Genomic DNA, 72,089 nt, shown 5'->3' on the forward strand with positions numbered 1-72,089 from the left:
TGTTACATATTTGTTTTTCAGTCATTTTTTTACATTAATAAGGCCGTCAGTTTTCTCGTTTGAATTGTTTTACATTGTCTTATCGGGGCCTATTATAGCTGACTATGCGGTATGGACTTTGCTCATTGTTGAAGGCCTTGTGGTGACCTATAGTTGTTAATGTCTGTGTCATTGTTGTCTTTTGTGGATAGTTGTCTCATTGGCAATCATACCACATCTTCTTTTTTTATATTACAGTAAGCATTTATCGCCTTCTCTAACAAAGATCTTCGATTCTTTTGTCCAATTCAACTGGGTTTCCGCCTGAAGGGTCTTCCGTAACATATGCAAAATATGTTACAAGAGTAAAAATGATGAGATGATGTATGATTGCCAATGACACAAGTATCCACCAGAGTTTAAACTAGGTTGTAGTCAACAATGACATTACTGCATACATTTCCTTCCTTGTACAGTTCTACTTGGTATTTTTTGGCTTAATAGTTCAAGTCTTAGATTTCTTTGTTGTTCGTTTACTATTTTTGAGTTGTTTAGGGAATAAGAAAAATAGATAATTATTTGTTTTAGACTTGGATAATTAATATTTCAACCTAAGGATTTGACATGTTTTACCTATTAATTCAACACATATATATGTTACTGTTAATTAAGCTATTTTCTCAGCTTTACTTTCTGGGATGATTTAATCATAACCGAGAAATCAATTGAAATAATTTCATACTTTAAGCACTTAAAAAAAAATCAGTGAATAATAATTCAAAATTTTACCATAAATTCATCTCAAAGGTGTAAGAGCATTATATTGTGCGTGTGTAACAGAACCGTATTACTCTTTGTTATGTTTTGTTTATTTCCTAGTTATTAAAAGTATTTGACAATTTTTGTTCGAATATAACAGTGCTTGTGAACTGTAAGACGCAGTAATAACAATTTGTAATTCTATTAACATGATTTTGTGCCCTGTCCTACATTAATTTTTTATCGTCATTCTATGGTTAATATTTCGAAATGGACTATTATATTATATATTTATGTATTTCTCTGTCCTGGGTGTTATTGCACTTATTTGTACTGTATTACCGTCATATAATGTTGTCATTTAACATTGCCATAAAGCCCGGAGGTTTGGCTAGCAACAAAACCAGGTTCAACACCCCATTTCTTCTTACAACATCAGGACCAAGATAGAAATATGGCAGTTATTATCTAACTAAGATTGTTGAATTGTAGTTTGTTTTTGTAGCACATCAGTGTGCTGTTGTTTCGTTGTTTTCCTCTTATAGTTGATGTGTTTCCCCCGTTTTAAGTTTCTTACCCGGATTTGTTTTCTCTTAATCGATTTATGACTATACACAGTGGTATATTGGTATAGTATCGATGTGATTCTTGACATGTTCGTAGTCAGATTCAGATATTAAATTTGTAAACTTCAAACACTATCCTCCTGAGATAAACAGATGTTTCTCCTCCAGTTTTGGAATACTTTGTTGTTATTTTGATTTGTTGCATTGCGCTTTAAGGTTAAATTCGGTTTTTTTTTCTAGTAATATCGACTTCAAGAACAACCAGCTAATTCAGTAAGCTTTTGCAATTGGAACTGTATATTTTAATTTTTTTTAAAATACCCAATAGTAGTTATCAAAGGTACCATGATTATAATTTAGTACGTCAAACTCGATACATGCATAAATATTATAGTTAAACAATCGTGTTACAAACTTATAACACAGAAATTGTTCTTTAAGACGTGTTAAAGAAAGAATCGTAATCCTACGTGAACATTGGAACGCTATGTCACATTCAATTATTACCAAATACCTCCGAATTCATTTGCAAATATTAAAAAAAGGTTTATTTTTTCGACCTGTTTTGATCATCGTTTTATCTAATTATTTTTAAAATTGATTGAATTCAATGTGAAAAAAAGTTAATAAAGTTGTGTAGTCCATCTCTTGAATCAACCACGCAAGCCTTCACTGTCATGTTTGGTATGGAACTGGTTCACAGCGGTATTGAAATAATCATTCGTTTACACACTGGACATTTGCACTCTCCTTCATTTAACCATGGTTTTATGCATTCAACGTGGAACCCTGAAATAAAACTTAACATATCACATGTTTATCAAATATTTTAATCAGCAAAGTTTTACAACAAAGAAAAAACTGAAGTTTTTCCAATTTCGAACTTTCCATATCAATGAAGCAATATTCTAGCAACGCCTGAATATGTAATAATTTTCTCGGTTGATATGTATACTATGGCTGATGTTGCGTTTACTATGATGGTTTTCTTGATTGATGATAACTGCTTATAATGAATCGACTTTACCAAGTGGTTATAGAGGTAATATGCCGTCATGACTGGTTGACAGCTATGCATACCTGTGTCAAAGATGACCACGGAAATGTTCCAATTATCGTAGCCAAAAAACCTTTTCAGCAAGTGTGACATGTTGGTATATATTATTATGATTCTGAGATAAGAACATAATTATGACTTAGTTGTGTCTAATCTAATAGGATTAAACTAAATTTTGCAGCTAAACTAGAGGCTTTACATGAAATCATTAACTGTCGTTCAGAAATAATTCCGTGGAATAGTAACTATTCCACGGAATTATTTCTCAACGCCTGTTGTAAATCAGAATTTGATACTACTGATTTTAGCTATTTATCAATGTAAGCCTAAATAGATTACGAAATTATGACTTATCATCACAGAACAACAATTATAACTTTACATGGGGCAGAGCAACCTATCTGGAAATGTGTGTCATTTTAAGTTGAAATCAAACATATAAAAGAGGGGCGAAAGATAACAGAGTGACATTCAAACTCATAGATTTGCTTATACTTTCGGAGCACCTTAGATCACCCCCAGTTTTTGGTGGGGTTTGTGTTTGTTAGTCTTTAGTTTTCTATGATGTGTCTTCTGTACTATTATTTGTCTGTTTGTCTATTTTTAGCCATGGCGTTGTCAGTTTATTTTCAATCTATGAGTTTTATTGTCTCTCTGGTATCTTTCGTCCCTCTTTTGCAAGACATCTCTTATTATTTCTTCTGAACTCTGTCAAATATGTCGTATTCCTAGATTGCTGATTTAAAATAAAGAACGATTTTCTGGTACCTTAGCTTTACAACACATTTCAGCTATTTCTTGTACAGCAGAAATACAAGATGAAAATACGGATGACGTCGCACATGTACAAACTACTTTTTGTAAGCGATTAGATATGCACCTTGGATTTTAGATAAGCAACAAATTACACTCTTCTGAGAAGATGCGTTCAATATTCATGTATGACAATGTTATCGGTCCAGTGCACGGGGTTGCTGAGAAACAAAACCGTGATATGATTAGTGCTCGCATACAGATCTCGGATGTGACCTTTGCCGGATATATGTTTCAATTCAAATATGTTGCAGTACATAAGATGTAAAGTTAACGAGAATTAGTTATTGACATTTTAACTGCATGCTGGGTTTAGGTAGGAACAAAATAAGCAAGATATTGTAAATGGCACACCAACAATAATCCCGCCACATTTGTTTTGTGAGGTTTGTTGGTATCACTTGCCAAACCTTACGTTTTGTACATAGAATAGTATGAAACCAATGGTAAACATACATACCGTGTTCACATGGCAGAATCCATAACTTTTCTTTTTTAACGAAATCCTCTAGACATATCGAGCATGTTTTGTATTTAAAACCTGCATTAAATGTAAACAAATAAATTCATTCGATGAACCATAAATCATAGTAGAAATATTTTGAAGGCTTGCTGTAATATCTGTTATCGATTTCATACATATATCGAATATAAAAATAATCAATTTAAGGAAGATTTACATGAGGCAAGTTTCTGTGAAACACGAGTAACGTGTGTTTATATTTAATGAACATCGCTTTTGTTGCATGTCAATGTATATGGTTTGTTCGTCCGCTGATTGATGTGATAGAATGATTCATAAATCCCCAAATTAGTTTTAGGTCTGAAAATATATCAAACATGTAAAATTTGAGATATTGGACATAAGTTTTTAACTTATCAAGGATAAAGGTATATCATTTAGTACGACCGGCACGTTTACATACTGCAATTAAGTTTATACTTTGTCTTGCAAATAGCTTCTATTACATTGTTAAAAGTTCTGTATTTTCTATTCACTTGATAGAATAATAACTCTCTTTATCAACAGAAATTTACCATTTGAAGTATATAAATAATTGTTTACTCTTTTTAAACTGGGCTTCATGTATTTCTGATGTATTCCAAAACGATGGCATCGAAGTTCTCCTCTTCTTTCCAAAACAGCTGCTTATATTAGTTTTTGATCTGCACTAAAAAAATTGAAGTTTATTAAAATAACAAAGACATTCTTCAGTTACGTAACGTGATTTTTAAATTGACATCATTTGTAACGGAATTGGTTTAAAGTAACTAGCAATTTAAACGTCTATGGAACTGTTGACTACATAATCTCTAAAACGAAAAACATCATGAATTAACAAATCTATGTAAACTTTGAAAAAAACCATCATAATATTTTGTCCGGGAACTTGAAAATCAAAAAGTATTCATCTATCGGATAGAATCTGTCAATTTTTTACATTGACATTATTAAGGTGGTATAGAAGTCTAAAATAAAAATGAAAGTATTTGTCCATACTTTGCCAAAACATAGTATCTATTGATATATGTTCAAAAATATCATAAAAATTATAGGTCACCGCGCATTGTAAATTTATCAATATTTTGATATGAGCGTCACTGATGAGCCTTATAGACGAAACGCGCGTCTGGCGTACTAAATTATAATCATCGTACCTTTGATAACTATTTACACCACTGGGTCGATGTCACTGCTGGTGGACGTTTCATCGCCGAGGGTATCACCAGCCCAGTAGTCAACATTTCGGTGTTGACATGAATATCAATAATGTGGTCAGTTTTTGTAAATTTCTTGTTGACAAAACTTTGAACTTTACGAAAAACTAAGGATTTTCTTATCCCAAGCATAGATAACCTTAGCCGTATTTGGCACAACCTTTTATAATTTTGGATCCTCAATGCTCTTCAACTTTGTACTTGTTTGGCTTTATAAACATTTTGATATGAGCGTCATTGATGAGTCTTATGTAGACGAGACGCGCGTCTGGCGTACTAAATTATAATCCTTGTACCTTTTATAACTATTTACACCACTGAGTCGATGCCACTGCTGGTGGACGTTTCCTCCCCGAGGATATCACCAGCACAGTAGTCAACATTTCGGTGTTGACATGAATATCAATAATGTGGTCAGTTTTATAAATTTCTTGTTGACAAAACTTTGAATTTTACGAAAAACTAAGGATTTTCTTTTCCCAGGCATATTTAACCATAGCCGTATTTGGCACAACGTTTTGGAATTTTGGATCCTCAATGATTTCAACTTTGTACTTGTTTGGCTTTATAAATATTTTGATATGAGCGTCACTGATGAGTCTTATGTAGACGAAACGCGCGTCTGGCGTACTAAATTATAATCCTGGTACCTTTGATAACTATTATCCCAGGCATAGATTACCTTAGCCGTATTTGGCACTACTTTTTGGAATTTTGAATCCTCAATGCTCTTCCACTTAGTACTTGTTTGGCTTTATAACTATTTTGATATTGGCCTCACTGGTGGATCTTATGTAGACGAAATGCGCGTCTGGCGTACTAATTTATAATCCTTGTACCTTTGATAACTAGTAGGTAGTATCCTTAATTTAAAATTTACTGGCATCTATGAAATGCAATGACTTATTGAATTGCATGTTGTTAAGTTCCATTATCAATATATCTCAAAGTTAGATTGGAGGTCATGGCAATGCAAGATGCTTTTTCATTTTGTATTAGAGAAGGATTTTTATAAATCAAATTTTGTAATAACCATTTAGTTCAGGCAGCAACATTAATTAGTCAGCACTTTGATTGGTGTTGACCATGAATATCAATTATATAATCATTTTTATAAATTAACAATTTGCAAAAGTATGAACTATTCGAAATACTAAGGACTTTCTTATCCCTGGCATAGATTACCTTTGCAGAATTTATTTTGGATATTTGGGTCCTCAACGCTCGTAAACTTTATACTTGTTTGGAGTTCGTACTATTTTAATCTGCGCGTCACTCATGTGTGGTATGTAGACAATACGCGCGTTTGGTGTATCAAATTAGAATTCAACCTTTGATAACTATTAAAACAGTAAAAGCTAAAGGTATACTCACGTATTTTGAACAGTTCCAAAAACAAATAGTAGCAAACAAAAGAAACATAAAAGCCCCAGCTACAATATATCCCGTCCAGGTAAACGGACGAGCTTCATTTTCTTCTCTTGTGATTTGTATATATGCACTGAAATAAAATATAATCATGCATCTGGTTCTATTGTTATAAGATCAAGTGCCACACACTCACAACGAATAAGTGAATAGTGAAAACCTGTAAACATTAACGAATCTCTGCAATGTATGAATTTAATCTAAGAAGGTCAAATTTAACAAAATTTAAGGAGATTCCCCTTGGCCAGGTGATATAATTCTTTAAAACCATCATAGTACAAATATCAAAATGAAAGGAAAATGAAAAATGGAAAATCATTTAACAAATGGCAAAATTATACAATTATATTATATAAGCCCAAACACATCAAACGAATGTAAAACAACGGTCTTATTTCTGATTTGGTACAGGCATTTCTTAATATAGAAAAAAAGTGGATTAAACCTGGTTTTTTCTTCTCACTTGTATGACAGTAGTATATAATTCAATTATATTACCAACAACTTGTGTGCAAAACAAACAGACACATTAGCTAAAAATGTTTTTAAAAAATGGAAAATTTAATGAGTTATCTTTCGTTACTCGTAAATATCTGTAACTTACACTGTACTGAGAAAAAATACGACTAAGTGATCAAATAACAAAAAAAATTGTTCCGGAGTAACATTTGTTCCACCGGAACAAATACATTTCATAGAAATATGTTCCACCGGTATTTATATTACAGAAACTATGTTCCAGCACTGTAACTTTTTTGCCAGGAACAAATTTTGCCTCACAATCGCACAGGCATTTCTAAATATTCAAAATAGTGGATTTAACCTGGGTTAACTTCTCACTTGTATGACAGTAGCGTATAATTCCATTACATTAACAACAACTTGTGTGCAAAACAAATAGACACATTAGGTAAAAATAGAAAAAAAATGGAAAATTTTCTGAGATATATAGTAATCTTTCGTTACCCGTATATATCCATACTGTAACAAATAACTTAGACGTCTACTACATAACTGATTAATTTTTCTATCAAAAACTCTAAACAGTAATTTATTGATCGAAGGAACATTTGTCGGCATTGCATTTTTTTTTCTCACTATAATGTTTCAATTCTTTAGTTCAAGCTTCAGAAAATGTATTTTTACAGTCTTTGAACAGCGGTGTACTACTGTTGCCTTTATTTACCCAGCCCAGGTGAACGATATAAGAACAATTCAGTGCCTACACAATTAGTGATATTAAATTCAATATGGCAAATTAATAATTATGAAAGAATGGATAAAAATATGTTAATGTCTTAATTTAAAATTAAATCTATTTAATGTAAGTATTAATCAAGGCTCCGTGTTGAAGGCCGTACATTGACCTATAATGGTTTACTTTTTTTAAATTGATATTTAGATGGAGGGTTGTCTCATTGGCACTCACGCCACATCTTCCTATATCTATGAAGAGTATTAAAGGATGGTCAAAGAGACGACTCAACCACAGTTAATTTATCAAACCGATTGTAATAATTTGCAAACTTCATACTGTATAGTAAGCAATAACAGGCTCCTGGTGCTAAATGTGAAACCATTCAAAATGATACGAAAACGACCTGTTTTGTTCTAAAAAGAAAATAAAAAAAATATGATATGTAATGGGAAAGGAACATGAAATCAAATTAATCAAGTATTGATGACAAAGCCAAGTAAAATTATACAAATACCGAAATCAACAGTGGTGTGACAATACAACAATACACCTTATTCTTAAAATCAGATGTAAAAGAACTCGTTTCTAAGCCACAATAAAACTACAAAAATGACATGATGCTTAAAGCACAAATACAAATACTAACATTTACCTAGTGCTTAAAGCTAGTAAGTCCAAAACTCAAATCAGCTTATCATGTTTTATCAAAATCTACCATGTATATATATAAAAAAAAAAGTAAAATCACAAAAAACTGACTTCAGCGGAAAATTCAAAACGGAAAGTCCCTAATCAAATGGCAAAATCAAATGATAAAACCCTTCAAACGAATGGAAAACAACTGTCAAAATAAAAGCAGCATAAGTATTATTATTACAATTTTGTAGGCAAGACACGTTTCATCTACAAAAAAACGAATTAGATATGTCAAAAAAGGCCAAATACAGTACGAAGTTGCAGAGCAATGAGGATCTAAAATGCTGAAAGGTTTAAAAAAAAACTTATTTGGAAATACTAAGAAAATGTCAATGTTCTGTAAATAGTTATCAAAGGTACCAGGATCATAGTTTAGTACGCCAGACGCGCGTTTCGTTTACATAAGACTCATCAGTGACGCTCATGTCAAAATATTTATAAAGCCAAACAAGTACAATGTTGAAGAGCCTTGAGGATCCAAAAATCCAAAAAATGTAAGAGTGAATTCATAATAATTATAGGACCATCTCAATGGTAAGAGTGAATTCATAATGATTATAGGACCATCTCAATATTAATTCGTGTCAATACCGCAGTGTTGATTACTGGGTTGTTGATACCTTTGGAGTGAAACGTCTAACAGCAGTTGCATTAACCCCATGTTTTTAAATAAACTCATCCATTTGTCATCATAGAAACCAGGATTAAGATTTTGTAAATTTCTTTTACCATTACACTCACTTTCTCATCTGATCGATTTCAAAGTTCAGTAAATACAAAGCAACGCTATCCTCCACAAAAACGGATGGAATGTTTATGTCTTGTGTACTGGCTGCTGTAATTTTAAATCAGATACAGTTAGTCACAATATCCATGTAGAGAGATTTTTTAATTTGTACGAAACTCAATAAAAATGATAAATAACCATACCAGTGAATTCAAAACAGATATGAAGGTTAATCATTTCTTTCTGTACATACATACTCACTTATTAATTGACACTTATGGTCAATCAAAGGAGTAGGTCCGATAAGTGTCTTCTTCAGTTGATTCAATTAGTTTATGTGAAAAATTTTAACTTATTTACTCATTAAAAACGCTCCAATTCTAGCTTAAATATGTAAAATCTATCAAATATGCCAAAATACTTCACTTTTCAGATGGTTTTTGTCCAAAATAAAATTGGCCGCATCCGTGTTCATCCTCAACCTCTATATATGTTATGAAATTGAGAATGGAAATGGGAAATATGTCAAAGAGACAACAACCCGACCACAGAGCAGACAACAGTAGTATTATCATCAAATACAACATACATTTCAATATTAAAAATGAACAAAAATGCGACCACTTTTATTTAAGACGGAAACTGTCTAAAATTTAACTAAAATGCTAAAATTGTGAAGATCTCAGTAATTTAGCATGACTTAATGATGCTAGTACCCGATATAAGTGCATTGCATTGACAAGAACAGCCTATATTTATGTAGCAGAAGCATTCTATTTTCCAATAAATAACAAACAGTTTACATATCAACATTTTTGTAAAACTGGTATATTTTGGGGCCAAAAAGGGGTCTTACTGAACCTATTCCTTTGTTTTTGGGATCGTAGGTTTTTTAAAATTTCCTAACTTTAAAAGTCGTTTGTTCATATATAAATGACTGACATAACTCAACACATCGTCTAAAAATTCTTCAATATTATATTCGGTTATTATGAAAAGTACTAAGGTTCCACTCGCTCATGAAAAGGGGGCCTTGTGTGGTTTAGTCAATACTTTCAAAGTCCATTTCGGTCATACTAGTATAACTGGTCTAGCTCATACAGCATTGGCGTTCACATTATAGGTTATGAGGGTTCATGAAAAAGGTAAATCCAGCGACAAGCTTTGTCTGACCACCTCAATATATTAAGAGATTAGTCAAATATTTCTATAAATACATTCAAGCGCAATATTACATTTAAATTCATACTGCTGCAAATTACAATCGTGAAAGTAAAACATGCTTATGCTTCAATAAAATGTGTTCTCAATGTGTTTTTGGCAACACATATTTGAAATTATCTGAAAATACCACTGTATTATGACATTCTACACTGTTTACTGTAAATCATTTAATCTGCCATTATTTCAGATTAAATGGTTTTATAAATGCCAGTATAGAAATAGGAAAGTTTTGGAATTATTCACAGTATTAAATGCCTAGTATATTTTATAGCTGCTGTATTTTGATGGTAATGGTTATTTAAATTTGTGCTAGTGTTGTTTGCAATAAATTTATTTTTCATTAATATCAAACACCGTGTCCCATTTTGTAACGAATGTTATACTATATGAATAAAACTTTTTTATCGCTTGGTTGTATGGCAATTTATTATGATCGTTTATATGACTCTTGATTATATAGAGGTTTGCATTTATAATTTTAATGTTGGTAGATATTTATAAAGCTGAAAGTAAGTTATTTTGCATTGTTCTGTATATAGATTATAGACGTTTGTATTGCCTTTGACAAATATTCTTCTATGCTGTTCTTTGAAATCTATATGAAAGCAAATCATGTTACCTGTGGTTTCTGACATATTCATTAGGTTTTCAACTGCATTCTTCCTCTTACCAATAATAACAGCACTGTAGTTCATGCGTTGCGCAGACATTACCTTTTGATTAAAACGGTTATTGAAGATATTTGAAAAAAGTAGGAATGTATTTTTATTTTGAAAATAACTTAAGGCATAGCTAATAGTATTTTGGGAAAGTTCCATTTTTTGCTTTTGAAATTGTCGGTAATACAGAGTTGGTTTGTAAAATGTGTTCTTTTCATGTGTTATTACACCACCACTTCTAATTATTCACAAACATGGTTGACCGAAAACATTCTTTATGTACCAGACACAAGTTGTTTTCTTTTTCCTTTTTCCTTTTTCGATATTCAAATTTTGAAAAAATTCTTTATGTTCCTGTACCAATTCAGGGGCCTGAAATTGAATGGTTGCCGTTGGTTCATTTCTGACATGAATTTTATTGTAAATTGCATTTGTATAAAGAGTACCATTAGTTTTTCTTGTTTGAATTTTTTTCACATTTTATCATGCCAAGGACATTTATAGCTAACTATACTATATGGATGTACCTTATTGTTATTAAACACCGTATGATTATTTATTTTTGTATTAATTCTATTGAGCTGTGATAGTAAGAACGTTTAAATCCGGATAACAATCAGTTTTGTGGTTTTCCGTTGTCTACCATACGAAAAAATATAAATACATTCATATCCTGTAATTTTGATTTACAAAACAAATAATATTCGTAACAATGAAGGGTTTCTAACCAAAGCATGCATTGCCTTTAACTGATTTAAAACGTTTTTGGAAATATTGCTTTTCAACTTCCAAAAACTTTGATTGGAACGTGAATCATAAAATCCTAGTTGTTTATTGAAACCTTATATCAAGTCAATATCAGATTAGTTAGATTCTCTGTAAGAATGGTACATTCATTTAATTGTTTCGACTTTTATATTCTGTAAAATTTTAAGTGGTGCGATCAAAGTTTCACGTTTAATCGTGCTTGCTTTATATTGTTTGATATGTTTTGGGACATTAATTGTGTTTTTTGTCGTCAATGCTGTTGTCCCCGTTCTCTCTCTAAGTGATTTCGGACTATTTTCATAGATCTGTTAACCTTAGACTTCAGTGTTTTTGTTATTTTGCAATGTGTTTATATATTATTAATACCATATTCACAATATCACAGCCGTGTTGTCTCATCAATGCTATGCTATTCTGCAAGTGAGACTGTGGTCCATAATCCAGGCATGAAGTATTGTGAATTTGTCCGAAATAAACAAGTTTTCCCTGAAAGTTAATAAGATCAATGAAGTTAAATAAAATAGTTTATTAGACGGTTTTTAGAACATATACCTTTTGCCGAATTTTTTGTATCATTTTTTCTTTCTTTTTTTTTGTAAATGATTAAAAACTACATTTAGCTAGTATTTAAACATTGGTTTACATTCATTTAGTCCATTTCGTAAATTCAGAAATTGTTGAATAATCCTCAAATTTCTTCTGGTTTTGAGCTTAATTTTTTGTTTGTTTGTATTTTTTGTGTTATTTGGCACCATGACAGATGTCACTTGAGGAATAGGATCCATTTACCTTTAATTTTTGTTGCACCCCCTTTTTTTAATTTGATTTTAGTACTGTCCGACTCTCTTTAAATACCAGTCTAACAGTTATTGTACCTTCATGCCATTCTCTGAAATACTTGGTCCAAATCCTGTCATCTCGTCTTTAAAGGTATGTATGATTTCCTCATGTTCAATCTGAAATATTTGGTTAAAAGCGATAAATACATTATTGAATCAAGAAAAGAGTGAATTTCTTCATTGAAGTATTCCGACAACACACATAAAATTTATCAAGTACAGATATTGCCTTGATACGGTTATACTTATTCTGTCTTCTTCGTCTGTCTAAATGATAATGTGAATCATAAAAGTTGTACTTGACACTTATTTGTTGTGTAGGAATTAACAAGTATACCTGCTCAACAACTCTTGTAAATTCTTTTAATTTTACTTATTAGAGGACTTCAAAATTACTTCCAGGACAACATAGTTGATGATATTTAACCCTTCTTTTATCGAAGATTGCAATGTATTAGCTTGAGTTTTCTATCTTTTTAATTTGAAGAAGTTTTTTTGTTTACCAATATTGACTTTTTAGTCTTTATCTCCATCTCGTCTATAGCTAGTCCTCTAATTTTCAGAATCATTTAGTCCCCATAACATCTGATATTTCAGATAGTTAGATAATGTCTTGTTAAGACAAATGTGAGTACTTACTACAATAACCTTTGAATACGCTAAAGAGATAAATCCAACCCAACATATCATGTACACACCAACACTTGTTGCAAATTTCTTCATCTTACATGCTTTCAGCTATTTCAAATCTGAAAAAAAACTGTGTTGATAAGATTTACAGCAGGACAAAAAAAGAGACACAACAAGAGGCTCTATTGTGTCTGAATGGAGTTTGCCATTATAATAGCTGTTTACCTCAACCGATCTACCTAAACATGATTCATGCCTTCTAAAAGAAAGTCCTAGTTAGTATCCCTAACGATTTAATCTCTTCATAAAAAAAACCAAAGTTTTACCTCTGCCAGTGGACTTCTAATTTCACTTAGTATATACCTTCATATGAACATGCATGTTAAGTTAACTTAAATTCTAATTTTAATTTTAATATTTCTTCTTTAAATTGATTCAATGGATTCAAGTCGGCACTATTCATCTAAACTAAAGAAAGAACACTTGGTCAGTAACTTTTTAAATAGTATTTGTACAAGATCAATTCAACTTAATCTTTATCGATATGAAAACAATGTTTTACTGTTGTCTTTTTTTACCCTACTGTATTTCTGCGCCTGTCATAAGTCAGGAATCTCTAGCCTTTGTTTTTTTGATAGTTTTTTTTCTTAGTTTTTTTTTATTTGTATGTTTTAAAGTTTAGTGTTATGATATTATTTCGTAGGTGCTAGTTGAAACCTGGGTATGGGATTTTCTCGTTGCGTTGATGACATTGATCTGCACTTTGGATTGAAGCCACGGTCGATTAAATTCCAGTCTGCCCGTCTTATTTTTATCTGATTTTTTAATACTGTTTCGAGATAAAATTTACTTTTTTTAGGCCTATTGAATCGCATAAAGTATTTACACATATAATGTTTTGTTTCAATAGGTTCAATTTAGACTTTTTATCCAAATGAAGTGATTATGTTAGTTAAAAACCTTCATCGAAACATATCTGACACATGGTTTCTTTACATAAGCGTTGACTTTTTGTATCTTTACATGTGATAATCTAATTGTTTGTCCAAATAAGAAGGTTGCAAATCAAGAAGATATTGATAAAATTTCACAAGTTAAGCTTACCTGTGAGCATCACGTATATTCCAATCCAAGTGTTGATCTAACTATAATTATTGACACACCCAATTATATAGAAATGTTATAACAAATCTATCCTTTAAAAATAGCATGCTCCATTGCATGTTTATTAAATATACTTATCGTAACTTCCTTAGCAAGTCATCTGAAACTATATGAATTGACTATTACTTTTTTCATCTTATATCAATTATTAAATAATCGGCTATCGATTAATTAAATATATAGTATATATATTATATATGATTCAGAAATACACGTACATTTTTACGATATATGTACATAAAATTCTAAATTGTTTATTGAATATTCAGTTCAGCTCTTATTTTATTATTTATCCTGAATTTGAAGAAAGGTCAAGGTATTGGCTTTTCTCACTGTCGAAGGCCGTGACATATAGTTGTTAATTTCTGTGTCATTTCGTCTCTTGTGAAGAGTGGTCTCATAGGCAGTCATTCCACATCTTTTTTTTTATATTCAGCCTTTAACATACGGACTATACCAGACCACAACCAAATAATTCAAAATTGAAATAGCATAAATGGTACATAATAACCATTCAAATCCAAAAGCATTCATGTAAAGAAAAAAACATATATTTCTTCATAGCCTTAGAATAAAATGTTATATAATTCATCCGTTTTATACGATATAACAGGAGGGGATATGTTGTCAAAATGGCACAGGTAAGTACTTGTAGACTTGGTACAATTAGGTTATAAATAATGAGCTGCAGAAAACTATAATAACTAACTATAAGCGAGTTGTTATTTATGTGTAATCCGAATTCCCGCATACATTTACACATCGCAAACGATTTCTGCATTAACAGTATATAGATTATCGATCACAATGTCAAAGTTTCGTTTAAGACAAGCACGCACAAACATACACTGGCGTTTTGCATTTGCGCCGAGATGCATTTCACTTGCGCTGTTTCAGTGTGCAATATTTCCATCGTGTCACGACAAAAATTCCCGACGAATATGAACCATGTGTTATAAAAAATAGGCGCTAATCAAAGAATCAAATCGGTGCAAATGTACCGTATCGAAATAAAATAAATACAGGAAAAGAGCTAAATACTTTGCAGCGTCGCCTTTCAATAAAAAAACCAAACAGTTTATTTTCTTAAACTTGCTCATAAACTTTAGAAAAACACAATATTAACGTTTACAAACGCTAATTCTTAAATCATGAGTATGTTTCTCTCAAAATTAGATTTAAATTGACAATGAACATGTGAATTTGAAACATTTATATTGAGTTGAAAGTAAAGGTAACTTATTGGTACTTTGGTCCGAATGTATGTTGTATGTCAGTTTATATTTTGTACAAATATGTGTATTTATGTTGATTAACAAATGTCACTATATCAAATAATTACGTTATTTACTGACTTGCTAACTTACAACTGTTATTGGTATGAAAACTCCGTACACGACAAAAATACATGTTAGAGCGGAAAAACAAGAAGTATGCTAAGCGTATGGAAAAAATGTACATACATTTACAGCCATTGTCTTGTTCTTTTTGCTTTTTCTTTTGTTTTTCTCAAATTGTTGTAAGAAGTTTGTATAGTGTATCAAAACGTTATGTGCCTTCTTTCCAATGATATCTGTATATGCATTAGTTGATAAACAGTGCTGGAATACATTAATTTCTTTTTTGAGAGGTCGTCATTTATTGTCTGGCATTTTCAACTTATTGCATCATTTTGTGTTTGTATGTGTTAGTGTGTGTTTGTCATGCCCCTTTTCCTAGACTATTATTTTTAGCCTTACCAACGCTAACAAAATTGCAGAAAACCGATAGTTTGTACGATTTAATTTATTGAAAGAATAAATAGCTCGTTTCAAGTAGCTAAAGATACCATTTTATTCCGATTTTCATATACTAAATCACTGCCTTTAACAAATATAGTCCTAAGACATGAATTGATTAACAAATGATTAAACGAACTTTTATCGTAAACGTGTTCAATGCATTGGTAATTATATAACACTATTGTAAACCTTCCTTAAGGACGTGTGACATTAGCTGTACTGGTTAGATTCATTTAATTACCTGGCGCTTTGTACTTCTTGATTTCTAGACTTTCGGTCTTGAGCTAACTTTTTATTGACTTTCCAGGGTATTTATACATCTTTCACAACACAAAAGACACAAACTTACAGATCTGAGAGTGCTCGAATTTACTGACATTTCGTTCAAAGCCAATAACAACACGTGACACATCTTGTATCTTAAACTTTAATATGATCACTCAGTACACATGCAACATATATTATAGCTTTGTTTTTCATCTTTAATGAATCGAAGAAGATGTGAGTGTACACTAATGAGACGTCAACTCAATGAAAAAATAATCAAATGACATCAATTATGGGGTCAATATGCGTTTTTATAAAAAGACCGATATATTTACAATGGATCAAGCTTCAAATTGTTTTCCACCATCGTTAAAAAGCTTAACAGGCCACAAATTATATTAAAGCCAGGTTTCTGCTGTTCAGTATTTATCCTTGATCTAGATTCGTATATTGATTTTTAATCTTTGATTTACTTTGAAATTCGTATATTGTTTTAATCTTTGGAAAACTGTGAAAAATTGCAATATGTGATTTAAAAAAAAATATATATATATACTGTTTATCATGTACATCTTTTTTACACGTTGGTAAATATGGCCTCTTTGTGTGGTGTTTTCAATTTACAAAGCATTTGTTCTAACTTTTTGCTAGGCTATGTATCGAAAACTTCTGTCTACTCCAGAGCACCTGATTTCACTCCCGGTTTTAAGTAGAGTTCGTGTTGTTTCTTATTTATTATTTATAACTATTGATGTAAATGTCCTTTGGTTTTGTGAGTCTTTAATAAGTTTCTTCGTATTCTCTATACTAAACATGCGGTAAATGACACGTAAACCTAAACCTATGCATTTGTTTCTCCTAAGCCCTGGTGGGTAAAAGAGCGAAGGACAAACTAGATGTTGGTTGGAACTATTCCTAATATTTTTATGTATTTTCTACTAGAGGTTGACGTCTCACACTAATTTTCAACAATTGACATTGTTTTCAATTTACAAAGCATATTATATATTTGATCAAAAGACAAATAATTTAATATGTTTTTAATGTTCGATAAAGATTTCAAAAGAAGAGTTAATGTGACAATTTAAAATAATACTTTTAGTAACCATTAGAAACCTTTGCACGATTATCTTATAGGTGATATTTTTGAAAATCAAATGTTTGCTGTTTTATGAATTTTACAATTATTACTACCCTGAGTAGTTTTTTTAGAGCCATATGGTTGCAAATTACAAGATGCCATATACATTTTACAACTTAATATATCACTTCAAACCTTACTTAAGTCATCATGTGTTCATATTGAAAATGCTAGCCTTGTTTTTTTAATAACCATATTCGCATGTCCTCGAAGTTGTTTAATGAAAAACCGCACTTAAAGGATAAGCGAAATTTGATATCTATTTTTTTCTGGTTGTAAAGGTCAATTTGCAATTGCAAAAATGTAGATATAAGAATAAGATTTGAAATCTTAATAGTTGCAAACAGAATGATTGGTTACATTAAATTGATTAATTTGAAATGATATCAATGCGTATTTGAAAGTTTAAAATTTGCTTTTTAATATGCTTATGATTTGGAATGCTCATTATCATACACCAGATATTATGGAAAAGTATAAATGTTTTGATGAACAGCGGTATGCAAAAGTGTTTATTCAGGCATAACAATAACAACTCGTCTGCACATAGGACAATTCTGTTTTCTTCTTTCTTTCAACCATGGTGTTATACAATCAACATGGAACTCTGAAATATAAGCGAAGATATTATTGTATAATATGCTTTAACTATCCAGACATTTTTGTATAACTAAAATGATATAATTTAATAATTTATGTTAAAGCGATTGTAATTTGAAAGTACAATCTAATACGATATTTAAAATCTTTTCCTATCGTTAATACTCCTATTCAAGTTATACGTACGTTTAAAATTGCTATGAACAACACAAAAAGTTTTTAAGTGGAACATATCAGTTTTTCAAACTGGAAAAAAACTTGGTTTTGAAGAGATTGGTGAAACCGAATCTTTGACTATGTGTTATCTTTTTCTCTTCAAATCGTAATTTCCATAGTCTATTAATATCTTTGAAGCATGATTTTTTTTATATCAATTTAATTGGTTTTGACTTTTAACTAGCTTTCAGGAACTGCCAGTATTTTCAAATCGTACTTTTGTGTTACCTGTTGATACAATTTGTAATGCAGTTTTGTTATTCAATGTTCACTTATTTTGTGTTATATCTCGTCTCATAATGTTTTATATATAACACCTTTGATAAGTATTAAGTATGACAAAAAATTGTCGCTTCTAACACCAAATTTATTTATTTTGAATAAAATAATTCCGTACTCGATTTACTCTTACAACAAAATTATTATATTTAACTGTGTACATTACTTTATTCAACGCCGTTTTATTTTATGTTATACTTGTCTTTCGGATATTGGTTTAAATGTCACTCATTTTTTATTAATATTGTGTTAACATTGTGTCATAGATAAAATGTATTTTTTTATTGTATGTTTACTTATTTTTGTTGATATGTCTTTTGATTGAGTTACGTCATTTCAATAGATATTTTATAGTGTTTCTTTCTATGCAGTGATGTTACACTATTATTTTAGGATAGTGTGAAGGTTGGCGCCTGTTAAAAATCACAAGTAATTCTCGTTTCTCGTATTTGATATAGATTTGACCGATGGTTTCCTGTTTGAATGGTTTTGCACTAGTCATTTGTGTGGCTCTTTATAGCTTTGCACTCATGCCACATCGTTCAAGACAAAGGGACAGATGTATGCCTTTCATTCAGACCTATTTTTTGTATTGTTGTGGCTGCGTTATTTAAATCCACACAAATTTAATGGTGGTGTTCTGCATCATTTTTGTAAAGGCGATATCAATTTGTTTCTCATGCATGTATATACATTTTTATTTTATCAATTTCATATAAAAAAGGCAACAGTAGTATACTGCTGTTCGAAATTCATTAATCGAAAGAGAAAAACAAATCCGGGCAACAATTGAATGCAAAACCGAGGGAAACGTATCAAATATAAGAGAACTACGATACAACAGAAACACAACATTAAAATGTAACACACACAGAAACGAACTATAATACAACAATGGCCATTTTCCTGACTTGGTACAGGGCATTTTAAGAAGATAAAAAATGGTGCGTTGAACCTGGTTTTGCGGCATGCCAAACCTCCTGTTTTAATGGCAATGTAAAAAGGGATTTGATTGTTTCGAGTTTTGAATACAATAACAGTTGCAAGACTAACTGGCATTTAATTATATTGAAAACAGATTACATTTCAATGTAAGGAACAGTGAAGAATTTAAAAAACTAGACTATGAACTATGTACTATGGATTAAAAATAAACTCATAGAGTAATCAGGGAAGCCCTGTAATAGTGTACGCCAAACGCGTGTTGTGTCTACAAAAGATCTATCAATGACGCTCAAATCCAATCTTTATTAGGCAAGATTCAGTGCAAAGGTAAAAAGCATTGAGGAAGATTTTGCTAAGATAATCAATTATTGCAGTAGACAATTCTTTGTTTTTCCAAAATAAAAAATATGGTTAACAGTATATAACTTAACCTTAAAAGTGATTTTTTTTTTCATAAGATAAAATGGGTTCACTTTCTACAATAATTTCCACACAAAAGATTGTATGAACTGAATACACCAGCTGGTATTAATAAAAAAAAAATATTTTTTAGAAACAATAACCACTTATGAAACAGGATATATTTTCACTTACGATTGACATTTTATTTTGTTCTTCTATCCATACATACTTCTATGATACTGCTACAAAATTTCAAAACAATTCGTTGTTTTTAAAAACACTCACCATGTTCACAAGGTAAAATCCATAACTTGTCTTTCTCCTCAAACTCCTTTAGGCATATAGAGCACATTTTGTATCGATGATCTGCAAAAGTAAAGATGTAAAAACTGACTGCTTGCAATTATTTGATGGCTATGATAGATGTAACATACTTTTGTAAATATTTTTTTTAAGAAACTCTAAAGAACATAAAAGAACTCGATAATAAAGTTTGCATCATAAATCAATTAATGTATTAGAGAGACAATAGTTTATCAGTGTTTAAAACTCAAAACTTGAGTGCAGCATCTTATAAGAAACAAGCAGAGTGTCAAATTAATGAAATAAAAGGTTCCCTTTTTTCTTGATAAATTGCATGGTGGAAACAAGGGGCATAATTCCTTTGAAAAAATAAATGAATGACACTGATGTTTTAATTTGTCCAAGATATACTAAAATAAACCATTAGTTTAAGTTTCATATGCAGGTGAATTAAGTATATTATGCAAAATATGTAAAGGAAATTTTCAATTACAAAATTGCTATCGTCTCGTTGGTAATGTATACTGGTACTGAGATGACAACTTATATCTACTTCAAGGTATATGTATCAGTCTAAATACGAGACATAGGACGCTGTGTCTGTTGTTTCTGTAATGTCTGGTTCTGAGGGATATATTAAAGAAAGGTTTGTATTGCTAATGTAGAGAAAATCTTCAATATGTCTGAAAACATGCGCAGTTTATCATTGATATGGTCATAATTATAAATTTACGTTTACAAAACTTTAATTTTATTGAATTCTAAGGCTTTTCTACCACATGAATTGATTACCTTAGCTGTATTTGGCAAAAGTTTTGGGAATTTTTTGGTTCTAAATGCTCTTCAACTTCGTCCTTAATTTTTGGCTTCTGAAGTTTTCTTTTTATTCGATTCGAACGTCACTGATGAGTCATTTGTAGACGAAACGCTCTACAAAGGGTGTCTGGCTTTGTCTTATGGTGTGATGTCTGGCTCAAACACAAAATAATATCTGTATCTTTGATGGGTTAATTTAAAGAATTGGCTTCTTTGGTCTTCTAGTTTTGACAATTGTCTGACGAAATTCCAGCTTATATGAAAAAAGTTCGTCAAGGAGAGACTCACAGATTGTTCCCATAGAAATGCCGACAATATGTTGAAAAATTCGACTTCATAATTCAACCAATATTTGGTCAATAAGAAATTTGAGCATACTTGTTCCTTAGTGTAGCATGTGTGACCATTTGTTCACTATTAACAAAATATGATGTATGGTATCCAAAAGATACACATTTATAGCGTATTCAATCATTTGTTATGTTGAAAAGCATTGCTTATTATTTCCTTAACACGATTTTTCAATTTCACATGGGGAATGGTGATATATACAGGGTCGAAAAATCAAAAGTTTTGATAGAATTGTTGTCAGAGAAAGATCGAGATTTTACATTATCCAGAAGATCTGTAGATGTTTTTATAATCCACATATGGTTAATACCATTACAGTTTCACAATATTTCTGACGACTCTTCTTCACTGCGGACATGATTTTTGTAAATATAATACATTAAAGGCTATCATTCGTACAAGTGAGAGGTTTAGTGCTATAAAACCAGGTTCAATCCACCATTTTCTACATTTGAAAATGCCTGTACCAAGTCAGGAATATGACAGTTCTTGTCCGTTCGTTTTTTTTTGTGTTTTGTCATTTGATTTTGCCATGTGATTAGGGACTTTCCGAATTGATGTTCTTCTGAGCTCAGTATTTTTGTGATTTTACTTTTTTTTTATGTTACCTATGGATTTCAACGAGCAGTTTGATGCCTTGATGCATGTTAGTAAATGGCAACTAAACATGCAGAAAGCTTATTACTTGGCTCTGAAAATGCCAGTGATTCAGCTGTATACAAATAGTGACCAAGTGTCAATAATGAACCTGCCCATACGAGGTAAACAGGAAAAACATGTAGTTCTATATAGAGACCTTCTAATGCAATTACCACTAGAAAGTTCCATGTGAAGTTTAAAAAACGCCAGAGGAAAATTTATTTAGTAGAGTTGAAAGACGTGTAAATTGTTAAAAAAGATAACCATATTTTATTATGGTATGCTTCTAAATCCCTATCGAGAGGATAGTGCTTGATTTTCTTATGATAAAGACATTATCTTACAATTAGTTTAATTGAAGTCTTCATCTGGAATGTCAGTAACTGCTAGTAGTCCTTTATTAATGTATGTATCGTAGCCTTGTTGTCGTGTTTCTTTTGTTACCTAATCGGACTCAGACTTATTTTAAACTAGATTTTACTGTACGTATTGATGTGTGTTTGTTTATTCTACATTGGCTAGATGTATAGGGGAGGATGAAGATCTCACAAAACATATTTCACTCCGCTGCATTTTTGCGCCTGTTCAAAGTCAAACGTATCCATTGTTATTCTTTTACTTTTTTTTAATTGCAGTTTTATTTACTCGTTTTTGAGTTTAGTATGACCGGACGAAGCGTGTATTCATTTTGGTCTCTTGTGGTGAGTTGTGTCCTTGGAAATCATACCACATAGTCTTCTTTATATTAATTATTTGGACTATCATCTACCTGACTTTAACCATTATATCTATCAATTGTATTTATATGATCAATAGTTATCAAAGATACCTTGCTTATTTAATACACCAGACGCGCGTTTCGTCTTCATAAAACGTATCAGTGACGCTCAGATCAAAATAGTTATAAAGCCAAAGAAGTACAAAGTTGGAATATTCCCACAAAATTATCTTTTGGTTAAAAATAAATGTTTCTACTAATCCGATAATAAACATCGTATCTAAACAGTAGTGTCAGATCATCTTTGGACAATAATTGCTTAATCAGCAGTTAAATGTATTTTTTTATTAATATGTTTTTATATATACTTCTTTAAATAATTTAGAATCAGTTTTTGGAAAGGATCTCGAACCGTAAACACCGGACTCAATATTGTAACATCGTTTAAACCTGGTACCTTTTGTTTGCTTTTATTCGTGTGTTTCTCTGTCCTATATGTTTCCTCATTTATTTGTATTATAGTCCGGTCATGTAACGTTGTCATTTAAATGTTATATCTTATTCGTGTGTTTCTCTGTCCTATATGTTTTCACATTTATTTGTATTATAGTCCAGTCATGTAACGTTATCATTTAAATGTTATATATAATATTGCGATAAAAACGGGAGGTTTGGCATGCCCCAAAATCAGGTTCAACCCACCATTTTTCTTCTTAAGGTAGAATCATAGTATACCGCCATCTTCGATTGTACAATATCAATACAAAATCGGTTTAGTTATATGTCCAAATCTGCAAATTTGGAGACAGATTGGCAATTTAATGGGAAAACTGTTTATTTATTCAGATAAAACTTGATGATTTATTGTATTATTCAAAATAATTAAACAAATATTATTTTTTTTGTTTTTGAATATTTTTTTTAAATGAGCCATTTAATGGATGATAACTCTTTAAGTAAAAAAAAATCATTTTTACTTGTAGCAAGAAAGCAAGTTCGGTGACGTCATTTTATATTTTAATTTTCTTAAAACATATATTAAAACCTATCTTCTCAAAATTTATTTCCAAATTCTATCCTATAGAAATTTGCTTATGCACAAAAATGTGTTTTTTCGTCTAAAATTGAGGCAATTTTCAACGACTCATAGTTAAACCTATACTTTGTTTATTATATTTAAAAAAAAAAACAATGTAAAATCTTTATTTTGGCAAATTTCAAGGAAATTCTGTCCGAAAAAGTTATTACTTATGATCTACCTTCAAATGTATGGCACGCCGTTATTATGTTTATTCAATTTCGAGATATCTTATTAAGTTAAATAAGATATCTTATAAACTAATTGGGATATCTTTTTACTTTTAGAGATCTCTTATATATTAATTGAGATATCTGATTTATTGAATAAGATATCTTATATATTAAATAATATATCTTATTAAAATGTTTATAAAGATATCTTATTAAATATATAAGATATCTTATTTAAAATATAAGATATCTCTATTAATTTATACAATATCTTATTAACTATATAAGATATCTTTTATATAGTTTATTATAGAGATATCTTATTTACCTAATAAGATATCTCCATAAGTTAATAAGATATCTCTATTAGTTTATAAGATATCTCTTTTAATTAATAAGATATCACTATTAGTTTATAAGATATCTCTATTAATCAATAAGATATCTTATAAAGTATGTATTTAAAAGATATCTTTATAAAGAAGTAAGATATCTTATATACTTTATAAAATATCTTATTAATTAATAGAGATATCTTATTAACTTATAGAGATATCTTATAAACTAATAGAGATATATAATAAACTAATAGATATATCTTATAAACTTTTAGAGATATCTTATTAACTTATAGAGATATCTTATTAACTTATAGAGATATCTTATAAACTAATAGAGATATCTTATAAACTTTTAGAGACATCTTATTAACTTCTAGAGATATCTTATTTAATTGGTTATAAAGATATCTCTAATAGTTTATAAGATATCTCTATTAATTAATAAGATATCTCTATTAGTTTTATAAGATATCTCTATTAATTAATAAGATATCTTATAAAGTATGTATTTAAAAGATATCTTTATAGAGAAGTAAGATATCTTATATACTTTATAAGATATCTTATTAATTAATAGAGATATCTTATTAACTTATAGAGATATCTTAAAAACTAATAAAGATATCTTATAAACTAAAAGAGATATCTTATTTACTTTCAAATTAAATAAGATATCTTATAAAAATTAAAAATATCTTAATACTTAATAAGATATCTTGTTAAATAAATAAGATATCTTCAAATTTGAATAAATATAAAAACGGCGTGCCATACAAATGTCCTGTACCAAGTCAGGAAATTGGACATTGTTATAGTATAGTTTGTTTCTGTGTGTGTTTCAATTTAATGTTGTGTTTTTGTTGTGTTGCAGTTCTCTTATATTTGATGTATTTCCTGCAATTTTTGTTTGTAACCCGGATTTGTTTTTTTCTCAATTGATTTATGAATTTTGAACAGCGGTATACTACTTGTGCCTTTATTTATTTTCTTGTTGGATCGTTTATGGAATCGTTTATTAAATTGTATACCACCAAGCAAATAATCTGGTTATATATATGAAGTCCATTTTCACTGAACTATTACACTTTATAGGGGTCAGCTGAAGCCAACCTTTTCACTGTGCTGAAGATACATTGGTGACCTTCGACTTTGTTTGGTTTTTTTTTTTCTTTGTTCTGGTCGGTGTTGTTGTCTCTTGAAAATTGAGCTTAAGTGCCATACATTGTTCTATTATGTTAGAAAATGAACAAATTAAAAACTTAATTGTTGATGCTTCATCCGGCAACAAATTTGAAACCATAGTGCCGAATGAAACTACTTATATATAACATATAAAACTAGTCGAGACATACCAGCACAGCTATGTCATCCTGCCTAACATGACACATTCGGATACGTAGCATTCACACATTTGATGTTCTGGATATATATGTAAATACCCGATTCCAACCACATCTGGTCGTTTGGAAAGAAAATTAAATCTTACTTCGAATCTGTGGTATTCCGATCCAAAGAGCAGAACTGCTATCCTCATAATTGTGCATGTATACTGTAGCAATATGTTTTTAACAGAAAAAAGCTGTATATCTTGTTCGATAAGGACTTGGAGCATTGCTTAATGAGTGGTTTAAGTAGTAATGTATTACTATCCTGTTAACATTGATATTGATAGTTTAAACCTGCGCATCACAAGAACGTAAAACTGTTCTCTTAGGTGGCAAGTTATATAAAATTGAGAAAGGAAATGGTGAATATGTCAAAGCGACAACCACCCGACCATAGAGCAAACAACAGCCGAAGGCAACCAATGGGTCTTCAATGCAGCGAGAATTCCCGCACCCGTAGGTGTCCCTCAGCCGGCCCCTAAAATATGCATAATAGTACAGTGACAATGGACGCCATACTAAACTCCGAATTATACACAAGAAACCAAAATTTAAAATCATACAAGACTAACAAAGGCCAGAGGCTCCTGACTTGGGACAGGCGCAAAATTGCGGCGGGGTTAAACATGTTTATGAGATCTCAACCCTCCCCCTATACCTCTAGCCAATGTAGAAAAGTAAAAGAATAACAATACGCACATTAAAATTCAGTTCAAGAGAAGTCCGAGTCTGATGTCAAAAGATGTAACAAAAGAAAATAAATAAAATGACAATAATACATAAATAACAACAGACTACTAGCAGTTAACTGACATGCCAGCTCCAGACCTCAATTAAACTGATTGAAAGATTATGTCTTCATCATATGAATATCAGGTACAATCCCTCCCGTTAGGGGTTTAGTATCATACTATCATAAAATATATGAGAAGAACATAACCCGTGTCATGCCAACAACTGTTTTTTTTAGAAATAAATGTGTTTAGTTCCGATGCAAAGACCCTATCAGTGAATCAATGTTAAAGCCAAAATATGCAATCTTTAATGACCTGACAACAGTATCGTAACTATATCCCCTTTTAATAAGTCTATTTAAAGGTTTTGTTAGTTTCTGAGGAGAATACTGACATTTTTGTGCTTTATAAAGAATATTTCCATAAAATTTTGGATGTGAAATACCTGAACGTATAAGATGTCTGCATGTTGAGTTATATTTACGAATTATTTCCTTATACCGGTGATAAAATTTAGTAAATGTTTTGACCAGTTTGTGATATCGAAAACCCTGGTGTAATAATTTTTCAGTAATACATAAATTTCTCTCGCTAAAATCTAATACATTGTTACATACACGAGCGAATCGTACAAGTTGAGATATATAAACACCATAAGATGGTGACAAGGGAACGTCACCATCTAAAAATGGATAATTAACAATAGGAAATGAAAAATCATCTCTTTTATCATAAATTTTTGTATTAAGCTTCCCGTTTATGATATAGATATCAAGATCGAGGAAAGGGCAGTGGTCATTGTTATCATTAGCTTTATTTAAAGTAAGTTCTACAGGATAAATTTCTTTAGTATACATACTGAAGTCGTCATTATTTAGAGCCAATATATCATCCAAATATCTAAAAGTATTGTTAAATTTTTGTATCAAATGTTGTTTTGATGGGTCTTTGCTAATTTTAGTCATAAATTGTAACTCATAACAATACAAAAACAGGTCCGCAATAAGTGGTGCACAGTTAGTCCCCATTGGAATTCCAATAACTTGACGATATACGGAATCTCCAAAGCGAACAAAAATGTTATCAAGTAAAAATTCAAGTGCATATATATGTTAACATTTGTACCCTGTGTGTTGTTTGGAAATATCATTATGATGACAATTAACTAATATAACATTATTCCGGTTGCATTCATTCTTTCTCATATAAATGTCGGGCCGGGTGACAAGTAAAGCATCTTTTAAAAACTCATAAGAATCCATGCTTATGTCCTAGCAGCCTTAACAATCTACAAAAATTGAAACTACATTTGTGTTACAGTAAATTTACCTTTCTTAAATTTAGCAGCATGAACTGAACATGCTGCTAATGTACATCTTTTCCATGGTTGCATACTAGACAAATCTACATTTGTTGGTTCTGTTGTTCTTCTTGGTGTTATTCCTATTGTCGTCTCCTTGCCAGCTGTCATTCGTCTTATACACTTCTGAAACCATGTAACATGTGTTTACTTCTTTAATTGATCTTTTTTCATAAAATATGTTTAATTGCTACATTATGTAGTATCGTGTTAATTAAAATGTTTGTATGTTTGAATTATCTTTTGATGTTTTGATCCTATATAACTGATGGGTTTGATATTTATAAAACTTAGTGCCTTTTGAGTAGTTATTAGTCATGTGCTGACAATGCTACTAGTGTGTTGTAAAAATACGTACTTCAAACGTTAAATTAATGTTATCAATCAAAAAACGAAAAATCTTAGGGTTTTTTTTTGGGTTTGGTCATAGATATCAAAGGTACCAAGATTATAATTTAATATGCCATACGCGCGTCTCGTCTACGTAAGATTTATCAGTGACGCTCAGATTAAATTTTAAAAAGTACTAAATTGAAGAGCATTGAGGAATCAGAGTGATATTTCAGAAAGTATGATTCGTCCCGTCCTGTGACAAATACATTTAAAATTGAGAATTGAATTCATATATCTTCTTTGGCTATTCTGTTTTCATGAAACAAAGCATGGCCAACTCTTTCAATTTGTTTTTTTTTTTGGTTGAAATGGTGAATAAGTGTAAAGTGTAGAATGTTTTAATACTTTTGTAAGTTGAACAGACTTATATTGAATGCACTCAAAAAGATCCTTGAAACTTTTTTGTATCTAAATCAGATTCACTCCAACTAGAATCATACAGTTTTTTTCTAAATCCACAGCTGTCATTTAACTACGGAAATAGTATTATTCAAGAGAAAAGATATATAGAAAAGATTTTATTTTGGCATCAATTTCAAATAAGCTATCATATCACTCAGGAAGTTATTATTCAAAACTGGAATTACTTTTAGCTGATTGTATTCCTTGTATCAAAGAAAAGACCAACAAAGCATATACATTTTGAATCTGATAATAAAGCATAACTAACCTTGTGTTTGTATTTTTCATAATCTTCGTAATTTTAAATGGATAAGGATATTATTTGTAGATAGGTTTTTTTTTGTCATATTTATTTCTTCACATTTTATTTTTTTGTTCATAAAAAAACGTTCTTTTGAATGGATTTCGTATATTATTTGTAGATCTCTTTTTGTCATATATAGCTCTTCACATTTTTCTGTTCTTATACATGCCTGACTTTTACTTGTTTGGCTTTGAACGTCCTGAAGAAAGTAAATCTAGACGATTAATATCAATAAACTGTTATTTCATTATTTATTATTTGAATTAAACATATATGACTTATTATAATACGTTATGTACTTTATACTTTAAGGGCATAATATACAGTTACAGTGGAGGAAATGACGTTGCTACCGTAAATTGTTATTTTCGCGACGTCAAACTACGACCTATCGGGAAAAAATCAGTTTTTGACTGATTTTTATCATTTAAACTTATGGAACTTTAAAACGAGTTCATGGACCACTCTTTAAAATGCCATTTGGTTTGATTACGTATTAAAGACCATAATGTGTTCAAATGAAAATGTAAATAGTGTAATTATTTTAATTAAATAAATATACAGAAGAACATAAATTTTAGTTATTTGGAAAAAAAACAAATTGCACAAATTTAAACTACAGTTATATAAAACAGAATTTACAAATAAATTAAAAACAGTTTCAGTTTATCTGTTAAAACAAAAAAGTTATGTATTTCTATCGAAAGGAAAAATACGTCCACAAATCCGAATTTCGAGCAAATATAAAAAAAATTCGACCTCACTTTACTGAAAAAGTAGCACATGAAGGTATATTTTTAGTTACATATTTGATTTAATCAGGTAAATAAAAGCCTATATGCAAATTGTTAGCAAACTGTCAATATGGGCTCAAAACTGTATCGTAAGCCCTTAAGCACTACTTTACATATTTGGAAAAAAGATTGAACTCACTTTAACAAGATGAACACAACAGGAAACTACCGCTAGGGATACCAATGATCCAAAAACTAAGCCAGGTATGAGGTATGCCAATTTATCGTCGCTGCTGTGGACTTTGATAGTATTAAACACTATACTAAATATTCGAACGTCAGCACTAAAATTAAATTGTGTTATGATTACTTATAAAAGCTATTACTATACCTTACATTTATATATATATATATATATTACAAATAATTCTCTCAATTAATACATTATCACGTGACATGGATGTTATTATGTTAAATTTCAAGGAAGGAAGAATAACCTTTAGAATTTACACCAAATATATATAATCATATATTTCACCGGCGAAAAAACAAAATGGCAGCTATAACGTTACATTGGAAGCCAATCGAGAGACGAGAAAATAAGACTTTGGACATGAATGTAGTGTCAGCGGATGATTTTTTTTTTATAAGAGGTCCTTTTCAGGGCCATCAAAATAATACAAAATATTCTACCTTTGTTGTACAATTTTGAAATATTAGTTCGCAAATATATTTTCAAACTTCAGCTGGTGTTTATTTATACGTAAGTATGAAGATAGTGTTCAAACGGCCCTTCCACTCTTAGTTCGGTATAATCAAACAATTGGAGCCCTAAGAATGGATTGATATCCAAAATTGTCAACCCTTAAAAGTTATTTCACTTCGGACTGCGACTAGTGTGAATCTACTTTCTTATGTTGACAGTTGTGGATATTCACCTTCATGAAATAAAGTGCAAACCAATAATTCTAATGTTGAAAAATTATTCATTTTTCTTTCAAAAGTAACAGTTCTAATAAAAGGTTTAGAATAACGAACAATTATTTCAAATTACAAACAAAATGTAAGCATTCATTTTCCTTGATTCTATTAGATGGTAATAAATTAGTTTTTCTCTTTTTTTGCGCTTTTTGCACATTTCTTTATTGATGTAATAAAAATATTTCTGAAATAATCGGTTCTCAAGAAAAGATTGGTCGAAATTTTATTGTGACGTCAAATTTCTTTTTTTTTCTGAGTTTTCCTATTGTGTGACATAATGTAACCATGCTTGATGACGACAAATAAAAAGGACACTGACAGGGACAGGTATAGAACTGTCAAGATTGTATCATAGAAGGTAATTATAATATTTTGGAAGATTTTCATTTGACGGCGGTGGCGGTAGTGGACTATTAAATTTTGACTCGTCCGTGACGTTCAGATAAAAAAATATCCCTATTAAAAACTTTTGTAAAGGGTTTGTATGGCAACTTGAAAATTATATGGAGTCGCATATAGTATGTATAATTTAAATTAATGTGTAATATGGAAAACATGTCCAACTGTCGCGAAATTTGATTCGTGTTTTTCTTTCTTTAACTGACCTCGCTACGGTAAATTTAGCAGTGGAATGTGATATCTGATTTTTCAAAGAGCTCAAGGCATCTAGAATGTATATCAAAGACTTCAGTTCGGGAGATTGAAACATCGGTGTCGGACTAATAGTTGATTATTCCAGAATTAAAATTGGTAATTCCAGAACTAAATATGATAATTCCAAGATAAAGGTCGGTGGTTTTAGTTTGGCGGACCGAACAGAGAGAATGCTCTCTTTTTGTATTTTCTCTGGGTTTTTTTCAAATTAAATAAATAAATGTTCAACGTTATGTGTATTACATATGAAATAAAAAAGATTTTAAAACCAAAACTAGATGATGGCTAAATATTGTACCAACGGAACCTCCCTCAATGTAAATGGCTTTGGGGACGATTTTAAACATGTAAACGTAAATCCATGTTAATTTGGTTAAGAAAAAATTCAAAAAAGGAATGGGTGTAGATATTTTTTGCACAGGGGAAACTTATAATGTGTTGCTTTTTTTTATAAACAATTCAACAGATTATAAATTAAAGGAGTACATATCAGATGAAAACGGAGGGTATTCCGTGTTAATTGTTTAAATTGATAACACCGATTTTGTTTTTGTAAATTATTATGCACCAACCAAAAATAGTTTGAAAATGAACCAATGGAGTATATTGGAAACATTAAAATTTTATTAAATAAAAAGTTAGATTTTTATACGATACTTAATCCATCTTTAGACACAACTGGTGATTCAAAGTTTAACACACTTGTTAAATATACGAGTAAATTAGACGGTTTTATAGACGAATATGAGTTATGTGAAATTTGGAGAACTAAAAAGTTTGATTCTAGATTATACACTTGGTGTAAAAGAAACCCTCTTTTACAATGGCGTTTAGATTTTTGGTTGATATCGAATTTCTTTTCAAGCAGTGTAACAAACACACCCATAGTTCTATTTATAAAAACCGATCATAGTCTTAATAAATTGACACTGTCTTGCAAAAACTTCAATGAGAGAGGTCCTGGTTGTTGGAAATTCAACTCTAGATTAATGATAGATACAGATTATGTGGAAGTAGTTAAAAATGATATACTATCGAAATTTGATAATTAAGATCAAAATTAAGAACATGAAATTTAAAATGGAAATTATAAAAAGTGAAATAAGTGGGGCACCCGTAAAATATTCAAATGAGTATAAAATTATGAGAAAGAAATTCTAATTTCAAAAAGAAACGACAAGACGAAATTAATAAAACTCTCACTCGTTCATATTTAGATACAAATATAAAATTTTTTTGATTGAATAAGATATTGTTAAAGAAGATTTAGGGCAACATAGTTAATAATCAAACAAGGGTGCTAGTATTCAATCACATGCCGAGCACTACGAAGGCAATAAAAGAAATTCAAAATATGTCTTGTTATTTTAAAAAAACGCAATTTAGAACAAGAGGCTCTTAAGAACCTGTGTCGCTCACCTTGGTCTATGTGCATATTAAACAAAAGGACACAGATGGATTAATGACAAAATTTTGGTGATGGTGATGTGTTTGTAGATCTTACTATACTGAACATTCTTGCTACTTACGATTATCTCTATCTATAATGAACTTGATCCATTGGTTACAGAGTAAAATATTTTGTTAAAATTTACAAAAATTTACAAAATTTATGAAAATTGTTAAAAATTGACTATAAATGGGTAACAACTCCTTAAGGGCATACGATACAGTTTTAATCCCGTATTTACAGTTTGATGAAAATATCTATGTAGACTAATTTTTGCCTGATTAAATCAAATATGTAATAAAAAATATACCTTCATGTGCTACTTTTTGAGTTGAATGAGGTCGAAATTTTGTATATTTGCTAAAAATTCGGATTTCTGGCCGTATTTTCCCTTTCGAAAGAAATCCATAACTTTTTTTGTTTTAAAAGATAAACACAAATAGTTTTTTGTTAAATGATTTGTAATTTCTGTATTTTATAAGTATCCTAAAAATTTATGCATTTTTAATTTAAAAATAAGTCATTTTTATAAAATGGTCATGAATTGAGATAAAAACGTATCTTTTACTGTATATTTATTAAAATTAAAAAAAATTGCACTATTTACAGTTTTATAAAATTTGGTCCACATAATCTCCCTGCAAAATGAAACAAAATGTCGTTTTAAAAAATTGGGGTCCATGCACTCGTTTTCAAATTAAATCAGTTTGAACAATAAAAATCAGTCCAAAAATGCATCTATTCCCGATATGTCATACTTTGACGTCGCGAAAATAACATTTTACGTTAGCAACGTCATTACCTCCCCTGTAACTGTATTGTATGCCCTTAAGGGTTTTAATGACCATTTTGGTCATGTTGACTCATTTGTAGAGTTTACTTTGTTGAACATTATTGCTGTTTATAGTATATCTATATCTATAATGATATTCAAGATAATAACCAAGAACGGCAAAATTTCATTATAAACTACCAATTCAGTGGCAGCAACCCAACAACCGGTTGTCTGATTTATCTGAAAATTTAGGATAGATAGATCTTGACTTGCATTGGCTAGAGGTATAGAGGGAGGGTAAAGATCTCACAATCATGTTTAACCACGCGGCATTTTTGCGCCTGTCCAAAGTCAGGAGCCTCTGACCTTTGTTAGTCTTGTATTATTTTAACTTTTAGTTGAAGACCTGTTGGTGACCTTCTGCTGTTGTCTGCTCTATGGTCGGGTTGTTGTCTCTTTGGCACATTCCCCATTTCTATTCTCAATTGTATTGATGAACAATTTAACTCTGTCCGATTTGCTCTAAATGCTTTGGTTTCAGAGTTATAAGCCAAAATCTACATTTTACCCCCTATGTTCTATTTTTAGCCATGGCGGCCATCTTGGTTGGTTGGCTGGGTCACCGCACACTTTTTTTTAAACTAGATACCTCAATAAAGATTGTAGTCAAATAAGGTAAAATTTGGCCCAGTAGTTTCAGAGGAGAAGATTTTTGTAAAAGTTAACGACGACGGACGACGGACGCCAAGTGATGAAAAAAGCTCACTTGGCCCTGTGGGCCAGGTGAGCTAAAAAAGATTGTAAACGACATTGAAATTATGTCACACAAAAATATCAAAACGAGAGATAAAGTTTTATGAAAATCTGTGTTCATCAAAAAGAAGACTTTGACAAATAATCTGGTGATTCTATATTTTTTTTTTATAAGGATCTTATTCCAAAGACAGATGAGGAAAAAAGATATATTCGATGCAGATATTTCAGATTCTTAGCGCGTTTATGTTTTGAAAACATTTACAAATAATTGAAGCTCTGGTATAGACGGGATAACTACTGCGTTTTACAAATTTTCTAGAATGACATAAAACAAATATATTCTAGAAAGCTATGAATATTCAATCGAGATCGGAACCATCCAAATACACTAAAGACGGGGTATCCTTACTTTCGCCTCAATAGAAGGATAAAGGCAGAACGCTCTTGCTGAACTGACGTCATCTTGCTCTCTTTAATTTTGATTACAAATTATTAGCCAAAGTTATTGCAGAAAGAATTAAAAAAAAATCTTTTAAAACTAATAGTAACTTGTAAGTTTTACGTGTACGGCAAATGGTTAAGATGAGTAAAAGATATATTTTTAAACAAGTTAAACTGATAAAGCCTCAGCACTTGTTGTACCAGTACAAAGTAATGATATCTTGATCGTGTATCGGTCGTTGCGGTGTATTTTCGTTTGTTAGTCGTGTTTGTCTTTTTAAATCCAGGTTGGCTGCTGGTTTTTGATCTGATTGAGTTGTTTGATAATATTGTATATCGTTTTTGTCATCATAGATTACCAATGCTTAAAAATGAAATAAGTTGATTCCTGTATGGCACACAAAATATTGAAAAGATTTACTAAAACCACACAAAGTACGAACTAACTAAGACAAATGGAAGTAAGACAATATATTGGCAGAAGCTAACCCTAAGATTGATTAGCTTGTTTTCAAGAGTTTAGATACGAATAGAATCGGTAAACGTGGAATTAAGTTTCAAACTAAATCTTCTGATCATCATAATCTCAAGTATTTAATATCAAAAACAATTGGCTACAAGGAGGTCTTAAAAAAATTATAAATAATATGTAAATGTATACCTACTCTGTTTCATTTTTGTTATCAAGGAACATTAATCTTAAATAGTTTCCATTGTGCGCTGATAATAATGCTGTTGGAATCTGAGTCTTAGTGTCTGTAATTCGACAAAAAAAGTAACACACATTTGAAATAATAGAAGGTATGACATTGAAAAATTATCATTATTATTATTATTATTGCATAGCAATATAATATTTCCCACAGAAAGTAGCCAAAAATTAGCGTGTAATAAATTCCAATATTGCACTAGTGCAAAAATTTCACGACGTCATCAACGACAGAATCTTAGTTTAAACAAATTTTTACTTACAAATATTATGTTGCTATACAATAAAAGGATTATTGCATGACTATTGGGGAATATTGTCCCTCGTAGAACATATATTGCACTCGCAAGCTCGGGACAAAATTCCCAAATATTCATGCAATAACCTTATATTATTATTAATATTATTATTGTTATTATTAATATTTTTATTATTATTATAAATAATATTATTATTATTATTATTATTATTATTATTATTATTATTATTATTATTATTATTATTATTATTATTATTATTATTATTATTATTATTATTAATATTATTATTAATATTATTAGGTCTTTACACCTTTCCGTGGAAAGACCTATTGATTTTGTTCTGATTATTATGTTGTTTTTTTTCCTCCGCCTAATTTTTTTCTTGCGTAATATTGACGTTTCAAAAGATGTCGCTTAGATATTTGGAATATGATATCGTAAAGCGTATGCACTTTTAAAACTGACAACTGCGTAACCAAATACTTTACGTTGTAAGAGTTATCTCCCCAAACACTGTTTTTCTTGTGGCCACTACTCCTTCGCAACCATAAAAGATTACGAAAGATTTATTTTACCAAATTGCTCGTTACATCTTCAGGATTCGGAGTTTAATTTTGTCCAAAGCTATCCGGAGACTCCATATGAGAGTTATTTCCCCTTATGTATATGATATAAGTGATTTGCATTTCTAACTGGTAAACCATAAGTGATAGAGACCTAGGGTCTTTTGATTTGAGATCCTTGATCCAAAAAAAATAAAAATAAGGTCAAGGTCAAAGGTCAAGGTCACATTCTAAATTTTTTTTTGGGCTTATTTTTACTAGTTTTCAAAACCTTATAACATATCAACATCTTATTGTCACTAAATTGTTAGTTGCGACATGCCGTTACTTATAAATTTTGTTTGAAAGGGTGCGTAAACAATAAATAGGAGTTTTTGCCCATCTTATATTTAGCAATTATGCGTAAAGTGATATAACTCATTTACCATACATAATAAAGACCTAGGGTCATTTGATTTGAGATCCTTGGTTTATGACCTTGAAATTGAGGTAATTTGCACGTTCTAGATTTTGACCTTTGCTTTAAATTCATATTTATACATCATAAAGGCATAGGAAATAACATTTTAAACTGATTTTTCATATTTCAATATCAAAACAGATCTTTACTAGTGGAAAGACCTATTGTTTTTCTTCTGATTATTAGGTCTTTCCACTTTTCTGTGGAAAGACCTATTGTTTTTCTTTTGAATATTTTTTTTTTCTTCCGCCTAATTTTGTTGATGCGATAAATATTTGTTTCGCAACATGTCGCTTAGATATTTGGTATATGATATCGAACAGTTTATGAGCTTTTGAAATTTACCCTGCGTAACCGAATACTTTTCTTTGTAGGAGTTATCTCCCCAAACACTGTTTTCCTTGTGTCCACAACTCCTTCGCAACCGTAAAAGATTACTACAAATTTATTTTATAAAATTGCTAGTTATAGCCTTTACATAATTTGTCGAATTTCGACCGAAGCAATATGAACGCTCCATATGAGATTTATTTCCCCTTTTGTATCTGAAATTTTGGAATGTATTTAAAACTGGAACACCACAAGTGATAGAGACCTAGGATCTTCTGATTTGAGGTCCTTGGTCCAAAAAAATGAAATTAGGTCAAGGTCAAAGGTCAAGGTCATATTCTTATTTTTGAATTAGGCTATTTTCCACTCATTTCCAGAAACCGTATAAGATATCGACAAATTATTTTGACTAAATTGAGAGTTGCGACATGTCGTAACTTAATAATTTTAGTTGAAAGGGTGCCTAGAAAATAAATGGGAGTTTTTGCCCCTATCATATCTAAAATTATGTGTAAAAGTGATATAACTTATTAACCATACATATTAGAAACCTAGGGTCTTTTGATTTGAGATCCTAAGTTTGTGACCTTGAAATTGAGGTCAAGGTCATAGGTTAATTTGACGTTCTAGATTTTGACCTTTGCTTTAAATTCATATTTATACATCATAAAGCCATATGAACTGACATTTTAGACTGATTTTTAATATTTTAATATCAAAATAGATATTAACTGGTGGAAAGACCTTCAATTGTTCTCTGAACAATTGGTTTTTAATTTATTTATTTTTTTCTTCCGCCAAATTTTGTTCTTGCAATAAACATTTGTTTCGCAATATGTCGCTTAGATATTTTGTATATGATATCGAACAGTTTATGTGCTTTTGAAATTTACCCTGCGTAACCGAATACTTTTCTTTGTAGGAGTTATCTCCCCAAACACTGTTTTCCTTGTGTCCACAACTCCTTCGCAACCGTTAAAGATTACAACAAATTTATTTTATAAAATTGCTAGTTATATCCTTCGCATGATTTGTCCAATTTCAACCGAAGCAATATGAACGCTCCATATGAGAGTTATTTCCCTTTTTGTATTTGAAATTTTAAAATGTATTTTAAACTGGAACACCATAAGTGATAGAGACCTAGGATCTTCTGATTTGAGGTCCTTGGTCCAAAAAAATGAAATAAGGTCAAGGTCAAAGGTCAAGGTCATATTCTTATTTTTGAATTAGGCTTATTTCCACTCATTTCCAGAAACCGTATAAGATATCGACAAATTATTTTGACTAAATTGATAGTTGCGACATGTCGTAACTTAATAATTTTAGTTGAAAGGGTGCCTAGACAATGAATGGGAGTTTTTGCCCCTATCATATCTAAAATTATGTGTAAAAGTGATATAACTTATTAACCATACATATTAGAGACCTAGGGTCTTTTGATTTGAGATCCTAAGTTTGTGACCTTGAAATTGAGGTAAGGTCATAGGTTAATTTGACTTTCTAGATTTTGACCTTTGCTTTAAATTCATATCTATACATCATAAAGCCATATGAACTGACATTTTAGACTGATTTTTAATATTTTAATATCAAAATAGATATTAACTGGTGGAAAGACCTTCAATTGTTCTCTGAACAATTGGTTTTTAATTATTATTATTATTATTATTATTATTATTATTATTATTATTATTATTATTATTATTATTATTATTATTATTATTATTATTATTATTATTACATAATGGTTATTATTAAGGACTTGATACTGTAAAGTTTACCAACCTCTCCATAACGCTCTAAAGAGATTCTGTTCAGAATATGTATATATAATAGCTGCAACAAATTTCATACGTTGTGCAAAAAGCATCTGAAAAAAAACAAATAGACATACAAACGTTAGTTATCTTTAATAATTCAGCATTTCATGAAACCAAATTCAACAAAAATGAAGTTTTAACACAGTGATGACTGCTGTAACCATATTTTGACTATTTCATATATTTTGTCTGTTTTGTTCACGCATCGTTGTAAATATCACGGAATTTAACGAGACTGTTGTAAAAGTGAGAGGTTTAGCGATATAAAACCAGGTTTAATGCACCTTTTTCAACATTTGAAAATGTTTGTACCGAGTCAGGAATATGACAGTTATTGTCCATTCGTTTGATGTGTTTTGTAAATTTGGTTTTGCGATGTGATTAGGGACTTTCCGATCGATTTTTCTTCAGAGTTCAGTATTTTTGGGATTTTACTTTTGAACGCTTTAAAAATTCATCGTTGATTTCAGAAACTTTAACGAAAAACTAACGTTCCAATTCTTTCACTCAAATTACATCAAATAGATAGGTTTTGGTTTATTTTCTTATATCCTGTATGTAGAGGTCCGTGTTTGGACAATCTACTCGCATATCCAAGTATTTGTACATCCCTTAAATTCAAAATGCTGAAGTTACATCAAAAACAATGTAAGCCTTACGGGCTTAATAAAGTGTTATTTTAGTTTCATTACCATACTTTCCAATTCACAACCATCATATATTTCGATCAGTGCAATCATTGGCGTAGTGCTATCATATAGTTGAGGTTGAAACTCATAGTATTCGCATGTATTGTTGACTGTTTGCTCGAAATAGAAAAGTTTACCCTGAAATTAAATTTGCTTATTTGTTAAGCAAGTAATCTTCCAATTGAATTTGAAATAGTTTTTGATACACAAATGTTTTTTGTCTGTCATACTTTATTTAAAAAAACCAGAAAGATTAAAAAATTAAATATTAAGTTTCTTTTTAATCTTTATCAAAAAAAGTAAAATATCCTTAACCGTGAGACGCAAAGAACATTTTAGTAAAGAAAAACTTACCTGAGTAAAAGTTTTTGTAAAATATCGTCCATTTCCTATGATAAGGGGAAACTTAATTATTTTTCCATCTTTGATCTGAAATTGTTTTTGAAAAGTATAACTGTAAGTTATTACTTAAAACCCTTTCGATATGTGTAAAATCTTCAAGAGAAAAAAACATTTCACATTGCCGATTCAATTGAGCCTAAAACACTAAATACTAATTCGATTGCAACAGGCGCATTTCAAAATAGTTGTCTCTTCAATGATAATTTGTGCCATTGGTATTAATTTGACATCCAAGTTCAAACTAAAAAGTTTTTAACCCCGAAAAAAAGCAAATTCTGATATTTGATCAAAATCGTAAAAATATTCTGTGTCCCACGGAACAGACCTAATCTGGAGAAGTTTGCCATAGCTGGGGTTATACATTCACCATTTTTACTGCCGTCCTTCACATGACCATTCCCGATTAAATTTGGAAAAGGTCTGATCAAGATCCTGTGAATCGTTGATGGAATTCAAACTGTAATCTAAATTTGTAAAAACAAACAAAATAATCAGGACAACAATCAAATATTGTTCATGAAGCGTCGATATGCAACCGTTTACAAGCAAATTTGTTCCGATAATCCCGTTCTCAATCCGATTCTAATTCGATTTGTATCTTTCGCAGGGTAAAATTCGACCAAGACTGTTATGATTGCGTCCCGATTCTACCGAATGTAATCCGACATATATCAGACAGCTACTAGACAGTGAACCGACGCAGAAGGAAGGTATCCTTTAAAAAATTGTCTGCATACTCGGGATTATCAGATACTGTCGAAACGTAATCTTATCACAGTCTGCTCTACCGCATTGCAAACGGATTTGTCTGGTATCAGTCGTATCGTGTTCTGTAATTGTCGACTATAACGTGGGTATCAATGACGAAGTTTGCATTAATAACGGGAATGTTTCGGAATAGTTTTTGCAAAGACGTTTCATATTCGACAAGCTCTGGATGCAGAAAACAGCAATGAAATTTTTTTTTCCAGATTATTCCCGTTCCACTAAACATCGTCCAGAAAACACAACACATTGTTAGGATTTTGATCCGATACAGCAGAATCTGTCATGACATAGTCACACTTGTAATCTGACTAGAAGAATATCGACTGGGACTCCCCGACTGTTACTGGACGCACCTAGCTGTTAGGGTGCTTGTCCGAACTATCCGCACTATTCCCGACCCGTAGGAATCTGTTACGAGTTTAAATGACTGCGTTCAGACAATGATAGAACATTCCAGGATAGTAATCCAACTTTATCTTTTCGTGTCTTGTCGTTGTTTGATCTCCAACGGGATCAGTAATTGGCAATGTGTTAACGCGTCATGATCCGATTGAGTCTAGATTGCATCCATATTTTGCCGAATGCGAACCGTGTTTCTTCCGGTACAGTCCAGTTATCAGGTAGCAATACACAGTTAGGAGTTTAGTTTCGCATTATGGCCACGGTGGATTTTTCAAATAAGAAATTTATTGTGTAATAAAATTCTTTTTTAGACAACTGAGTATTAATTTAACCTTCAAAGATGGTTTATAAGAATATCGAGATTATTTTTTACATGTTTTATTGGCTATTTTCTGTTTGACTCTCCGTATTTTCATAGCTAGACCGGCCATTTGTCCAGAAATAAATGTAGTGTTTACAAACACTTTTTTTCTACACGAATTTTTTGACGCAGTTATATAAAAAAAAATGAGATAAAAGGCAAATGATTTTCATTGGATTTTCTGAAAGATATATGTAATCTGTTTCAGATAAGGTATTACTTCAAGCGATTGAAATTCTACTTTAGCCAAATTTTGGGATAATATGTGACATCTTTCCCCCCCCCCCCCTTTTTGCGATGTTTTATAGCAAATAAATGCAGATTGTTGCAATGGATACATTCAAAAGAAATGATATTTTACCATTTTATATACTGAATATAAAATGTATGGAAGATTCTGATTACATACATATGCACATATATGACACAAACAGTAAGCTTAATATTGCAAGAAAGCAATGAAAAGGAGATGGTAATTAAAGGCAACAGTAGTATACCGCTGTTCAAAACTCATAAATCTATGGACAAAATTATGAATTTGGGATAGAAAAGTACCGTTACTCGTCTTATAGTACACTCAAATATAGGAGAAAACAAACGACACAACGGAAACACAACGTAAATATATTACACACACAGAAACGAACTATGATATAAAGATTTATGAGGGCAAATTTTGAATTTCTTTCCTAACTGTTTATTGCTACCTCAATACGAAAATCAGAATGATATCCACGTCCCGACAACTACAGAACACGATTCGATGGAAGTCAGGCAAAGCCGTAAGCATTTGCAATTCAACGGACTGTAATGAGTTTGTGTTCCGGAAGTACCTGATTATCCCGAATATGGCAATTTTTATATAACGCGGCCATCACATAAACGGCTTTCTAATGGATATCTTTACTGTCTGGTCACTGACTGAATTATGTCTGATCGCATTCGGCAGAATAGGGATGCTGTCGGGACACATTTTGTCGTTGTATACCATGCAAAAGATACAAATCGAAAAAGATTCGGATTGAGAAAAGGATTATCGGAACAAATTTTCCTGGCTTGATTAAATTGATCTTGATCAGACTTTTGACAAATTTTAATCCGGAATGGTCCAACCAAGGACGACAGTAAAAAATCGTGAATATGTGACCCAAGCTGGAAAAAGCTTGATAAGGATATACGCATATTTTTCTCTCAGTACCAACAAAATAGGGATCTTCAAAACTTCAAAAAGGTAATATTTTATATTCATCGTTGAAATATTTTGCTGTCTCCAACACACTACCAATTCATTTCCCAACACACACCACCTACCCCGCCCTTTCATATTATCTTTATGTCGCTAGGCAAATTTGAAACTAAGATTGCATTTATAAACAAAACCCTTCGAAAGTATAGACCTGCATAATGAATATTTATAGAACAACAAAGAAGTTTGTTAACATATTGTACTTACTCTATCTATTGTCAACAATCTTCCAGTAACATTAAGAGCCAGATATAGTAATATTATCGTAAAACGTACATCTATCATGTTGTTTATTCTAAGTTAAGAAGATTTAAATACACCATGTTCTGAAAAAAATGTGTGATACATGTCATATAAAATTATGTAATAATATATTCAAACATGAAAATATATAGCTAGAAAAATTCTCATATATAAAGATGTGGTGTGATTGCCAATGAGACAAATATCCACAAGGGACCAAGAGATAATAATGTTAGTAACTCTAGGTGAAAATACTATATCCCCAACAATGCAATAAACCCATACCGTATAGTTATTTAGTAAAAGACCTAGGCCAGAATATGGGAACCATTCTAAATAGAAAACCAATAAAACAAAATTATGAGAAACTCTATAAAAGAATACTGTAAATTTAGAAATTATAGTTACCACAGGTACCAGGATTATAATTTAGTATGCCAGACGCGCGTTCCGTCTACATAAGACTCATCAATGACTCTCAGATCAAAATAGTTATAAAGCCAAATAAGTACAAAGTTGAAGAGCATTGAGGACCCAAAGTTCCAAAAAGTTGTGCCAAATACGGCTAAGATAGTCCATGCATGGGATAAGAACATCCTTAGTTTTTCGAAAAATTCAAAGTTTTTATATATGACCGCCAACAACAAACGACAACCATTGAATTACAGGCTTGGATAAAGGTGATGAGTTAAGCCCTTTACCACTGATTTTCATAGTTTGATCTTGTGTTGTACTGTTACAAGGCCACTGCTTGGGTCAGCGGAAGAGGTGGAGCCAGCGAACTTGTTCAATCCCACATTATTATATACCTGCCTGTCCAACATAAGGAGTCTGTAATTCCTTGGTAAATGTTTTTTGTCATTCTTAGATAAACACATTGAATCAGGATGAATTCCCAGGTCGAAAGGTTTCTCTATATCGATATAACATCATATTGACCTCAACAAAAGGCTACAGTTGTTATAATATCTATCCAAAAATATTACTTGAACAATGAAAAATGGACTTTTAGAATTTATCATAGGAACATGATGTGTGCCCAGTGCAATATGGTGTATTTGACATACGAAACGCTAAACACAACAGTATTGGTGTGCAAACTAAATAAATACAATTGTACGATGTGATCGAGTTTTAACGAATCACAAATCTTTGGAAATAATGTTCAACATCATAAGTAGAAACTTTTTCATTGGAATTAGGAAAACAAACGAGATTTCGAACTTAGCTTATGATACAAAAATGTCTCTGTCAACATCGTCAACTCTTCCACTATACATAAATAAAATAAACTAGCTCAAAGTCAATATGTATGTGTATGAGTATGAACTAAAATTGAATTTAACTGATACTTAATGGCGAGCCGCAAGTAAATAAATGATGAGTGGTTGGGTGATTTATTGATATGATTGATCTTGCTTTCTTTCCGTCGATGCTATATATTTTAGTTATAAGAAAATTTTAATACATAAAAAGTTAGTTTTGCAAAATGATATGAAAAGTCAAAGGGTTAACATTGGTACAAGTACATAAATTATGTTGGACGGATGCAATAATTTTAAAGCAGTCCTTTTACAGTTGTAAGAGTGTCATACATGTATCGAATGTGACACTGAGTGTGCCGTAGACATCTGCTTCACATCTATAGTATTTCCGGGTATCTGTGCGTATAGCTCATTCCTAACTAAAAGAGTATGCAGGGAGGTCGTGTCCATCAGACGGAGAAACTTAATTAGATCTTCATCAAAACATGTTTCATGTTCAAGGTTAAGAAAACGAGGAATAATCTATAAATTGAAGACGGTTGTCGTACTATTTACTACAAATTGATGCATAATAAGGGTCTTTCGATTCAATTGTCCAGTATAGTGTAAGTATCATTTTACATTCTACTACATTTTCTTTTTGTATCGAATTTCTATTTAAAAAATAAAACCCTAATAGAAAATTAACTTTCCTTATAGAAAAAAAATCATCTTCAATTGTAACTATGCCCATTTAACAACAGTTAAAATTTTATTCATGAACCACTTTAGTGCATTGTGTATGAAACATACCCTTCATTAAACAACGGTTAACTTAAGATTACAGACTACAGAGCATTAATACATGCCATTATAAATAATCAGGGCTATTACGGTTCTTCAGTTGCTATGAATTCAAATACATTTCTAGGGGAAAGATATTGAAAGAAATTGAAAGTTCACAAGAGTCATGACTTATCTTTTTTTACCAAGTTACCAATTAAACATAATCATAATATGTACAATTTATCAACAAAAAAACAACTGACTTGGCTTTGATATACTAGTACAACGTTTTAACAAACAACCAAAGTGTAAACGTCATCCGTCCTCGGTGAGTATTTATGGCCTCGGAGGCCGTAATGTCCCTAAGAGTTATCTTGGTTTAATGTAACACATTGGAAAAGAAATAAAACTTTTTATTTCACTAAAGCACCCACATGGGGTATGTTTGTACAACATTTTATCAAACAACAAAAGTGTAAACGTATGATGGATTGGTAAAAAAAGCGTAGAGAAAAAGAGGATGTCGCATTGATCATGTTATTTGTCCTCGGTGAGTAATGATCGCATCGGAGGCTGTAATGTCCCTGGGAGTTGTGTCGTGTTATTACAGACAGTTTCTACCATAATGATTATATTTGATCTTTGAGATATAACATGACCATTATAAAAACCACTATTAATCAATACTTTAATAATAACAAAAGATTGTCCTCGATTCATACTGTGTCTTCTAAAGTCTTACTCTGGAATATTGGCACCCGAAATCATTTGCACATATTCATGGGTATCATTCGTTATTTCAAGAAATCTGATCACGAAAGAAACACTAACGGTTGAGATCGGATCAAGAAAGATCTGGTAACGGACCATGAAAGTAATTAAAAGTAGTTCTACTTCAAAATTTGTGAACAACCTGCTGTTTTTTTTTTAAAGATGAAAGAAATCAGAAAAAAAATATTTGTCTGTCAAAATGTTTCAAATTCATAAATAATACTGTACTCTTTTAAAATAAAAATTGTATTAAGCCTACTTTTTAAGAAAATGTAAAATGTGACATACAATCCTATGAGAATCATTAAGAAGAAAAAAACGCGTTTTGTTATGGAACGCCACAGCTGTCTTATGTGGAACTCTGATATTACTTTATGTTGTTTTATTAAAACTTAATGACGTTTTGTCTTTTCTTAATATGGTTTTGACATAACGTAATGATGTTTTAATATAACTCAATATGGAATAGTCGTTACTTAATGATATTTCGATATTACACGATATGGTTTCGTATTGACTTGATATAGGTTTGTCAATACTCAATATGGTTTTGTCATTACTCGATGTGGTTCCACCATTATTCAATATGGTTGTGTCATTAGTCATGTGGTTTTAACATAACTTGATGTGTATGTGACTTAACGTAATGTAGTTGTTTATTACATGATGTGATTTTGTTATTTCGTAATGATGATTTGTCTTTTCTTTATATGGTTTTAACATTACGTAATGATGTTTCAAAATTTGACGATTTTACACTACTTGATGTGTTTGTTTCATTATTTGATGTGGTCTTGTCATTCTTTGATGCGGTCCTGTCATTCTTTGATGTGGTTATCCCATTACTTGATGAGGTAAAACCACTGCTCAACGTGTGGAACACGTCGTGTTTTTCGCGAAATTACAAACCGAGTGATTTGGTTTTATTTGGAATTTCACATTCGATTAAAAGATGAAGGTATTATGGTTACGACAACTGGAACATGTTCGTCGTCACATGTGAAACAGATATTCCAAAAAGTTTTTGTTTTCAATTAGTGCGAGGTAGATTAGATAATTCAATTGATTAAAAGTAAAAGATTGATATTCGAATATATGTTCAAATGATTATTAACGTTAAAAATAATCGGAGAATTCTTATTTTATAGTATTGATGCTTTGTCGTTTAGTCCGAGCCACCCTCCCCCGATTTTCCTGTGACTTAAGTGTGGGTTGATTTGAAGTGTCACTCAAACTCTACCTTAAGATGTGACTCAAATTCAAAGTTGTAACTAGAACTCTGCCTGTAAATGGATTCATACTCGAAATTCAATGCTAACTAGAACTTTAAATATAATGATCATGACTTGAATTTGAAAACTAACTCAAATTTTTAACTCAAACAGTAACCCGAACTTTAATTTGAATAATAATTAGATGGATGGCCACACGCATTTAAGGCACATACTACATGGAAATCTATCTAAAAATATAACAGGTTTTTCCGAATTGGTCACGTGGTTTTACCTCATCAAGTATTGGGTTAACCACATCTAAAAATGACAGGACCACATAAAAAAACGACAAGACCACATCAAATAATGAACAAACACATCAAATAGTGTAAAATCGTCATATTTTGAAACATCACTACGTAATGTTAAAACCATATGAAGAATAGACAAATCATCATTACGAAATAAAAAAAAACCCACATCATGTAATGAAACAACTACATTACGTTAAGTCACATACACATCAAGTAATGTTAAAACCACATTGACTAATGATACAACCATATTAAATAACGGTGAAACCACATCGAGTAATGACAAAACCATATTGAGTAATGACAAAACTATATCAAGTCAATACGAAACCATATCGTGTAATATCGAAATATCATTAAGTAATGACTTTTCCATATTGAGTTATATTAAAACATCATTCTGTAATGTCAAAACCATCTTAAGTAAAGAAAAAATATCATTAAGTAATAATAAAACAACATAAAGTAATATCAAAGTTGCACATAAGACAGCTGTGGCATTTCATATTTTGTAGCTATAATGATTACATTTTTTTTTCAATAGTCAGGATTTTACAACACCCCTACAATCACCACCTGACTATGGTTTTTGGGTAAATATTGAAAGTTATATACAAGACTATCCATTTTTTTTTAATTTATCTTCATAATACAAGAATATAGTTATTTTAGAAAAAAATGATATAGCTGCTCACACTCACACTTTCTCTCACTACTTACACACAGCCGCTGCAATCTTACCATAAGTATGCTTGCATGTCTATATATAAAGTAAAAATTCAAAATACCACTGCTCACTATAGTATAATTTAAAGTATAAATGATAATAAATCATGAAACAATTGTATGTAGTGGGGACCAGAATCTTTCATAAGATGCTGCTCTATTATTTTTGTTTGCAATATAAAATTCATTAGATTGGTATTGTTTTATTCTGAATTTAAGTCCTATAAAACTAGGAGCTATATTTCTTAACTTACATCTAAAGATGTAGTTTTTAGCTATGATTATTAACAAATTTATAAACAAACTCTTAGTAATAAATCCCAATAAAATTTCCGTCTTACTAATGCTGAAATGCTCATCAAATAATTTAATTTTCTGTATAAATGACAACCAAAACTTGTATGTAACATTACAATCATAAAATAAATGTTCTATTGTTTCCTCTTCCTCATTACAGAAGGTACATAGACTTGTTTTCTTTTGCTAAATTCTATATAAAAATGTATTAGTAGGTATAATTCTATGCAATATTTTATATTGAAAATTCTTTAAATATGTATCCCTACAACATCTTTTCAAAAGAGAAAAATACTAAGACCATTCTGAGATTTCAGAATTTGTTACATCCCATTTTAAAAATTTCTCATATGGGAGTATGCATATTTTATCTACAAGATCTCTGTATACAAATTTTTACTTCTTATTTTCCTAGATCCTTTTAGAAAATACATCAAAAGGAACAAAATCTTCTAAGTTTAAATCACAATAATCTTTGATGTATTTTTTTAATATATTTTAGAATGTTAGAAAATAAACTATAGTATCTCAAAAAAATTTCCAAATTAAGTTTTTGTCTTACTTGTTGGATGTTAGTAGTGATTTACTTTGACTATCTACAATGTCCCTTATAAACTGTATACCACATAACTTCCATTTCATATAAACAGGGTATTCAGATATTGGTATAAAGTTTAAAATATCCAATGACAAAATTTCTTGAACACATAACTTTGTATAAGGCTTTGCAATGTGTAGACATTCAAATATGTCTTTCCAAAATGGATTTTTTAAGTGATTAGAAATTTCTTTAATCTTATTCTTTTGTAATGTAAATACTCTGTCATCACCTAACTGTTTTAGTTCTGCTAGTAATAAATTCTACCAAGTACCATCTGAATTTGATAAAAATCTCTTTACCCAAGATAATTTAAGATATGTACAGAAAGACTGCAAATGCACCATATTTTTGTGAAAAATCTGCAAAAAGAGTAATACGCTTTACTCTATCAGTCTTACTATTCCAAATGAAATTTAAAAAAATAGCACTCAGCTCATTTAATTGTGAGTGAGGTAAATTTGGCAAGGCAGTCAACAAATGAATCAGTGTCGACAATGCCAGAGTCTTTATTGCAGTAATTGTACCTAGTAATGTTAATTTTCTATGTTGCCAGCTTTTTAGTATAGACCTCTTTGATCTTATTTCTAAAATTAATATCAAGAATACTTTTTAAATCAAGCGAAAAATCTATTCCTAAAAGTCTAAAGTTTAAAGTTTGTGTGTGACCACATGAGATTGTAATTAGGACACAATATTTGATCAGAATATTTTTTGTTACCAATCCAAACAGCTCTTGTCTTTCATTTGTTTATTTTCAATCCAGATAATATATAAGAAGAATCAAAACAATTGAGGCTTTCTTGTAGTGATGTCTCACTACCATTTAAAAGTATCATCTACATACTGACTTAAAAGTGTTTGTTTTTCATTAATGAGGCTACCGTGTATTTTGGGGTTTGACTTAAGTTTTAACGATAATAACTCTACACCAATAACAAACAAATAAGGGGAGGGCGTGTCACCTTGTCTGCAACCTCTCTCAAGATTGAAAAAAATTGACAAATTGCCATTGTTGATTACACAACTTTTAGCACTTTTGTAGAGAGTCTCGAACCATTTGCACATCGAAGGACCAAAATAAAAACTTGTAAATGCTTTTTGTAAAAATACCAAGTCATCAGAGTCAAATGCCTTTTCAACATCAACTAATAAAAGTTAGGCGATCATGTTGTGATATTCAAGATAATACATAGCGATTACATTCTAATATATACATTTTGTAATGAAAAATTTGAAAATCCATTTTTATTGTATCAAAAATTCCAGTAAAGTAAAAGTATGGTATTACTTTAAAATGTTCATAATAACAATGAATAATTATTTAAAAAAGAAAATTCCTTTTATTTCAAAATATATCGTGAAAGATCATTCAACGCATAATTTTGATTGTGAAAGAAAATGTGAGCCCTTATTTAATGATCATATAACAACATTTCGTCAAACCAAGTTGCACTGTTCCATCATAATCCTATTCACAAACAAAACTGAGGCGGAATAGGACAAGCAAATCCATTTTTTTTCTTAAACCAATTACACATATAAATTATTGTTTGTTTAAAACTATATTTGAAATTTTTTTTATAGATCTTTTTGCATTAACGAATCAGGGGCAACATTTCTGTAACGATCATTTTCACGATCATCAAAATGCGACACCCGGCCTCGATCAGAAATATCGATATTTTACAAATGTATAAATCTTACATTTTTTTCAAATTTACTGATTAAACTTAATTCAAATGATTTTTTAAGAACTATTTCATACATTTTTTTTTTAAATTAATGAATCATGTTTTTCTCGGATGTTGAACTTTTTAGAAGACAGTTTTCCCCAATATGTGTCATTATGATTAGAAAAATTCGATTATTTACTGACTTTCTATGCCTCTTCTCGATAAGATTTCTTCTAGATTCTATACCAAATCTTTTAAGACCCACTCGCAATACTTGACCATCGTAACGAATTTTTTTTTCGATATACCAAATAACAGCCTTGATATTTTTTGACAAAACTATTTGTCGTTTTTATATAATACCATTACGATTGCATAATTGTATAAATTAAGGCAAAAGTATATAAACAAAGGGAAGCAAAAATTGGACTCACATGTTCCCTTCAAGTATGGCAGAATTAATTGTTTTAATATAGTTCTTATAATTAAAAATATTTAACAAGACTTACCTCTAGTTGTTTGTTCAGAACATGACAATGTGTTTACAAATACACAGACCATTATGTTTTCTTTAAATGTATATCATACATGTCATTTGTGCTCTATTACTTTTATTCATTTTACAGTTGTTTATATTAACGTTGTTTGTTTTAAATCACTGACCTCTTAGTAGTTCAGTTACTCTATATGATACTAATTTCTTATGAGGGACATGATATTAATTTCTTATGATTATTTCGATTTGTAATAGCGTGTACTCTTGATTCATTTTGTTTCGTTGGTATCAGTTTTCGTGGATTGAGGATAATACATTTTCTTGGATATTTATTTTTGTGGTTTTGCCAATCTGCTTACAAATCAAAGGACAATTTGTAAATCGTTGTACATTTTAGTTCGGGGTTTACCTGCATCTATTTAATAATATCGGTATCCCACGAAAAATAATGAATCCACGGTATTATTAATAAGATATTGTTGTTTTATGTCGCAGCAATAATTCTTTTTTGCGCTGTTGCGGTGGGAACAAAACATCAATATTCAAAGGAAATATTTTATGAATCAATTTTCACTTTGCAGGACATTATGATAGAAATGAAATATTAGATTTATCATAACAAATGCATTCAACTATTCTGACTTAATAATGACAAAGAATTTTTGCATCAATCTTCACAACTCCATTTATTTTCAATTAAAGAAGATGCAATGCATTTTTCTTTTTCAATTGAATTTTGTTGGATTATGAATTATCGCTATTATCTGTATTTTTCCTTTGCTCTTTTTGTGTGATAATTATACACTTCTATGTCATTGTGTCTCTGGTGGAGAGTTGTCTCATTGGCAATGGTACCACATCACTTTCTCGAATTTCTGCGTCATTACGTCTAGAAACGGAACGGATGAAAGTTTTTCTTTGAGTTTTTTATTTCAATTATCGCAAAGCGATATCGTTAGATTCAATTTTGAATAAGTATGAGGTTTCCAATAATATTTGATAACTACACTTTCATAGATGCGTTCTTTACATTTTTGCTTATAGATTTTTTTAGATTTGATTCAGTCTGAGGTTATTTTCAAATTACTTTAGATCTCCGCTATTTTTTCAAGTTTATCCAAGTTGTTTTGATATTTTCAATTTCTGAAACGCTTCAAACTGCTTAAAACTGACCCGCTATTTTTAAGTATATTCTGTTCCTTGCTGTTCTATTTGTTCTTCTAAAAACTCCTTTTGATATGTTTCGAACTGATGGAGGTTTCTTTTGATAAATCATGAGCTGGGTTGAGTTCAATACCGTAGCAGCTACGTAGTGATACGTAGATTTTGACTATTGAACATGTAGCTATAGACTAGTTGCTACATAAATATTGATAGAAGCTAGGTAGCCGCTACGTAGCTGCTACGATATTGAACTCAACACAGGCTGTTGAAGGTTATTAATACTCCCAATATTTGGAGTTGATATCGACTGCTACCCTGATTTTAATAGTTGTTCCTTTCTTATTGTTAATTTCTATATTGAGTCGTTACTCCGATAATTATCTCGCGCTTTTTTGTTTGATTTTTCATGCTTCAAAAAGTAGATAACTGCGTTTCCTAATAACATAACGTTTCGTCATAGCAAATAGGTGACAACGAATGACCATAATATATTGTTTCAGCTGTCACATGTCTTCGCATTGTCGAATTTCTAACGGTATGACTTGTTCCCTATGGAACAGCTATAATTAACAGGTCATCATGTTGTGCTGGAAATGGTAGCATTAAGAAATAAATATACATTTTATACGATTTTGGTGGTTTTCAAATTGCTCAGTCTTTGGTTTTCTATCTTGTTTTTTTTATTGTGTTTTTGTTGATCTTTTACTTTTTGTAGTAGTGGCATTGTCTACAGGTTTCTTTTCTTAAAAGTGATAAATGGAATAAAAGAGTTGAATTAAGAAATAATTCATGGGGCTTGAATATATCGTGATTTTACCACGGGTTGGCCCTTTATGACAAATATTTTACCCTGAGCGATAGCGAGGGGTAAAATATCGGCATAAAGGGACAACCCGTAGTAAAATCACGATATATTAATCGCTCAGGGTAAAATATTTGTCATAAAGGGCCAACCCGTGGTAAAATCACGATATATTCAAGCCACCATGAATTATTTCGATTCTAATTAGACAAATACTGCAATTATTTTTGATCGAAGTGCTCTAGGTGAAGGCCTCTATCCCTTTTTACCAGTTAAAATCTATATCACTTTAATCAAATGCATAAGTGTAACATAACGTAACATATAAACCCAATATAGTTTTTGATTATAACATATACAAAAATATTAATGAATAATTGAAATCAAAATAATTGAGTTATTTCGCAAACAGAGGAAAAAAGAAAAAAAAATGATTAACGTTTATACCCTTCCGTATCATGACATATGAGAAAGGGAACCTTTTAGTGTTAAACGTGTTTTTCCAAAATATTTGGCATCGAGTATTGTGTCGCCTTTCTTGTTTCCATCGAAAATTCTTAATAATGTTTTTTTTTCCCCTTAAAACAAAGTATAATAATGGAATATCTACCATTCAAGAAATAAAACCAAGAGAAAAGACTTAAAACTATCGAAGGAAAAAAATTGTTTTATTATATTGGTTCTAATCATATAATTTGAAAAACTTCACAATTCATTTCCTGTCGAAAAAGCAAAAGGAATTACATAACACACAAATGAAAGTCTATTTTCTAAATATAAACTTAAAACTTGTTTAGAACTATAGACTAACTGAATCTGACGAATAGATTTATCTAACATAATAGCAGCCACATTTTCTTACTAAAGAGATACGAAGTAAGTAAGCAAGACGAATCTGATTTCAATAGCGTTTGAATTTTGGATTATCAGGTGATTCTTACTAAGCTTATTTTATATTCTTCAAAGGTTCTAAAACATCTTTTAAAAATTATGATTATTTGTTTGAACAGCATCGAAAATAAAACATGGTGGACACTACTTATTTGTTGATTTCATTTGGTTGTAATGTATTTATTTTTAAAACATAACAAAATAAAAATCAATTATATAAAACAAATGATGATATATATGTTGGGTATTTTAATATTTAACCTTGAAAATATTGTAGAAAGAACTCCGCGAAAATTCTAAACGGTGAGTTCCTAGCCTAACGGCAAAATCAAAAGCTCAAACACTACAAACGAATGGATATCAACTGTCATATTCCTAGGTACAGGCGTTTTCTTATGTAGAAAATGATGGATTAATGAAATTGAGAATGGAAATGGGGAATGTGTCAAAGAGACAACAACCCGACCATATAGCATTCAACAACAGAAAGCCATCATATGTCTTCAATGTAGCGATAATCTCTCGTACCCGGAGGAATCCTTCAGCTAGCACCTAAACAAATATGCATACTAGTTTAATGATAATGGACGTCAACTTGAATTTATATCTTGCTTATACTCTCATTTGTATGACAGTCACATAAAATGCCAATATATTATAGGTGCGTGTGCACCTATGAAATTGTCTCTTCTCTGTATTGTTGATAAACACACGTAATACAGTTTTTAAAAAAAAACATGTATACATTACAAAAACAAATCCAAAATAATCGATGACACAGAAGGAGAGACCTATGGAAATGATGTCTACAATATATCAAAAACATTTACCTAACTTCATTCCGAACGTTGTTTTCTCGTACGTGGAAGAACTGATATATCAAGAAAGGCACGTAAACTGTTTTTGGCTATTTATCAAACACCGAAACGGGAAGTTTTAACGGTTCATTTTAGTTGATTTCAAATACTGATCAAACAGTATAATTATCTGTATGGAATGTGATATTTTAAATGAAAAAATAATAATTACCTTTTATTCAAAATCAATACAGGTGTAATATATACCACTATTATTGATTTTTCCGTATAAGTCTTTGTTAATTTGATTTTTTTGTTAAATGTACAATATTTACCTTTGTTTCAACTAAAGAAATTCTTTGCATGAATACAGTTTAATCCTTTCCAGTGCTACATTGAAAATTTCACGCTACAATTCATTGCATATAAGAAAGTAATCATCACCGGAAGTAAACAACCCAAGTTTGTATGCTGCTATTTACTAGTTACCATCTTTGGTAACTATGCAACCTTAACTTTCCAAAATATTTTATTAGACCATCAAATAAAACAAAAATGATGCTTTCAAACACCCAACATACATTTCTATGACTCAGAAAAATTTAAGTGCATTGAAATGCAGGGTTAATTTTCTACAACTGTCAAATTATAGGGAAAAATTTGTATAGACCTACTTTCGTATATTACCGGATGTGACGTACCATGATTTTGTGGTATTACATCTACAGCTTAAATAATTTACATATACAAATATTATAGCATCCTAGATTTATATTTACATATGCGTTGTACAATTATAAATCAGTTAAAATCCTGGGGGAAGAACGACCTCAAAGAATACAAATCAATGTATGTACTGTTCCTTATAATATTTACTTTTTATTAACATAGATTAGATATTTCTGTAGTAAATCCCAAAATGATGAAATTACAATAAAAATTCATCACATTTGTAGAAAATCCACCAATGTCATTTGTTTAACATTTCTCTACAAAGAAAATGAGAAGATGAAACAGTTAAACACAAAAAAATATCCTTTTTGTGTTGTTTAAGGGTAATTTGTGATAAAATATGTTTCATGAACATACAAATTTCATTTATGTGTACTAGTATTGATATCACATGCCTATTTAGACTGCCACCTCCAATGAATAAGGATGTTACTGATGTAAAATATGATAACTTTAGAAAACGAGTCATGACAACCGACCTTCACACCAAAAAAAACGATAAACACCAATTTCTCTCTCCGAAGAGTTGTCGCCCGAAACACTGCTCCCGGAGCGTTCCGTACAGCCAAGCCATCAGGTTAAAACGGATGTGTTCATCGGAATCAAAATTAAACCATCGTTTGGGGCAACTTAGACAGCAACTTGAATAAAGAGGTAATAAGAACAAAAATATTTCACAAGCTTTCGGTAAAGCAAAAGAAAAAGACCGAACAAACCTACTTGAATACAAAGAAAAGACGGCCCAGACAAATAAAATCCCGTTTATTGTTAGCTTTCATCCTTACCTTACAAATCTTTCATCCATTGTCCACAAACGCTGGCGTCTTATTGATTATGATCCTCCCATCATGGCTTACCGCAGACTCAAAGATATTCTAGTAACATCCAAAGTATCTAAACAGAAGATATCACAATCGCAGGTTATAAACCATGCGGAAGAGGCAATTGTAAGTGCTGCAAAGTTGCAAACATCGAAACCCAATTCGTCAGCTCAGTCACAAAGAACAAAATACAACATATTTATAACATCAAATTGCAAAACGCAAAGTTGCAATTATGTTCTAACGTGTGGAACTTGCAAATTACAAATGTTGGTGAAACAGAAACACCATTTAACATCCGAATAAAAAACATCGGTCATTTTATACAAAAAAAAGGAAACTGCCTTTAAGAGCAGGACATGATTTTGAAAACGTCACATTTCAAATCATTGAGAAAAATCAAAATTGGGATACACAAGGAAAACAAAAGAGAGAGATATTTTGGATGCACCAGTTACGAACTCTTGAACCTGATGGACTCAATGAGAGACGAAAAAAGATTTAAAAGCAAATCAAAACCATAATTATCTTGAAATTATACAAATTAATTTATAGAAATTCATACAATTAATTGAACATTTACAAACGTGTTAAACTTTTATTCAAACTTTATATAGTTGCAGTTACAAACATATTTTATGCAACATCAATCAATGTGTTACACTTTTCCTCAAATCTTGTATAGATTAAGCTAAAAAATATTTTTTGTCATGCATCCGATTTCACCTTGACAGATGCACACATATTGCGGATTTCTATTTAAAATCTAATAGAACTTTTTAATGTATTAATTAGTGTGTTTAAGTTATATTCTTAGACATTTATATAATTTTAATTCAGTAACTGTATCAGTTTATTTTTCCAAACTGATCCACGCTTAAATAGATTGAATGTTATATTAAGTTCATCAAGGCGATGCTTTCGAAAGAGAAAACAAAAATTGCATTAATTCGGGATATACAAAATAAAGAATAACGACCAAGTTATAAGTATTGTAAAAATGGACCAACAATAAAGAATAAAGAACAATGAGGTGTTAAAATATAGAGAATGAGAATTATAAGCAAAACAAATAAAGAATAGTCTAAATTAAAATAAGGCCTAAAATCAATTAGAATACAGGGGCCATGTCATCCAATGTTTCTTAGGACTAAGATATGTCATAAATAAAGGCAACTATAGTAAACCGTTGTTCGAAATCATTAATCGATAGAAAAAACAAATCCGGGTTACAAACTAAAACTGAGGGAAACGCATCAAATATAAGAGGAAAACATCGACACAACAGAAACACAACATTAAAATGTAACACAAACAGAAACGAACTAAACATTATATAAGATCCGGTGAGAATAACAAATATAACATCAAAACTAAATACATGAATTTGGGATAGAAAAGTACCTTGAGATCATCTTCGGAGAATAAATATAGACTTAAACTAGTTGAAAATTTATATTTACCAAATAGACCTTCCTTTGTGTGTAATTTAATGGTTTGTGCATTTTCGACAGACATGAATCGAATTTTGAAATATTAAAAATGATATATTTAGAACCAATATGATGAAAAACAGTTGGTTCTAATCATAACTTTGTTTTCCTTAAAAAGTTTTTAAGGGATAAATCTCTCTCTTTTCTCTATCCTTTTTTTTCTTTAACTGTTGATATTCCTGTATAATAGGTGTTTTAAAAAAAAAGGAACAACATTGATTACTGTTGAAGAAGGCAAGAAAAGCGACACAATACCCGATCGATATAAATTATTTTGGATAAATACATATAAAACAAAAAGTTTTTTTTTCAATATGACGTGAATTATTTGAAACATTAACCTTTATCATGATTTCTTTTTCAAAATATAGTTATTGGTTTCCCCTTAAAAGGTTAACAAAATTTAGAATGGTAAATTTTTTTTGACTTTTTATCAGATAGCGTAATTCTACATTCGTGATAGGAAATAAGTAATCATTGATACATGTATTCACAAAATATATTTCTTTTAAAATTGATATACATTATATTTAATATAAATGTATTTTATTAAACCAATTGCAATATAAAATAATGTTTAGACATGTATTAAGAAATTGGAATGAAGAAGTATGGTATACGAAAACAAAAATGCAATGTAGGCAAAATGAGTATTCCTGAGAATCTATGCATTCATAAATTATCCCTTGTTGTTTCTTCATAAGATCCTATTTTTTGTAAACAATTGGTATGTTTCAAACGATATTTTTTTCCCTCATTGCATTGTTTTTCAAGGTGAATGTAAACCCAGGGGCCGTGTCAATGAAGGTATCCTATGATACTATAAAGAATGGTCTTAGGACGTGTCTAAGACATGTCTAAGAAGGGAAAACAAGGCTATCTTAGGACAGTCTATCGATGGTTCTAATAATACATATATATTAAACGGAGATACATTATGAAGAGATTTCAATGACATATTCTATTATATTTCAGTATATATGTAAAGTAAAACAATTCAATCGTGAAAACTAACGACATAATTTGATTGCAAAATATTGAACGGATTATCCAGACAATTCAGACAGGAAAACAAGGACCCTTAAGAATACAACCTCCTTTTTGCGGCAAAGTTTTAGGATGTTTGAAGTTTCCTATTATATGCGTCCCGTTGTTAGTTTATTTGGTCAGTTATAGAATCAATCTTATTCTTGTATTTATTTTGCAAAAAATAGTTTTAGCATTTCTTCTGTCCTATACTTCCCACTTAATTGGTCATTTTGTATTCTTGAAGGGGAGACATCATGTCAAATGAGTCTTGAAATGGGTCTTCAAATTGTCACTCTTTCTGTAAAAGTAATGAAAAAATGAGAATATCTAGTCGTATTTTTATTCATTCTTTTTCAGATTTTTTAAACATTACAACAATAAAGCCCGGGATGTATATTCAACAATATATGTTATGAGCTTTGTGACCGAATAATTTAATTTTGGATGTAACACGTCTTCTAAATACTTCTGAGTATAATTTTTATCCTCTTGTAGCACCATACGTGTGACTAGTTGTAATAAATTGTCTCTTAATTCAGTGGTTGTCGTTTGTTTATGTGTTACATATTTGTTTTTGTTCATTTTGTTTGCACATAAATTAGGCCGTTTGTTTTATCGTTTGAATTTTGTTCACATTGTCTTTTCGGGGCCTTTTAAAACTGACTATGCTGTATGGGCTTTGCTTTTTGTTGAAAGTCGTACGGTGACCTATAGTTGTTAATTTCAGTGTAATTTTGGTCTCTTGTGGAGAGTTGTCTCATTAAAAATCATACCACATCTTCTTTTCTATATTATTGTCTCTTGAAAGTTTCTTGTCTATCATCCAATAACAAAAACAAATTGCACAATATCAGAACTATTCAGTTTGCACCATATTTTTTATGATATTTCTATACAAGTATATTTAAATTTTCTATAAAAATAAAAACACAAATGAGCACACAATTTTCAGCAATGTTGTATATTTAATTACTGAATAATATGAAATTGACATGCATTAAAATATTGAAAGGAAATTTTGATTTGTGTTTATTAGTATTTCCGAGATGTACATGCTCTAGCGTTTAAAAGACATCTCAGTTCCGTTAGGACTAAGGAAAATAATTTATTTGGCCTTTGGTATAATGCAGAATGCACGAAGTCTCTAATAACAAAACATAACCGGCGCACATATCAACCAATCAGGATTAGCTATACTCTTAATTCTGAATACCATGGCTGCGCCCATAAAATGTAATGGTTTGTTGAATCCTATATCATATATGTATGTTATTTTCTTCCTCCTATATTAAATCCAACACCATGGGTTACGGTTTAAGGCTAAATACCACTAATGTATAGTAGCCCCATTACTTTCTATATTAAATTCAGGTCAATACTATACCTTTTAAATAACATGACTTGCGCTTAAAAATGCATTCTCCTTTTACTTGCATATTTTAGCGTACTGGTTCGCGGAAGTGTAATAGTACAAAACAGGTACTTCTGATCTGAACAACATGCATACCAAACGTGCCCTCCTTTTATAATGTTATACACCTTTTTATTCTTCAGTGATCTCAAATCCCTAAGCTTTTGTTTGATACCACAATCAACCAAATATTTTACCTATTGACAAAGATACAGCCATACGTAGTAACTATTTTGTTCAAAATATAATCTATTTGTGTATGTTTGGTTTTTTTACCTGTCCCAAATCAGCGGTTCAATACCTTAAAGGACGAAATTTGACACAATATTGTTTTTATAAAGGTATGTGAGCATTTAGCCATCCAGTTTCCCACCTTGGTCGTGACGGGTCAGAACGATAACCTTCCACAATACAATAAGTACAATGCCATTACACCAACGAACACATTCACCTATTTCGCTCATCCTAAATGATATAAAATATAAAAACGATTATATTCAAAATAAGGGATATAGTCATGCCATTGCAACTGATACTGCTTAATAACTAGCTGTTTTTCTCGAGAGAAAAAAACACCACCGATCCATTAAGGGAACAACTAAAACCCTCAGACATCAAATAGAATGATCTGATAGTTTTACACGTTGAAACTTCTAAGTGATTCCATTAGCATATATCTAAAACAAAACTGTAAAACATAACATATACGATGTTAGGTTAACATAAATGTTTTCATGAAAACAATTTGACAAAGCACATTGAAAGATGTTGACGGATTCTCTCTGCAAAAATTCCACATCCTCTCTCATTTACATGCAACGAGACATTTGTACTAAGTTAAAAATCCAAGACGGGTTCAAAAATAAAAAAGAGACACAGTGCACCTTATAATCATCATGACTTCATCAAATGACAATACGAATGCTAAAAATCCAGGATATGAATAAGGCGAATGTACTTTAATTCAGGTACGGACTAGAGATTTTTTTTCCTTCTAAAAAAAGTTCATTCCAGCAATTATATATGTAATGCGTTTGTGTTTTTTTTATTTTTTTGGCACCATGAATTAAAAGCTACTATTACGGTGCATGTTCTAAACAATAATCATTTTTACATAACTAAAAATCTTGAACCAATTCATTGTGTTCGCAATTTCTTTGTACAGTTTAGCTCAATTACTTTTTATTTTACATCCAAATATTATAGTCGTTTTGTTCCCACTAACTCACAAAATTCCCTCAACAAGAAAAAATTACCTCAACTGATGGAGACAGTAAAGCAGTGATTATATCAGTTTTCTACGGGGATTAAATCTGGGTAACACAAAAAAATTGGGGGAAATCAATCGAATATAAGAGGAAAACTACGGAAGCCAAAAGGGGACACACAAAACATTAGAAAATATTTTTTTTTTAATTCGAGATCACGATAAAACATTACCGTTTTACCGAGATCTCGATAAAAATTATATCGTTATCTCGATAAAACGAAATTGTTATATCGAGATCTCGGATTATTAAATCGTTATCTCGATTTATTATATCATTATCTCGATTTATTATATTGTTATCTCGATTTATTATATCGAGATCTCGAATTATTAAAACGAGGTCTCGGATTATTATATCGAGATCTCAGATTATTAAATCGTATATTACCCTCGTTTTAATACTTATAATCCATGAAGGCGATATAACTTTTAGCGGGAAACTGCTTTATTTCTCATTACTGCGATTTATTTTTTTCGACAAAATGCCTAACAAGGCATTAAGCCGATTTGTTTTTTATCGCCTTAAAAATAAATCGTTTTAAATAACGCGACATATTATCAAAACGAGAAAAAAAATTACGATTAATTTATAAGTCAATAAAAATATCATGCAATAATAATAAATTGCCTTTTTTTTCTTATTACTGCGATTTATTTTTTTCGACAAAATGCCTAACAAGGCATTTAGCCGATTTGTTTTTTATCGCCATAAAAATAAATCGTTTTAAATAACGCGACAAATTATCAAAACGAGAAAACATTTTAAGATTAATTCATAAGTCAATAAAAATATCATGCAATAATAATAAATTGCCTTTTTTTCTTCGATATATTGTTTTATAAAGCAACAAATTGTTTTAAATTAAGGCGAGCAACGGGAAAGTTTTCAGCTAAATCGAGATAAATATGGCACGATTTTAACCTGTTCATTTTCATTTTGATTTTGGAAGGACCAGGTCGCCATCACATTTGGGCATTTTATTTCAAGCAAATGGAGGTAAGATAAGAAACAATTTATTAAATGAAATCTCGCCGCGATATAGCCTTGTTGTGCTCATGTGGCGTTAAACAAACAACAATCAATCAATCAATCAATCTTTAAGTTATTGTTGTAAAAAAACTTCTATAAAAAGGCTTTTACACGTGTCTGTCGTAGTATACACACGTTAGGGGAATTAAGTTTTTGGTGCATAAAAAACCCAACCCTTTTTCCCCAGCTGTGAAAGTATAATGGTCGCTTTAAAAAATAATCAGGTTTGACTATAAATTAACATAGGGTGTCACGAAATTTACGTTGAAGAGAGCCAGTCGAGTTCTAATTTTTTTAATTCACAGTTGCGGCAAAATAAGATCCTTTGATGTTTTAACTCTGAGACACCACAAATTCATTTGAACTATATAGACCCCCTCCCCCCTATATAAAGTTCCAATGACTGTTCTTGTGACTATTGTTACTTTGAAGTTTTCAGTGAGAAAAAAAATCTCGTGCAGTACTAAAAAAATGACGGGGCAGATTAATTATTGTTCGGTTAATATAAAAAAGAAGATGTGGTGTAATTGCCAATGAGACAACTCTTCACAAGAGACCAAATGACACAGAAATTAACAACTATAATAGGTCACCGTACGACCTTTAACAATGATCAAAGCCCATACCGCAATGTTTTTGTATGTGCAATACACAGTACAAAGACGACAAATTTTATCAGTGTTTTGGCTGTTTTCTGTTCTTTAGTCAGGTTGTTGTCTCTTTGACACATTCCCAATTTCCATTCTCAGATTAAGTAAACAAAAATTTCCCTCTATGATATATATAAAAAAGAAGATTTGGTGTAATTGCCAATGAGACAACTCTAAACAAGAGACCAAATGACACAGAAATTAACAACTATAGGTAACCGTACGGCCTTCAACAATGAGCAAAGCCCATACCGCATAGTCAGCTATAAAAGGCCCCGAAATAACAAATGTAAAACAATTCAAACGAGAAAACTAACGGCCAAATTAATGTACAAATAAATGAACGAAAAACAAATACATGTAACACAGCAACAAACGACAACCACTGAATTACAGGCTCCTGACTTGGGACAGGCACATACATACATAATGTGGCGGGGTTAAACATGTTAGCGGGATCCCAACCCTCCCCCTAACCTGGCACAGTGGTGAAACAGTACAACATAAGAACGAAAGAACATGACACAGAAATTACCAATTATAGGTCACCGTACGCGTACGGTACAAAACCAATACCGCATAGTCAGCTATAAAAGGCCCTAAATGACAAATGTAACACAATGAACAAAACATAAATATGTAACACAACAACAAACGACAACCACTGAATTACAGGCTCCTGACTTAGGACAGGCACATACATACATTATGTGGCGGGGTTAAACATGTTAGCGGGATCCCAACCCCCCCTAACCTTGGACAGTGGTGTAACAGTACAACATATAGGAACGAACTATAAAAATCAGTTGAAAAAGGCTTAACACATCAGATGGATAGAAGTACATCTAACAAAAACAGAGTGGCTCAGCACTTATACATCCCAACAACAAAAAGACTATTAGTACCGATCTGAGAGTACTCGCAGTTACTGACAGCTAGTTCAAAGCCAATAACAACCCTTATTTTCCATATTTTTTTACTATAAATACTGACATGACGTATTGTTAACTTCGTATTGAAAATAAGCTGTTTTGGTCCGCCATACCAGGAATATATATATTGACTGTTAAACTGTTCCCATGCCATACAATGTACACATACCGGCACTTGTCTCAGAAAAAAATCTGTATACCTTAAGGATGTACTTAGGTGAGGTTTTTGTGATTTGGTCAAATGTTCGGACTCCTTTTTTTCCTTAGATACAGGGTAAAATATTTTGCCCCATAACACCCACTTTTCATTTCTTAGAAATCTTCAAATAGCTTATATAAGGTCAGAAACAAAATTTAAGCAGAGTCGAGACTGTAGATTTCTTTTCTTACGATTTGAGACCCAAATAACACCAAATTAATGCTTAAAATATAAGGTAAAAGTCAGAGCAGTGGCGGATCCCGAACTTTTTATAAGATGGGGCCCACTGACTGACCTAAGAGAGGAAGTGGCGGATCCCGAACTTTTTATAAGAGGGGGCCCACTGACTGACCTAAATGGGAAGTGGCGGAATAGGTTAGGGTTCCAGGGGTTGGAACCCCCTTTTGTGTACGATCAATGCATTTGTATTAAGACATTATGTTTGGAACCTCCCCCCCCCCCCCATTTTACTCTGGGTTGTTAACCCCCTTTTAAAAATAACTAGATCCGCCCATGGAGGGACCCACTCCAGTCATGCTTCAGTTTTCAGTGATTCCTAATATAATCAACTAAATTGGCGTACGTATATCTTTTTTTATTGCATAGCAATATATTTCCCACAGAAAATAACCAAAAGTTAGCGTGCAATAAATTCCAATATTGCACTAGTGCAATAAATCTTCAAAAATGACTTCATCAACGACAGAATCTTAGTTTAAACCAATTTTCACTTTCAAATATTATATTGCTAAAAAATATGAGGGTTATTGCATGATTATTGGGGAATATTGTCCCTTGTACACTCACAAGCTTGTGCAATAATATTAAATTCTACTCCGGACAATTCCCCAATATTCATACAATAACCCTACATAATATAGGATTCGTTTTCTGAGACAAGTGCCTGTGCCGCCATATATACATGTCTGGATCACAGGGGCCGGTAACATACTGTTTGGAAAAAAAAATGTTTACACTGATATGTAATAATACGTATTATTATACTTTACTATAGTAACCACTATAATAAAATAACCTTCACAAATAACCCCTCTTTCCCGCGGGTAACTGCGCATAGGCAGAATAACTGTTAGGGAATATGCACGTTGTCAAAATAACCCCATATTTCCCGCGGGCAACTGCGCGTATGCAAAATAACTGTGTGGGAATGAGCGCGTAGGCAAAATAACTCATTTGGTGGCAATTTGCACGACGTCTTTCAAATAACTTAGTGCAAGGAGAAATTGTCATTTATTTTATTGTTTTGAGACCACGATAATAAAGATATTATTTGTGTAATTTTATTTAATATGTATGTATTTCTTTCACTTGACAGGGTATTAATACTGAATTAAACTAAAGTCCCCATTCAGTTGATAGTACAATGGTTTATGTCTCGCCTGCAATACATAGGACTGTTTTACTGACGATGGTGGTATAACTGTTGCATCTAATTTTATTGCTAAGGTCCATATCTCGTGAAGTATGAGGCATGGTCTTTAATATTTGGTATACAGATGCTCCACTAGTTCACATCAGTCTGACATGTGTCATTAATCCTTGACCTTTTTTCATAAAAAGAAGATGTGGTATGAGTGCCATTGAGACAATTCACCATCCAAGTAACAATGTATTAAAAGACCGACCATCTTACTTTAAGGGGGGACAGGGGTATGGTATTTTCTTTATAAAAGATTCTGAGAAAATATTGAAAATATTGTGGTTAAGCAAGTGACAAACAGTAAATTCTGAGATCCTTATTTTCCCCAAAATAGGTGGGAAACTCGAGTTATTTGCAAAAATCTCAAACAATTGCATATAAAGGAAAATTGAGGAGACCTTTCTTTTTAAGCTTTACAATCTTTATTTGGGCCCGGTTCTATGATAACCCTTGTAGGAGTTATTAATCCGTAAACGTCAACTTTCAGGAAGTGATAAATATTTACTACAACTAGAGAACACTTATTTAGATGACTAAAACATAACGTCTCTATATATTACTCTATTAAGAGGTTATTATTTGACCATGATGTAGAAGGTTAAGGTTACACAAAGGTCATTTAAAGATGTCACACATCGCCTTATAGTCATGCAGCCGCACATTAAGAAGAAAGAAAAGAAGTTAGCTGTATCCTTCAACTTTACTTTCCGCTATATAGATGATGTTCTCTCACTAAACAATTCAAAATTTGGTGGCTATGTTGGACGCATCTATCCCATTGAACTTGAGATAAAGGATACAACAGATACAGTAAAGTCTGCCTCATATCTTGACTTACATCTAGAAATTAACAATGAGTGTCGGTTGAAAACAAAACTTTACGATAAAAGAGATGATTTCAACTTTCAAATTGTGAACTTTCCATTTCTATGTAGCAACATTCCAGCAGCACCTGCGTACGGAGTATATACCTCCCAGTTGATACGCTAGTCCAGGGCTGGTGTTTCCTATCATGATTTTCTTGATAGAGGGTTGCTGCTAACAAGGAAACTATTAAATCAAGGGTTCCAAGTGGTGAAGTTGAGGTCATCTCTTCGTAAGTTTTACGGACGCCATCACGAGATGGTTGACCGTTATGGAATAGGCACTGGCTACGGTTACCTCCAGGGAGTATACTTTGAACATACATGTATATACTACGAATAAAGTGTATTTTCTATCTGATATCATTTCCACGGCGGTCACAGAGTTAATTAAATAGACAGGGTCTGTGAAATGTATCAATGACCGCCGTAGATCGATTAGTAAACTGAGAATTGAAAGTAAAAAGCAAATACACTTTATATTTATAGTAATATGAATGTTCATAATACACAGATATGCGCTAAAATTATTCATGTGATAGAATGCCCGCGAAGTCGCGGGTGTGTTCTAGTATTTCATTACAATACGTTAATTTGATCAGCAAACAGCAATCTCGTGTTTTTATAGCTGACAGGCTATGCGGTATGGGCTTGCTCATGGTTGAAGGCCGTACGGTGACCTATAGTTGTTAATTTCTGTGTCATTTGGTCTCTTGTGAAGAGTTGTCTCATTGGAAATTACACCAAAATCTTCTTTTTTTATAATTATTCTGAAATTAACCTTCATTTCAAAATGAAATGTAACATTCATGATGTCATGACCTTCCACATGAATGTATATGTAGGCTATTGGCTTCCACAATAAAGTGCACAGATAAATAAAAGAAAGAACCTGATAGAAATTGTACTTTCATGATCCGAGCAAAAAAAATGTTATAAGAAGTATTGAATGCTTTTTTTAGTAGTTCTATAGAGTTGTAAAAGCGTTGACCGTGCGCACATTTTTATAGAAGGAAGCGTGCTTCATACAAAATATACGCATTTTACAATCCAATGCATTTACAAATAGAAGCATTCAATCGTTAAGTATATTTATGGAAAGAGCATCGTCCATAGATTTCCAATAGTTATACACGTGTATAATAGTTACGCTGAAAGGTGCCCACAGGTCACCTCTGAAAAAGTGCTATTTGCGTAGTAATATTAAGGTTCTAAAAATAGAATTCTGCCGTAAGGTGACCAGAGGTAACCGATGTCAATATCGGTGTATTAGCAAGGGCAATGTAAAAAATAATCGGTGTTTGGAGATAACAGATAACCCGTCAATGTCTGTATATCCCTTTAAACGATAACCATTTTATCATACGAGAAAGGTATAACCAAATGATGTTTCAAAGTATTGATTACAAAGCGTCAACTAACACATACAGACTATGGTTACCTCTGGCCACCTTACACAGCTATATATTTATATTCTTTAATTTCATCATATAAACAGCAAATTATTTTAAAACAACCATTTAACTTAACAATAAAGGGGGGACTGGCAACATCTGGGCATCTGACACAGAAACAGACGATATATTGTTATGTCTGGTCTTATATCAAAACATCTTATCAAAATCTGGTTAAGTGATACATATATAAAATAAGATAAACCCTGGTTACTCAATACAGATATATACTTAGGTTACCTGTGGTCACCTTACACAGATATAAACTTGGGTTTCCTTTTGTCACCTTGGGAAGCTACCATTTGATTTTCAGGGCGGTGGGGCCGTGGGGTGGGTTTGGGTGTGCTAGGATGAAACATTTTGTCCTGCATTTGTTTAGTTGCTATCTTCTTTTCTTCTTGTCCTGCCTTTTTTATTTAAACTATAATGGTCCTGCCTTTTTAATAAGTTAAACCTTTTTTACTTAGTTGCTCATCCTGCCTTTTTTTAACTCAAAAATCATGTCCCGACTTTTTTCAAATTTCATCCGAACCTACCGCCACCTAAAAATCTATTGGTCTCTCACTGAAACAGAAATAGACTGGGGGGTTGTCTTTGGTCACCTTACACAGTTTTAGATATAGACTTGTGGTGTATCTGGCCACATTACCCAGATATAGACATTACTTTCCATGTGGTAACCTTTCATGTATATCGACTTGGTTGACCTCTGGTCACCTAACACATATATAGACGGGTTACATCTGGTAACCTTACACTGGGTGTGTTTGGATATAAACCTGAGGCGGCCTATGGTTACCCATAGGTACCTATGGTTTGATATTTTGTGTATAAAATATCAAACCATAGGTACCTATGGGTAACCATAGGCCGCCTCAGGCGTATATCCAAACACACCCACTGATATAGAATGGGGTTGCCTATGATCACCTTACACAGATCTAGATATAGACACAGATATACACTAGGGTTACCTCTGGTCACCGTTTATGGATATAAACTGGGGTTACCTCTGGTCACCTAACATATATATATAGACTGGGTACCTCTGGTCACCTTACACAGATTAGACTATATTTACACCTAACACAAGTATAGACTTGGATTAACTCTGGTCACCTTACACAGATCTAGATATAGAATCAGATATATACAAGGGTTACCTCTGATCACCTTTAACATATATATACTTAGTTAGCCCTGGTCACCTTACATGTATATCGACTATGGTTACATCAGGTAACCTTACACAAGTATAGACTTGGGTTACCTCTGGTCAACTAACACAAGTATAGACTTTGGTCACCTCTGGTCACCTTACACAGATCTAGTTAAAGAATCAGATATATACTAGGTTAACCTCTGGTCACGGTTCATAGAAATAGACTGTGGTAACCTCTGGTCACCTTACACATATATAGACTTGGTTACCTCTGGTCAACATACACATATAAAGATCTGGTTACCTCTTGTCACCTAACACGTATCTAGATAAAGACACAAGTATAGACTTGGATTCAATCTGGTCACATTACACCGATATAGACCTTGATTACTTGTGGTCTCCTTATTTGTATATAGATTTGGGTGACCAATGGTCATCTAACATATATATAGAAGGATTACTTCTGGTCACCTTACACTTATTTAGACTTGGGTGACCTCTGGTCACCTTACACAGGGTGTGTTTGGATATAAACCTGAGGCGGCCTATGGTTACCCATATATACCTATGGTTTGATATTTTGTGTATAAAATATCAAACCATAGGTACCAATGGGTAACCATAGGCCGCCTCAGGCGTATATCCAAACACACCCACAGATTTAAATATCGTTCATAGATATAGACTGTGGTTACCTCTGGTCACCTTACATATATATAGACTTGGGGTGTGTTTGGATATACGCCTGAGGCGGCCTATGGTTACCCATAGGTACCTATAGTTGGATATTTTATACACAGGGTGTGTTTGGATATACACCTGAGGCGGCCTATGGTTACCCATAGGTACCTATGGTTTGATATTTTGTGTATAAAATATCAAACTAAAGGTACTTATTGGTAACCATAGGCCGCCTCAGGTGTATATCCAAACACACCCATAAAGGCCATAGGCCGCCTCAGGTGTATATCCAAACACACCCTTGGTTACCTCTGGCCACCTTACACATTTCTAGATATAGACTTGAGGTGTATCCGGTCACATTACAGAGATATTGACATAAGTTACCTATCGCAACCTTACATGTATATAGACTGGTTACATCTGGTCACCTTACACTGATATAGAATGGGGTTACCTATGGTCACCTTACATAGATCTCGATACAGACACAGATAAATACTAGGTAACGTCTAGTCACCGTTCATATGTACCTTACACATATATAAACTGAGTGACCTCTGGTCATCTTGGTACGCTGACCAGAGGTAACCCAAGACTATATTTGTGTTAGGTGACCACAGGTCACCAAAGGTCACCAAAGACTGATATATGTGTACGGTGAGCAAAGGTCACTCAAGACTTATATCTGTAACCAGAGGTAACCCAAGTCTATATATGTGTAAGATGACCACAGGTCATCTAAGACTGATATATGTGTATGGTGACAAGAGATAACCCAAGTCTATATATGTGTACGGTGACAAGAGGTAACCCAAGACTATATATATTTGTAAGGTGACCAGAGGTAAAGCAAGACTATATATGTGTTTTGTGACCAGAGATAACCCAGGACTATCTATGTGTAAGGTTACAGAGATAACCCAAGTCTATATTACTGTAAGGTGACCAGATGTTACCCATGTCTATATCTGTGTGCAGTAAACAGAGGTAACCCAAGACTATATCTCTGTGAGGTGTTATCATGTGTTTATCTGTGTAAGGTGACCAAACGTAACCCATGTCTTTTATCAGTGTAAGGTGACCAGATGTTACCATGAGTATATCTGTGTACGGTGATTAGAGATAACCCAGGTATATATCTGTATAATTTGACGAGAGGTATCCCCAAACTATAGCTGTGTTAGATGACCAGATTTAACTAAAGTCTATATATGTGTAAGGTGACCACAGATTACCAAAGTATATATATATATATAAATAGGTTTGAACGTTGTTTTCAATTTAGACTTGTTTATATTTTTTCGTTTGGGCTTGTATTATATTTGCCTTCGGGTTTATATGATCCGTTCATCCTATTTTGACTCTTTCAAAATTCAAGAGTCTATCCTAAATTGAGGTAAGTTTTATGGCCTTCCAAATACCGTTTCGATTCCTAACATCACTGAAGAGACATCAATTGTCTAAATCCGGATATGGTGTACAAATTTTTGCACCTTATGTTTGCGGTATACCATCTTTTCCGCAAGTTTGTTGTTTTCTGTTTGATAATAAATTAATAATAAGATCCATTTTGTAACACCTGGTGATCCGTTTATTTGGAAATCGCCAATGGCAGTCAGCAGAGTTTAAGAACATCAGTTGTTCGACCTGCTAGTCAAATGCGTTTTGTTAAAATATTCTTTCTCACTTTTTTGGTCTTTTGGAAAATGTTGTTTGTGCTGTATTTAGACCCCTCTACCAAGAAATTGTTTTACATGCACACGTATAAAAATTGCGGTTTTTATCCAACGCAATCATAGGTTTGAACGTTGTTTTCAATTTAGACTTGTTTATATATATATATATATATGTGTGTATAAGGTGACCAGATGTAACCCAATGCAATTGTAAGCGGATAGCAGATTTCAAAGTTTTCTAATTTTTACATTTTTTTCTTTGCAGTTTGAAACAATGATAACAATGTTTTTTAAAATGTTTTATGCACGAATATTGCAAAAATATCACTTTTATTCTGTTTACCCTGTATCAACTATATGTAACGTTCGTGAAATAATGTACTTTTTTCGCTTAGATATACATTTTCAACCGTTTCTGTTGGATGACCTAGCGTAACTATTATTCTTATGCATAGTTATAATGGTGAAATGTAATCTCTTTTTGGTGATACTATGGCAACAATCTACATCTATTTAATACAAAATATTGCAAAAAGGGGATGAACAAGTCTCCAAAGTGTGG

At 31.4% G+C, this 72,089-nt stretch overlaps 2 protein-coding genes across 2 annotated transcripts; both read right to left on the minus strand.

Moving 5' to 3' along the window:
- Positions 1-1,593: 1,593 nt before the first annotated feature.
- LOC139516696 (E3 ubiquitin-protein ligase Godzilla-like) lies at positions 1,594-14,271 on the minus strand. Its single transcript, XM_071306952.1, has 10 exons — positions 14,167-14,271; positions 13,072-13,181; positions 12,469-12,549; positions 11,960-12,079; positions 10,786-10,879; positions 8,957-9,050; positions 6,268-6,394; positions 4,241-4,346; positions 3,635-3,715; positions 1,594-2,093 (listed from the first exon to the last, which is right to left on the minus strand). The coding sequence occupies exons 2-10, from the start codon at positions 13,153-13,155 to the stop codon at positions 2,002-2,004; spliced, it is 879 nt and encodes a 292-aa protein (XP_071163053.1). The 5' UTR covers positions 13,156-13,181; positions 14,167-14,271; the 3' UTR covers positions 1,594-2,001.
- A 2,542-nt stretch (positions 14,272-16,813) lies between these two features.
- On the minus strand, positions 16,814-42,943 carry LOC139515290 (E3 ubiquitin-protein ligase RNF167-like). The gene is made up of 9 exons (XM_071304858.1): positions 42,866-42,943; positions 39,834-39,908; positions 39,483-39,617; positions 38,756-38,840; positions 35,311-35,401; positions 29,788-29,932; positions 27,725-27,881; positions 20,143-20,223; positions 16,814-18,022 (listed from the first exon to the last, which is right to left on the minus strand). Exons 1-9 carry the CDS (start codon positions 42,941-42,943, stop codon positions 17,928-17,930), a joined length of 942 nt encoding a protein of 313 aa, XP_071160959.1. The 3' UTR covers positions 16,814-17,927.
- Positions 42,944-72,089: the final 29,146 nt, after the last annotated feature.

Source organism: Mytilus edulis, chromosome 3 (genome assembly GCF_963676685.1).
Source record: "Mytilus edulis chromosome 3, xbMytEdul2.2, whole genome shotgun sequence".
Classification (NCBI taxonomy): domain Eukaryota; kingdom Metazoa; phylum Mollusca; class Bivalvia; order Mytilida; family Mytilidae; genus Mytilus; species Mytilus edulis.

Bases quoted from the DNA above. Each gene is read 5' to 3' on its own strand.
- LOC139516696 (XM_071306952.1), bottom strand. From the start codon at position 13,155: ATGAAGAAATTTGCAACAAGTGTTGGTGTGTACATGATATGTTGGGTT. The intron at 9,051-10,785 runs GTAACATGATTT...TTAAAATTACAG, and splicing joins GAATATGTCAGAAACCACAG to CAGCCAGTACACAAGACATA. The intron at 6,395-8,956 runs GTGAGTGTAATG...ATTTTATTTCAG, and splicing joins GAAATCGATCAGATGAGAAA to TGCATATATACAAATCACAA.
- LOC139515290 (XM_071304858.1), bottom strand. From the start codon at position 42,943: ATGATAGATGTACGTTTTACGATAATATTACTATATCTGGCTCTTAAT. The intron at 39,618-39,833 runs GTAAGTTTTTCT...ATTTAATTTCAG, and splicing joins TTACAAAAACTTTTACTCAG to GGTAAACTTTTCTATTTCGA. The intron at 27,882-29,787 runs GTGAGTTCAATC...ACATGGTTTCAG, and splicing joins GTTGTGTTCATCTTGTTAAA to AAGTGTATAAGACGAATGAC.